Source organism: Polyodon spathula, chromosome 4 (genome assembly GCF_017654505.1).
Source record: "Polyodon spathula isolate WHYD16114869_AA chromosome 4, ASM1765450v1, whole genome shotgun sequence".
In the NCBI taxonomy this organism is placed as follows: Eukaryota; Metazoa; Chordata; class Actinopteri; order Acipenseriformes; family Polyodontidae; genus Polyodon; species Polyodon spathula.
In genome coordinates, this window is record NC_054537.1 from 36,668,234 (window position 1) to 36,740,322 (window position 72,089).

The 72,089-nt window shown below is 37.9% G+C and overlaps 1 protein-coding gene across 1 annotated transcript; it reads left to right on the forward strand.

The window, feature by feature from the left end:
• The first annotated feature begins 27,746 nt into the window (after nt 1-27,746).
• On the forward strand, nt 27,747-36,192 carry LOC121313929 (G2/M phase-specific E3 ubiquitin-protein ligase-like). Its single transcript, XM_041246706.1, has 4 exons — nt 27,747-27,862; nt 32,147-32,391; nt 32,839-32,929; nt 34,004-36,192. Exons 1-4 carry the CDS (start codon nt 27,747-27,749, stop codon nt 34,287-34,289), a joined length of 738 nt encoding a protein of 245 aa, XP_041102640.1. The 3' UTR covers nt 34,290-36,192.
• The last annotated feature ends 35,897 nt before the right edge of the window (nt 36,193-72,089 follow it).

Here is a 72,089-nt window from a genome sequence, read left to right on the forward strand (position 1 = left end):
ACCACTTTCTACAACGAGGACTATCTGTATAGACGGGATGGACTGCATTTAAATAACAAGGGAACTAGTCTACTTGGAGAAAAGATCCTCGAGCAGGTTCGGAAGCATTTAAACTAGAAAGGAAGGGGGGAGAAATCAACAAAAAAACAGAAGGGAGACCGCATCAAAACAAGAACAACAACTCAGGTAAGACAACCATTAAATGTGTTTATCTAAATGCTAGAAGTATCAGAAACAAAATTCTAGAACTTGAAGCTACTGCACTAACAGGTAACTATGATGTGATAGGTGTTACAGAAACGTGGTTATCTGAGAGTGATGGGGACGAATATAATATTTGTGGGTATACACTGTATAGGAAAGACAGGCAGGACAGAAGAGGAGGAGGGGTAGCACTATACATAAGAAACAGTCTTGAAGCCCAGGTGTTAAACCTGGACAAAGAAAATAAAACAGAATCAATATGGGTCAGAATAACAGACAAAAATTCAAAAGGCATAATAATAGGAGCATGCTATAGACCGCCAGATTCAGACGGTGAGCACAATAATCTGTTATACAATGACATTAGAAATGTGTGTAGCAAAGGAGAAGCCATACTAATGGGGGATTTCAACTTCCCCCAAATAAAATGGGAAAACCCGGTGGGTAGCGCGAAGGATGAAATAGAAATGGTGGAAATGACAAATGACTGCTTCCTAACACAATTTGTGAAGGCACCCACTAGAGGGGAGGCATGCCTTGATTTAGTCTTTTCAAATAACGAAGATAGAATAACTAAAACAGAGGTCAGAGAACCACTGGCAAACTCAGACCACAACATGGTCTCATTTGAAGTGTTTTTTAAATCCTCAAAAGTAAAGACTAAAGCTAAGGTTTACAATTTTAGAAAAGCAAACTATGAAGGTATGAAACAGAGACTAACAGAAGTAGATTGGAGTAAAATAGAGAAAACACCCACAGAAGAAGGATGGTTGTTCTTCAAAAATGTAGTACTAGAGGCGCAAAACAATTATATCCCTAAAGTAGACAAATCTAAATGTAAAACTAAATTGCCAAAATGGTTTAATAGATCAATTAAAAAAATATTCAGCGAAAAAAGGCACTTTACAGAGCATTAAAAAAGGACCAAAAAGAAAGTACACAGAAAGAGTACACAGAACTGCAAATGCAAGTCAAAAAGGAAGTTAGAAAGGCCAAGAGAGAAATAGAAATGAACATTGCTAAGGGAGCTAAAACCAATTCCAAAATGTTTTTCCAATATTACAACAGCAAGAGAACATTCAAAGAGGAGATTAAATGTTTAAGAGATACAAATGGCAAAATCGTAGAGGAAGAAAAAAAAATAGCAAATATGTTAAATGATTACTTTTCACAAGTTTTTACAAAGGAAGATACTGACAACATGCCCCACATGTCATCCAGTTCCTATCCAGTTTTAAATAACTTTAGCATAACTGAGGCAGAAGTGTTAAAGGGACTAGGAGCTCTTAAAATAAACAAATCCCCTGGGCCGGATGAGATCCTCCCAGTAGTACTCAAAGAAATGAAAGAAGTAATTTACAAACCGCTAACCAAGATCATGCAGCAGTCTCTTGACACAGGGGTGGTACCGACAGACTGGAAAATTGCAAACGTAATACCGATCCACAAAAAGGGAAACAAAACTGAACCAGGTAACTACAGACCAGTAAGCCTGACTTCTATTATATGCAAACTTATGGAAACTATAATAAGATCCAAAATGGAAAATTACCTATATGGTAACAGGGTACTGGGAGACAGTCAACATGGTTTTAGGAAAGGGAGATCGTGTCTAACTAACTTGCTTGATTTTTTTGAGGATGCAACATCGATAATGGATAATTGCAAAGCATATGACATGGTTTATTTAGATTTCCAGAAAGCTTTTGACAAAGTCCCGCACAAAAGATTAATTCTCAAACTGAACGCAGTTGGGATTCAAGGAAACACATGTACATGGATTAGGGAGTGGTTAACATGTAGAAAACAGAAAGTACTGATTAGAGGAAAAACCTCAGAATGGAGTGTGGTAACCAGTGGTGTACCACAGGGATCAGTATTAGGTCCTCTGCTATTCCTAATCTACATTAATGATTTAGATTCTGGTATAGTAAGCAAACTTGTTAAATTTGCAGACGACACAAAAGTAGGAGGAGTGGCAAACACTGTTGCAGCAGCAAAGGTCATTCAAAATGATCTAGACAAGATTCAGAACTGGGCAGACACATGGCAAATGACATTTAATAGAGAAAAGTGTAAGGTACTGCACGCAGGAAATAAAAATGTACATTATAAATATCATATGGGAGATATTGAAATTGGAGAAGGAATCTATGAAAAAGACCTAGGAGTTTTTGTTGACTCAGAAATGTCTTCATCTAGGCAATGTGGGGAAGCTATAAAAAAGGCTAACAAGATACTCGGATACATTGTGAAAAGTGTTGAATTTAAATCAAGGGAAGTAATGTTAAAACTGTACAATGCACTAGTAAGACCTCATCTTGAATATTGTGTGCAGTTCTGGTCACCTCGCTATAAAAAAGATATTGCTGCTCTAGAAAGAGTGCAAAGAAGAGCGACCAGAATTATTCCGGGTTTAAAAGGCATGTCATATGCAGACAGGCTAAAAGAATTGAATCTGTTCAGTCTTGAACAAAGAAGACTACGTGGCGACCTAATTCAAGCATTCAAAATTCTAAAAGGTATTGACAGTGTGGACGCAAGGGACTTTTTCAGCCTGAAAAAAGAAACAAGGACCAGGGGTCACAAATGGAGTTTAGAAAAAGGGGCATTCAGAACAGAAAATAGGAGGCACTTTTTTACACAGAGAATTGTGAGGGTCTGGAATCAACTCCCCAGTAATGTTGTTGAAGCTGACACCCTGGGATCCTTCAAGAAGCTGCTTGATGAGATTTTGGGATCAATAAGCTACTAACAACCAAACGAGCAAGATGGGCCGAATGGCCTCCTCTCGTTTGTAAACTTTCTTATGTTCTTGTTCTAGATATACAAATGTATTTACATGTTTTATACTGTTGTTACCTACCTAGATGTTGCACTGTGGTGGGTTCTGCCTTTTGATTACGACTAAGGTTTCCATTTTCTTTATTTATTTTTTTTCCTTGAACTTAGCTTGCTTCATGCACCTTTTATACAATTTTTTGTAGTTTGCCTTCTGAATCTACAACTAGTAGTACTGTATCATCTGCATATCTAATATTATTTATGTTTCTTCCACCTATTGTTATCCCCTCCACATCTATTATGCTACATAAAATCGTCTCTCCATAGTGTGCAAACAGGTCTGGCGAGAAGACACACCCTTGTCTGTATTCCCCTCTCTGTATTCTTGTCCAGGGTGTTATTTTCTATGTTTACTGATGCCTGTTGGTTCAAATATAGATTTGTTATTAATCTTAGGTCTGCCATCAGTGTTAAGCTCCTTTAACATGTGGATCATATCTGTATGTTGTATTTTATCAAAAGCATTTTCATAGTCTAGAACCATAGAAATAAATCTTTTTAAACTTCTATAGCTCTTTCTGACAGCATTTTTGTAATGCAAATTGTAGTTTTTGTCCCCTTTCCTTCCACAAAGCAATCCTGTTCTTCTGAAAAGTCTCTTATTTTACTTCTTAACCTATCCATGATTATTCTTAGAATTTTTTTGTGACTTGGCTCATTAAAGTAATTGTTCTATGTTGACTACATTCTACTGTCCCAGGCTTCTTTGGAATGCCTCTGAATGTTGACTTGCACATTTCCTCCAGTATATACCCTGTGCTGTATATCTTGTTTGCTAATTGTGTGACTTTCTGAATTCCAAACTCTCCAGTTGCCTTTATCATTATGTTGTCATTTCCTGCACTCTTCCCCTTCATTTTCTTAATGGCTTTTTTAACCTCATCAGTTAATATCTCAGATCCCTCCATTGGTCTATCAATTTCAAGCTTTTCTCCTCTATTATCTTCAAAAAAGTCCTCTATATATTCTCCCACTTTTTCAATACCTCTTCCATCTGCATGACAATTCTCCCATCCTTTGTTTTGATAGTACTTCCTTTTGGTGTTCTCCACCTCCCTTCACCTCCTTGATTTTATTATACATCATCTGGTTATTTCTCTTTCCTAGATCTTCTATCTCTTGACATTGACTGTTTAGCCATATTAATTTTGCTCTATCAAACTCCCATTTTATTTGTTTATTTAACTCCTCGTATTTATTAGGATCTGATTTCTTTACTTTCCCCGTTTCTTCCATTAAGGCAAGAATCTCAGCTGTCATCCATTTCTGTCTGTACTTTTCTCTCTTGGGAATAATGTCATCTGTTAGGGCTATCTGAAATCTTCTCCAATCACTATTTACGTCTCCTTCATCTTCAAGCATGTCATACCTATTTTCCACCTCCACTCTGTATCTTTATTTTAGTTCTGTTTCTGTCTTTAGCCTGATTAGTTGTTTCTTTGGCTCTATTTTCTTCTTGCTTGTCTTCTTTAGTTTAACTTTTATTACAGATACTACAGGTACTAGGTCGCTATTATAGTCTGCTCCTGGATATGTCTTAGTTTGCACTACTGAGTTTCTGAATCTCTCATTTATTGTTATGTAATCAATTTGGTTCCTGGTGTTATCTCCTGGACTTTTCCATGTCCACAGGTGTCTTGGGTGGTGTCTAAACCATCCACTTCATAGTATGTTGTTGGTGCATTCACCTGAATAATGTTCATGTTAAAAGGTTGTCCTTTGAAGTTTACCATTGCCACTCTGACCGGAATGTCCAGATTCCCAGAATACATCTTGATGTTCTTTCCTCTAACTTAACTCCTACCCCCCTTTCATGACCTTCCCAGCCTGAGAAGATAAAAACGATCCCATCATCAATGAACTTGCCAGCTCCCTTCCACTTTACTTAATCCTAAAATGCTTAGGCCAAATCTTTTAATTTCCTGTCTTACATTTTCTAATTTCCCTTTTGGTATAGTGTTCTAACATTCCATGTGACTATCTTCATCCTGTCACTGTACCATGATCTGGTGCCACCTGCCGCACATGGCTTTCCCTACCGTGCGAGGGTTTCCATTTACGCTCTCACTGACTAGACTATTTTGGCGACCTTCCATGATTATTTTTGGATAATAGTAAAATTTACACTTACATTCAAGACCTTGCTAACACCTCTGCTAAGGATAATTGCATTTCTTTTGCGCTACAGTAAGGACTACTGTATCGACGGGTTTCGATTGCTAATGGATATAGCTTTCAGCTGATTATACCTGAAAAGCTGAATTCTTCCTTCCACCAGTATTACCATGACAAACCCCTTGGAGGACACCTTGGCAGAATGAAGACACATCCTCCAAGTTGCATGATGGCCCACTGTATGGACGGACATGTGGAACCATGTGAAGGAGAACAAAATCTGCCAGACCTATAAACCTTCGAACCAAAAACCAGCAGGTCTCCTTCAATCCACATCTGTGAAGGAGACTGGAGAAATGCAGGGTCTGGATTTAATGGGTCCTTTCCCAAGGAGTCAAAAAGGTAACTCTTACATCCTGGTCACTGTCAACTATTACATAAAATGGGTTGAATTATTCTCCTTAAGGGACAGTAAAACTCCCAAAATTGTGAATATCTTGACACAGGCAATTTTTACAAGATGGGGAATGCCACAACATCTTTTGTCGGACAGTGGTCCTCAATTTGCAAATCAGCTAGAGGTTTGCAAAATCTGGGGAGTGGTACAGAAACTTAACACCAATTACCACCCGTAGACCAATCTGACTGAATGACTCAACTGCACTTGGAAGACCATGATTGCTTCTTTTGTCGGAAAAAAAACACCAGCAATATATACTGCCAAACCTGACACCACTGGTTTTACCCCTGCAGAACTAACCCTTGCCGTGAACATCAAAGGCCCCTTGGACAGCCTGAATGCGGTTTCTCCTGCTTCTTACCAACTCCTGGATTGCCAACAGCAAATGACGAGAGAAGTAAGTGACCATGTCTCTAAAGCCCAACAGCATCAAGCTTGGAATTACAACTCTTGGAGAGTTGTGTGTGTGTGTGTGTGTGTGTGTGTGTGTGTGTGTGTGTGTGTGTGTGTGTGTGTGTGTGTGTGTGTGTGCGTGTGTGTGTGTGCGTGTGTGTGTTGGGGGGGGGTCTTTTTGACTACCTCAAACCTTATATTCATTATATTATTGTTAGGTAGGGTGGTGTTATTTGTTTTCTTTGTTGGAGTGTGTGTTGTTTTGTGTGTGTTTGTCAGGCCTGTTGGAACGTCCGGCTTTTCATCCAACATCCATTTCAGCTAGCTCAATTTTTTGCATCCTCTTTCACCTTCATCCCTGGACTTCATCCCTGTCTTGTTTCTGGACTGCAATAACTATTTGGTGAGCTCTTTCTTTTGTTACTTTTTGGGACATTTCATTCTTATTGTGATTTATATTTTCCATTGGATTATCCTTCATCAGATTATATACATTCTTTAGTATTTGTTATTTGTGTATGTGTGCAAGTGTGTGTGTCTGAGTCTGTGATCTCACCTGATCCTTCCCTTGCCGGTGACTGTGTATAAATGTGTAAACCCTATCCATTCTGTCTGTTTTCAATCTCCATTTATTGTCTGTTATACTTCACTGTACTTTGCTATCTTGTCATTATTCTTTCAGTCTTTCCACATTTTGTTTTTTTGTTCTGTTCTGTACTGTTAGCCTGGATTCCAGTTTTGTTTAAACCTTGTGTTCTATTTAATAAACTGATTTTGTTTTCTGAAACTGACACATCTGTCGTCGCTGCTTTCACTGTTGGTCATTCTTTTTGATCCATTTTGTTTTTTGGTACATTAATAGCTCCTCTAGCAGGACAGTGCAATTGCTTATCAATTGTGCAGAGTGACCGTTACAGTGTGTCTTCAGGGGTGTAGCTAAGAATAGATTTTTACGGAGGAAAAAATCGAATTTCTCAAAAAAAAAAAAAAAAAACTGCATATCCTGTATATGTTATGAAGGTGAAAGTTATCATCTTATAAAGCCTGGAGACTATTAATTCAAACTGCAAAGCAATATACGTCGCTAACTCTTTTTACTCAGTGACTCACCTTGGATGACGTTTGAAATTTCATGACCTATATTTTTTAAAACCAATTGTGTCCCAGCAAAACCACACCAACCTAAAATGACCCCATTCACATTGTCAGAAATGTGATATTAAAAGGACAAGAAGAATAGAACTTATAAATATGAATAAGTAAAAGGGTTTGTGCCTTCATTGAGAGACTTGTGTTTGGTTCACTGCTACTGAAGTTAATGCTGAGACTGGGACCACTGATGCTAATACTGGGACTAGTAAGACTGGTGCTGCTAATACTGGGACTGGTTAGACTGGTGAGGACACTGCTGAGACTGGTGCAGACACTGTTGGGACTGGTCAGACTGGTGCTGACACTGCTGGACTGGTCAGACTGGTGCGGACACTGCAGAGACTGGTCAGACTAATACTGATATTGGTCAGACTGGTGCTGACTCTGCTGGGCTGGTCAGACTGGTGTTGGCACTGCTGGGACTGGTAAAACTGGTGCTGACACTACTAGGACTGGTAAGACTGGTGCAAATATTGCTGAAAATAGTTAGACTGATGCTGACACTGGTCAGACTGATGCTGACACTGGTAGGATGGGTAAGACTGGTGCCGACACTCCTGAGACTGGTTAGACTGGTTCTGACACTGGTCAGACTGGTGCTGACACTGCTGGACAAGTCAGACTGGTGCTGACACTGCTGGGACTGGTAAGACTTGTGCTGACACTGATGGACTTGTTTTCATCTCTTAAACAGTTGCATATTCTAAGTTACTTATAAAATGACAGGGGGTTGGGAACTAATACATTACATTATTATATACACTGGTTGAAATGTACTGTTTGAATTACTGTTTTAAATATGCATTTATATGAAAAGAAATTAAAGCAATGTTATACATGAAAATCTATGGATTTATTTTTCTAACATATTTTCACCATATGCAAATGCTGGAATTAATAGGTAAGTTGACAATCTCTGAGCTGAAGAAAATCTTGCCTTCTACATTTAATGGGGAAATAGGGCTAAACTGACTGATGCTTGTAGAATCTTTTTCTTTTGGTACAAAGACTCCACCTGCTCGGCACCATGCTCTTGGTACAACCTGTTTTTCCCATGCCACTTTCATCAATTTCCACAGGATTCGTAGAACTCCAGTAGCACTCTTGTACACTCTGTATGGAACTCCATTAGGCCCTGGAGATGATGACGCCCTTGTTTTTTTCACATCTTGCTCTGCTTCTTTGCACTTGGGATTGAGCTAAGTAAGGTACATCTCTGGGATTTTCCATCCTCTATTTCATCCCAGCATCACCCCCCTCTGTCCCTGACTGAACTCAACTCAGTTTACTTACCTGTACATAAGCGTTTCTTTCTTTCTATTGTACTTGAGATCCCCAACCAGAATCTTTCCATCTCAACCATAGTCAGTTACTGCTCCTTTCTGCTGCTTCAGATAAGTTCTTCTAGCATAACATTGGCAGAAGTGTTAAAGGGACTAGGAGCTCTTAAAACAAACAAATCCTCTGGACCAGATGAGATTCTTCCAATAATACTCAAACAAATGAGAGAAGTTATTTACAAACTGCTAACCAAGATCATGTATGAGTCTCTTGACACAGGGGTTGTACTGACAGACTGGAGAATTGCAAACATAATACCAATCCACAAAAACAAAACCAAACCAGGTAACTACAGACCAATGAGCCTAACTTTATTATATGTAAACTTATGGAAACTATAAGATCCTAAATAGCAAATCACCTATATGATAACAGTATCCTGGGAGACATTCAGCATGGTTTTAGGAAATGGAGATCATGTCTAACTAACCTGCTTGATTTTTTTGAAGATGGACTATAGGCAATTGCAAAGCATATAACATGGTTTATTTAGATTTCCAGAAAGCTTTTGACAAAGTCCCGCATAAAAGATTAATTCTCAAACTGAACGCAGTAGGGATTCAAGGAAATGCATGTACATGGATTAGGGAGTGGTTAACAAGTGAAAAACAGAAAGTATTGGTTAGAGGAGAAATCTCAAAATCTTCCTAATCTACATTAATGACTTAGATTCTGGTATAGTAAGTAAACTTGTTAAATTTGCAGATTACACAAAAATAGGAGGAGTGGCAAACACTGTTGCAGTAGCAAAGGTCATTTAGATTTAGACAGCATTCAGAGCTGGGCTGACACATGGCAAATGACATTTAATACAGAAAAGTTTATGATACTGCACACAGGCAAAACATTTCCATTATAAATACCATATGGGAGATACTGAAATTGAAGAAGGAATCTATAAAAAAGATCTAGGAGTTTATGTTGACTCAGAAATTGTCTTTATCTAGACAATGTGGGGAAGCTATAAAAAAGGCTAACAAGATGCTTGGATATATAATGAAAAGTGTTGAATTTAAATCAAGGGAAGTAATGTTAAAACTTTATAATGCATTAGTAAGACTTCATCTAGAATACTGTGTTCAGTTCTGGTCACCTCACTACAAAAAGGATATTGCTGCTCTAGAAAGAATGCATAGAAGTGCACAGCCTCGGCAGTAGACCAAACTGAAAGCACCAGAGTTTTAATTTGCCCGGTAAAGCGCTGCCGTCTATGCTCTTCAACCCTTCGAATGCTTGTTGTCTGACTTCTCCCACACAAACTGTGTTGTTTAGATCCCCAACATACCATCTCCCAAGACTTTTCACCGTCTTCTCAGACACTGTTGGTACTGCCTCACCATTAACGTAGAACCATTTATCTACTACTTTACCCAGAACCTGTTCAATTATTGTCACACTAAACTGGCATAGTCTGCTAATATATTAAAAATAAACTAATTGTGTCTTAACTTCAACCCATTTTGTACGTCCCCTCAGTAGGGGTGTTTCATAAACAAGGCCATTGACAACATTGCATATGTATTTTTATTTCTATTGTTTTGGGTGCAATTAATATTCATTGGTCTAAATCCATTTGTCATAAACAAAAGACAAGCCTGACAAATACATTCCCTCACAAAAATTGAAATGAAATGATATGGCCCAGGACAGGTATTGGGGAAGTCCTATCTGTGCAACAAGAATGTAAAAGGATATACATCATATTCCAAATTCAATCATTTAATGCTATCAATAGTATTATTTAGGGAACAAATTATTGACCTTAATGCACAAATGCACCTAGCATCAGTGAGTTGCTTAGCAGAATAGTAATTGGTCCACCAATTGGAAGTGATGGAATTCAGGTGTTTGATGCCAATTGTTCACTTTCCATAGCAATATTCAATAAACTGCATCCCATGGAGGTTACAAAGGTGACCTTCAGTGAGATGAGATGCATTCAGCAGAAATTCAAAAGCCTCTTTCAAACACTATGAATCTACTGCACAGACTTTTCTGAGCGTGAAAGAATAAAGAATATATTGTGTGGTTTAGTGTTCAAGTATATATATATATATATAAAGAAGAGCACTGCCGTTATGACCTTTAAAAAAGCACATATTGTAACATGCTTTATTTTACATATGACAATGATGGCTAAAACATGTATGTTCTTTACACATACATACACAAAATCTATTTCAAAATAAAATACATTTTTTTGAGAGGGAGGGAGGGAGGGAGAGGATTTTAAATATTCATCATAATTGGGTAAAACTTTCTTTACATGTTATGAAGAATTTCAAGGCAATTAAGTCAGTGCAATGATGTATTATATACTTAAACATCATGTCAGTTTTAAAGGCTGACACAATTCCTGCCACATCCTTCTGAGTAATTGCATCTGAATGGTCATTATTTCAGATTTTTTGCTTGATTATATGTAAAGAGTGCAATTATTCAGGAAAAATAATGTAACTGTATCATGAGATTTATCTCAAAGAGGCACTGTCATTCCTAATTACCTGTTTAAATAAGGTTTTGAAAAAAAAAAAAACCCTCAGTCTGAACTTTATAACCATTAATAGTGAAATACAGCAATTTATTCTGGTAAATACCAACATTATTTGATTTACATTCAATCAGTGATTTATATCCTTTAATTTTTATTACCATTAATAGTGAAATACAGCAATTTATTTTGGTAAATACCAACATTATTTGATTTACATTCAATCAGTGATTTATATCCTATATTTTTTTAACCATTAATAGTGAAATACAGCAATTTATTTTGGTAAATAACAACATTGTTTGATTTGCATTCATTTAGTGATTTACATCCTATATTACTGTATCTAAAAATATTAATTATAGAAAGCAACTAGATTAGGCATTGTAAGCGAGTTTGACTATTATTTTATTATGTGATATTCTGTAAAAAGAAAGAAAAAAAATATTTGTAACAGTGTTATACATGTACCAAATAAACTAAGTAGTTTTGTTAGGTATTTTACAAAGGATAACAACCAGGAAAAAAGAAGTGAAGAAAAACCATATTCTCTACAAAGTAGACTGCAATTGCATCCTCATATTTCCAGATTTAAATGTGTTTTGCCTTTAACATGGATATACTTCTTGTTGAACAGATTACTAATTTTTTTTTTTTTTTTACTTTGGCGTTTCATAGGACAATCCATATAATTGGAAGGCAATTTGTTTGACATTTCTCTTACGTGGGAGCAAGAGGTAAACTGTAGAGCATTGTAAATGAATGTCATGTTGTTGAAAGTGTAGGGGCAATGGAGCTCAACAAGCTCAACAAACATGATTGCAATAACTGCAATCATGCTAAATATGTACTTTAGCAATGCCAAACCAATGTGATGATAGTAAAAAATAAAAATATTTATATAGGAGTGGAACACCTTTGATTTCACATTGTATTGATTTTTCAGTCTTAATAACATTCTGCTGACATCAAATTTAAAAAGTTTTCTAGAATATTCTGACATTAACATTTTTTAAGGAACTTCATTTTCTTTTGTTAATTTGTCTGTATTGTTAGTTTTCAAGGTACACGCATTCATGAAAGCCATTTAAAACCTTGTTTATCAGAAGAATTGATTAATTTGTGAAATCATTTGTATTTAAAAAGATTTCAAAAGATTGGTCTTAATCTACCTAGATTTTAATGCCTTAAGCAGTCATACATTTTGGAGAGGTTTCTCCTTCACCTTATTTCCCACTTGGATAACTGAAGCAGGGACAGAGTCTGCATTTTATTGTTACACTCGCACTATATTGCTTGTTATTAATCCACCCAAAACATGCGCCAGGCTGTGTTAAATGGAAGATGGAAGCAGCGGGGATGTGCACATCAGTAACTAGTGAATTGTTTAAATATCCTACTGATATTTTTGTTTGTTGCTTTTTTAGTAGGATTTAACAGTTGAAAATTAATTTGAAAGGTTTTTTTTTTTTTGTATTTGTTAACTAATTGAACAAAGTTAAAAGTAGGCCTACTATGTTAATGTTGGTAATGCATCTGATAAAGTAAAAGCAACTGCTAGCCAAGAGTAGTGCTTATATCATAAGTTCACTCACACTTTATATATAATACCATTTATTATTGTGTCATTATTACTGTAGGATTCAGTGTTGCAAGCGGTACAGTTTTCACTGCTTGAAATAACATTTAAATACAGCCAGTACAGAATTGTGCTGTGACTATTTTTTTTTTCAGTACTGTAACTTAAATTGCAGTACGCATGTTATATTAAATTTAATGTTTGGAAATTAAATATAAAATGGATGCGTTTTTTGTGATTATTTCTGGTGTAATGGTATTAAATATCTTTTTTGTTTTTTGGTTCAGCATCTCAATCTCAGAGCTGGCTCAAAGCTATAGTGAACCCTGCCCACATGGGGGGCCCCGTTGTTGAGGGGGGCCCGGAGGCCCTAAACTTCAGCAGTGAAAAATCAAAGGTTTTTTTTTTTTTGTTTTTTTTTGTGAAAACTAATCATCCTCATTACCTATGCGGCAATGCTCGCGATGCCTGCCTAGTATTAACAGCAACTAGTTGTATCATGTGACCAACGTGGTGCCACTGTGATTGGCTCAGTCTTATGTTCTCATGAGCACGAAGAAGGCAGAGGAGTTTACCAGAAGGAGGTAGGAAATGTGTTTTGTTGTACATGTATTAAAATAAGAATTTATAATAAAGACTTTATTTACAGGAATAAATGATATCTGGTATCTATTTTTTTACTCTTGCTTGCTAGTCATAAGTGTATCATTAGTTCATTGCACAAAGCTAGAGTAGGTCTAGTATCTAGCTATGTAGTTTATCCAGTGACAGTGTAAAGTGATTCATTATATAATAGAGAAATACAAGTTTTTCTATTAGTTACCAATTTTTGATATTAAGAAATATGAAAGTAGTAGAAGTAAGCAGATCATTTCAAAGAATATTTTTTCTTGACAATGATTGTTGTTGCTAAGGCTGCATCGTAAAGCTCGCTGTCATGAAAAACAGTGTCCACTCTGATTGGCTGGACTGTATAGTGACATCATGCCACCAGACTATTTTCCACGTGCCTATTGTCCATGAGATACTGTCCAATCTCAGGATAATGTTACTGTTACTAAAAAGGTTACAAACAAGTAACCTTTTCTAGTTTTGTTTGTTTGTTTTGTAGAAGTTGAAGATTTAGCTGAGTCAGAGAAGTAACAGGTTGTTGGTTTGGTTAGGATATTAGTTCTTCTGTGTTCACGTTATCCTGGAATAGTGTATCACGAATACATTCTAATAATGGCAAGGATAATTCGGACGATTTATTTATTTATTTATTTTAATTGGGTATAATGTTTTAATTAAAATAGTGGGTGAAATCAGGTCTGTTTTCAAATTGGGTTTTCATTCAGACAAGTTTATTTTTTATGTTTTTTTTTATTTTAAGAATTTTTTTTTTCTCACAGACAAATAAAACAGATGATAAAACCACGAAATGTGTCAGAATGTATAAAACAGTCTTCACTGCACTGAATACAAATACAAGTGCCTGTTTCTTCTGAACATTGTTTCACTACAAGCAATAATTCATGTGGCAAAGATAAGAAATTGTGTCTGTTCTCCATTGAGCATGCACAGCAGACATTATTTCACTGGGACACTATTTCACATGACTTTGCCAACCGATTCTTACAGTAACATCATGTTCATACATGTATATGTATACCTTACAGCAGTGGTTCCCAAACTGTGGTTCCCCATGGGCACGCAAGATGTGTTTAGGGGGTATGTGTGACAAATTTTTTTGTTTTGTTTCATACTCAGACAAAGCTTTAAAATGCATTGGGAATTCCTTTTCATTTCTTGCATGAAACGGCACGTGACACTAATAAGTTTCAGAAACAGAAAGAGAAACTGTGCGGTGCAAGACAATCACACAGCTGGGGGGACACTTGAGTTCACCGCCCTGGCACGCACATTTATTGCAAACCTCTAAGAGGTAGCAATGGGAACAAGTGCACTGGTATTTCGTCTCCACTCGCCTTCTTGACTCGCCCAGCTTATGTCGGTGATCACAACCTGTACTGCACACTCTGCACTGTTGAAACACTGCCTTGTTCTCTATGGAAAGGATGAGACTCTGGAAATGACGAACCATCAGCCTCAAGGGATGCACTGTGGTGCTTGGCCTGCCTCCCTGATCACCTGCACTGGGGTTGGCACTGTGCAGAATTTGCTTCAAAAGGCTCATGCGAAATGACAGTAGAGATGGTGGTTTCTGCTGCTTCTGTGAGTATAATATATGTGCATTAGTAATTGCCACATCAATAAGTTGAAAGGCAAGCTTTTCCACCATTTGATGGTTTTCTGCAGGAAGTTCTAGTACTTCAGCAGCTGGTCGCTTCTGTCAACTCCTCCCATGATGGCAATATAATCTATAATCACCTGAGCTTTGTGAACGGGCTGGCCTTATTTGGACTTCTTTCCTGTACTTCCTATGCTGGCATTGTTGCAGTTGGAAAGCACTGTGACATAATTCCAGTCAAGCCAGCACAGTGCCATCAGCTTGTCAGTTGTTCAGAATGTTACCTCTCCTTTCTGCAGCGAAGTCCCATCTGCTTTCGGCATACCACAGCGATTACCATGCACGGTTGCCAGGCAATGTGTCTTCCTGTCATACAGAGACAGACAGAGTTCAGGACTGTTGTAGTAGTTGCCTACAGCTAATACTCCCTATCTAACAGTCCCTTCATGAGCTCCACCGCGACGACACAGAAACTGGAACCGTGTTGACCATCAAGCAGTTGCTGAAGAATACAAAAATGAAAGCCTGAAAAACTACCACAAGCCATCTAAAGTGACATTTTTCCAGCTCCTCATTCTTGCATGGGATTTAACAGCTGGTATTTTCTCCATCTGCTCCTGGGAAAATGTATTCTTCTGCTTCTGAATGTTATCCATAACATCATCATTCAGAAACAGCTTCAAATAATCCAGTTCCGTGGCATCATCTGTCATTCTCTTATTGATGCAGGAACACCAGTGATTGGGAACGCATGCGGCTGCTTTTCATCAATGCACCAGGCGTCATGTACAAAACAGCCCAGAGAGCTGGAGGACGCAACTCTCCCCCTCTTTCTTTCACTACTACGACCTCTATCTGTTCTTCCATGAGATACCTCTGGATGTGCACTGCAGCTTCCAGCTGCACAACAGAGGGAAAACAGTTATAGACAGATGTGAAATAACAATCATCATCAATAATAACACATTACACTACAACAGCTGCGGTGATGTACAATATGGTAATTATCATAATCAATAACACATTTTATTTATAAAGTACAACTGCAGTGATGTACAGTTACAAAATTTATATTAAAATGTGTAAAGAATTTCTATACCTTCAAAAATCCACTTTATACTAAAGTGATTGTTATATAAACCAAACTATAACGCATCTAAGCAAAAACACACACACTAAACCAACTCAAAGCATAATAGAAATCATAACGCAATACAAATCAACAACTCAAAATAATAAATCTCAATAGGGAAGTACAAACACACGCACACACCTTCAAATTCTCTAAAACCAAAAATCAGACTGAGGATGGTATGGGGTAGTATGAGTCTTGTGGATCTTAACTTCCTTAAAAAGCCTACAGTCAACATTTTTACCCTGGTCTGTATGGATGGTGTGTGGTGACCCATATCACAGTAAAAACTGTTGAAGCAATACTTTTGCTACTGTGCCACCCTCTTTATCAGGGATTGGAAAAGCTTCTGCACATTTAGAAAAGTAATCCATAATTACTAAAATATGGTGATGGCCACTAGGAGTAGTAGGAAGAGGCCCTATTAGATCTATAGCTACTTTCTCAAAGGGACGGAAAGCTTGAACAGGGTACATTGGAACATGAGGGGAAGCACCTGTAGTCTTAAAAACATTACATGCTTCACATTTCCCCACCCATTCCTCTATATCCTTTACCTAACCTAGCCAATAGAGCCGGTCACTAACCTTATCTTTGAGTTTTGCAACCCCCAAATGGCCATCAGTAACACTATTGTGAAGGGACTGTAAGGAAACTGTATTAATGACCTTGGAAATACAACTCAGTACTCTGAAGTCTCTAATTAAGATCATCTAAGCATCTCATCAGGATGCCACCTTATATAGTCAATTGTCCCCACACCCCCAGGAACTTCCCCAGCTCAGGGTGGTCTCACTACTCACAACTCCATGACTTTAGTCTTCCATTGAATGAGCTTGCACGAGTCAGGGTCAGCACTCTGGGCTTCCCACATCTCCCACACAGACATGCCAGAAATACTTGCAAAAAGTCACTACAGCTAGCAACACCTTCTTGGTGGTAGCGTAGTTGTGTTCCTGCTTGGTCAAGGCACGGCTTCGTAAGCAATCACTCTTTCATAATCTCCATCCATCTGAGATAGCACCGTTCTGATACCCATTCCACTCAGACTTGGCACCTCATCTATTAATCGAATGAGAGGGCGGGCTTTGGTGGCAAACTCTGCTACAAAGTGCCTACACTATGGCTATAAAATGGCTAAACCAAGGAAACTTCTTACATCAGGGGAGGTCCTTGGTACAAGCCAAGATTGAATGGTGTTGACTTTACTTGGGTCTGCTGAAACGCCCTCTCCAGATATCACATACCCCAAGTACTGGACTTTGGCTGCAAATAACTAGCACTTGCTTGACTTGACTTTCAGGTTAGCCTACCCCGGGCTTCCAATTTCTTCCCCCAGACATACCAGATGTTCCTCAAAGGTCTGGCTGAAGACAATAATATTGTCCAGATAGACCAAACATTTGGTCCCCTGCAAGTCAGCTTGTACAAGCTCCATCAAGCATCGGAATGTAATTGGAGCATTGCAGAGGCCGAAAGGCAAGACATTAAATTCATACAGACTATACTTTGTTGAGAAGGCTTTCTCTCGGTAGTGGGGGTCCATCTCAACTTGCCACTGGCTAAATCAAGAGTTGAGAACCACTGTGCTCCATCCAAAGTGTCTTATTGTGACCTCGTTCAACTTCCTATAATCAACATGCAACCGGAGCTTCCCATCCTTTTTCCCCACCTGTAACACCGGGGCTGCCCAGGGACTATGGGATGGCCTAATGATGTAACTGGCGAGCATCTCTTGCAGGTGGATACTGACTTCTTCTTGTAGGTGCACCAGCATTCTCCTGGGGACCATCTTAATAGGTCTGGACGATCCTGTATTAATTTGATAATACACAAAGGAAGTTTTGCCAAGGTCATCAGTACGTGAACTAAACACAGGCAAGTATTTCTCTAGTTCTCACCTAACTGCCTTTAATGAACTAGGACATCCACACTGGCACATGAACCCCTATTCTCCACCTAATCAAGCTACATCACTAACTCCTGCAGTAAACCTGGCAATGACTAGCTATCCACAACGAGGGTGGGCAACAGTTCTAGCCACAAAAACATTGTATTTTGCAGTGAATTGCATTTTGCAGCTCCACTATCTCCTCACAACCTTGATTGCCTTGTCAGTACCAGAGCCGGTACCAGTCGGCATCAGAGCCTGTACCAGTGACCTGGTCAGTACCAGAGCCGGTATCAGTGACCACTCAGGCAATACAGATTGGGCTGTGGGGCAAATGTAAAAGCTTTTTGAAGCTATGAACCAGCAGCAGTCCCTTTAATGGAGCTGCTGCTGTGAGGCCCCCCCAAGCATGGGTCTTCCAAGGAGTTGACACGCCTCCTCCCCAAGCAGAAGCCCCCAGCCGCTAAGGCAAAGCATTGGCGAAAGGCACACTCAGGCCCAGAAGCAGACAGGCTCATGCAGCCCCTGCTAGAGTTAATGACTTTTTCAATTACCGGCGCTCTGCTCACAAGCAGTAGCCACAGCCAGATGAGCAAGCCTCTATGAGCCAGCAGCCCTAGGAATTTGCTAACGCAGGTCCAGGGCCCATTCTATCAGGCTGTGATGGGGTAACCCCCCCCACCCCTGGGTGTATTTTGGGTTATTTTGTATAGTGTGGGTAATGTAGCACAGGTGATTTAAAATGTATGTTGGTATGTGGGTGTGTGGAAGTCACAAATAGTTCACATGCAGACTGTGCGTGGACTCAATTGAATGAATGAATGGGTGGGTGTTCAAAGTGTATAACGAGAGACATGAGTCATGAGATAAAGAAAGTGTAAGAATAAAAACAATTGCTACAAGTGCTAGCTATAACCCAGCATGTTACTTGTTTTTGGTATCTGTTTGTTTGTTTTGGCCACGTGCCATTTTGTTTTGTATAATTGTCTTGTTTTGTTTGTTGAAACTGTTTATTTTTTAATTAATCTATGCAGCAGCGCCTTCACTCATCACACTGTGTCCAGCATTTCCTATGACACAAGCTATCCGTGACACAGGCCTGGGTGCTTATCACCATCAAGATTGGTTACTGTCTGCAGTTTCGAGTCAGCCTTTCTCCCTTTCAGGGCATTATCATAACAACGGACATAAACCCCATTTTAGTGTTTTCTGCAGATACAGGCCATTTCAATTGTTCACCCTCTTAACGAGAGAGAAGGGCTTTTCTCCAGGTACTTCCTGGTGCCGAAACGGGATGCTGGCCTCAGACCGAATCTTGACCCCAGTAAGATCAATCTATACTTAAGGGTACCAAGGTTCAAGATGCTGACAATGCAGCAGCTGTTGCAGTCAGTCAGGTCAGGTGACTGGTTCACTACAGTGGATCTCAAGAATGCCTAATTCCACATCCCAATACAACCCGGCCACAGGCAATACTTGCAGTTCGCTTTACAAGGCACCGCATACGAGTCCCATGTACTGCCTCTCGGCCTCTCTCCAGCTCTTCACACTTTTTCGAAGTGCATTGATGCTATATTGGCCCCTCATGAGACTCAAAGGTATCAGAGTGTTCAATTACCTGGATGACTGGCTGATACATGCCAAGGTACCAGCACCGGCAGTGCTACACATGGGACCGGTCACCAGCCACCTCCAACAGCTAGGTGGGTCTACTCTCTCTCAGTCTCAATTGTTTTGCCCGGGAGCTTTTTCTAAGGGCTCACAAGTACTTGCTTTCAGTAATTTTAGCAATTACATAGACGTTAGATGTAAACTTGGCTTTTGGATTTCTTTTGTTTAACTATTGTTCAAACAAGCTTACAGCCCACTTATATTTTGCCAATGTACTGTATTACTTTAATTTGGCACCGCAGCATTAATTTTATATTAATCAAAGTGACTGTTGCCCTTAAACATGGGTGGCGATTATACGAGGACGGCCTTTATTTATTATATTATGCTTTACAAATGCTGCAATGTTTTATTACATGATTTAAGGCATTTTAGAAGAAGCGCCGTGAGAGGCTCCAATCTGTAGTGCAGCACTATACTCTTGTGTGTGTTTTTGGGGCTTGAATACAGTACATTTATTGACAGTTAAACAGAGCCTATTAGGTGGGAGTTGGAAAGTCAGAAGAGTACTCTACCAGCAAATCAGGAGTGTGTATTGGTTGTTAAGGGGTGGAACAATGCTGGTGTGGCAGTTAAATCCAAGAGTGTAATGTTTTTTTGCACCAAAAATTACCTTAGAATATCTGCTTGATTTCTATAAAAACTACAACATATCCTACCCGGTTATTTTTTTTTCTCACTGTAACTTGCTTGTTTGTAATTTCTCTGCAAGAGAAACTGAAACTAAATCTCCTCATAGATAGTAAGCACATTGTTTTTATTTGTATGGGATTGAGTACGGGAATTAAAGTTGAACTAAAAACAAAACAACAAAACCACTTATAAGAACTTCAGAAGGACAGCTGTTCTGTAAGTAGTTTGTCTTCCATTTTCTTTCAGAACTGTACTACCATAAAATAAAATGCACTTACAATGTGTTTGTACATTAGTTTGTAATTTACGTGCTAGATTGAGGCTCCCATCTCTTCGAGGGCTTTACATGCACATAGTCAGTGTTGCGTGTTTATTTGTTTACTGTGTGTGTTTTTTTTAGTAGGGGGAGAAAAAAATACCTTAATGTTTCTTTATTGATAGTAGCATTTATTCGAGGGCGGCCTCTATTATAAAGCTGATATATGACTGTGGCGTCAATACAAGGGCGTCTTTAATTCAAGGGCGGCGCCAAACTGAAGTAATACAGTACTTCTCGAAAACCAATTGCTGGCAAGGATAGTTAGGATTTCACGTGTTTTAGGTTTGTCAAAACAATCAATAACTTGACTTTGTTGCTGGTTCACATTATTTAGTTTTTTGCATTTTTATTTTTCTAATGCCATTTTCTACAGCTAATGTTCATGTTCTATACTAAAACATAGTCTTCACTACTATCTTCACTTACAACAGACACTTTTGTCTTGTAAGTGGGATTTCAGACCGATCCAGCTAAACAGATTTAATTTGTATTTGCTTAAGTTGGCTTGGTTCACTTTTAAACGAACCATAATAAATTTGATAAAATCCAAATGCATTAGTCAGCCACAACTGTAGCCTAAATGTATCTAATTACTAAGTTAAGAGTTATGAGACAAGAGAAGATTTTAATGAGGGAAATTAGTTGAAAACTTTTTAATCAAATGCTTTCTATTTCACACAGTGGGATCTTAATTTTTACAAAAACAACAACAGCTAAATTCACCATGAAAGGTCTGTCAATTACGGACCTATGCGTTGATCATTGACACTTAATTACAATTCTAAACAATCAACTTAAGAATACTTACAAGCCCCAAAAATGAAATGTCTGAGTTCTGTATGTTTATTTAGGTGTATATTGTGGCAGGACAGAGCCCTGCCTGTAAATACAGTGTGGGTGTTAAGTGTCTTGGTGGTGGTTGGCAGGAATGTGGACTAATACCTATCCCTGCCAAATATATGTGAGAATGTGGTTGTTTCCCAAATTAGATAATTGGTGCTAATTGGGAACAGCTCTATTAGAGGGGACTGCCAAGGAGCTGGTAACAACAAGGGGGGGGGGATACTGTATGTAGAGCAAATGGGTGAATTGCAATGAACTGAAAGCAACATACTAACCCCTTTCTTATCCTGTGGTTAGTACAGAGCTACATACTAAACTGGTACACAAGTTAATACCAATTGCAGCGAACTTGGCAGCTCAAGATAATCCTCAGATACGTACTAAATATTATCTCAATTGCAACAAACCCAAAATAACTGCTGCTACCCTCTAGAGGATACTAAGTATGGGACTAAGTTAGTCTAACCATATCTATAGACTAACGATTTATAGTACCGTACTAAGTGGAACAAATGTGAAAAACCCCAAAATGTATTGACAACATTTGTAACTGAACAATTCATAATCACATATCCATACCGTGTACCTATATTTTACATATGAAAGACATATTTACTTGCATATAATTTTTTTATATAAGGGATATCATTGCTGGCATTGCAATATATTCATCTAGCGTTGGAATGGGTTTCGTGACATTATATAAGGTATACCATTGGCAAACAATACTTGAAGGATTTAATTAGTGTCCACAGCGGAAAAATGATCCAGCGGCAAAATATTACAATTATGGTTGAAATGATTTATTACCAGTATCATAATTAATTGAGAATATATATATATATATATATATATATATATATATATATATATATATATATATATATATATATATATATAATATGTATTACCCACATGGAACAGAATTGCAATATTTAATATATAAGCAATATATTTTTAAGTTATATATAACAGGCTATATGTATACTTGTGTGAAAGTATGCTTTTAGTAGCCAATGCTACATATTAGTAGGCTGTAGCATGTGTGGGGTAGGGGTCAGGACTCGTAGGTGATGCAACACAAGAATATTGATATGCTCGTAACAAAGGTCATGGCTCTACAGCGGATTGGTGCTGGGGCCAATTTTACAAAATGTAATCTGGATGAAGTGATCCGGATTTTGTAATCCTAGATTTTGTGATCGAGATTCCTTTAAAAACAAAACAAATTTCTTAAGCATAATTATTTGTAATGTGGATACAAGTAATCCAGCAATGACATTTTCTGAAAACAAAACCAACAAACTAATCAAAATGATCCAGATAAAATATCAGAAAACAGAATCCGGATCACTGTTATCCAGAGTAAAAGTTTAGAAAAACCGGACTCTGGAGGTGCTGGTTTCAATCTCTGCCTGTGCCAAACATTTTTTTTGTTTGTTTTTAATAAATAAATATTGTATTCAATGTTTAGACTACATACAACACCAATCAAGTTTGTTGGTGTTGCGGGGGGCAAGGTCTCATTTTGATAAAATATATAAATAAATAAAATTTAAAAAGCGCAAGGGGCAATTCAGCGTATGTATTTGTTGTGCGTAAATATACCCTTCAAGTTTAAAACTTAAGCATGAATAAATCAAAATCAATAAAATAATTAAGATGTTTAGGCATCATACAAAAAAAAAAAAGCCCTTTATGAAAAACCACACTTTTAAAATATAATTTGTAACAATAGCTCAGATTTTGAGCTCCTCTTCCGTTCCTGTTTGGAAGCACACCTAAACAAACCATAATCCTTAGTACCGTACTAAAGCTGGGGATCAGCTAGTCCCCAACTTTGTTCTGCTTTTTTTTTCGATGCAATTGGAACTAACTTAGTACGCAGCTGGGGATGATCCTGAGATAGTACTGTACTAGCTAATACACAACTTAGCAAGCAGCTCCATGCTAACTCTACAAGTTTGTTGCATTTGACCCAATAAGTTTATAAGTTTTTATACCTGAAAAATATATGTGTGTGTGTGAGTGCGTGTGACTGGTAAACAGCTTAGTTGTCTGGTTTAGTTAAAAGAAAACCAGTGAAGGCTTTGCCTAACCTAATTAATTAAAAGGGGAAAATGGTTTATCCATCCCAACCCTTTAATAAAGAAAACTTGTGTTTAGTCTAGGTCTCCAAGTGGAGGTAGGCTTTTGTTTTGTTTGCTTTATTTTGTGTTTAATAAAAAGTAAAATAAAGTCTTGGTGACTAGGACTTGTTTATTGGTGAACCCACATAAAACAGTGTCAAGGTCCTGGACCTAACCTGACAAGAAGAGGCATTGTCACAATATACTGAGCATCAAAAGAAACATATCTCTTTGCAAGAAAGACAGCTGCAATGGGTTACATCAGATCAGAAACAGGAACCAATACAAAATAAACAGAGAGGTGGAGTTTTGGTGAAGCTGAGCGCTTGCTTGCGCTCAGCATTTAATAAATGAACAGAACTGTAAATAAAAGGTTTGAAAGACAAACAAAACACAGGACACGACATTTGAGGTCAAAATAAATAGACAAACAAAACGTATTAACACTAAAACAACAGCAGACGAAAAGACAAACAAAACACAGCGAGTCCGAACAAACACACAAGTATTGTGCTAGTCCTTCCAGCATGAAATAGCAATCATGTGCTTGAATTTAAGTTACTTTACTTTTTTACTTTCTCCTATCCACGCCTGTTCTCCACTCACCGAACACACAACCCTGAGTGAGTGAAAACATGAAGCTTTTATGTAGCTGTACCGAGACTCGATTGCTAATCAATCATTCAATTGGTGTCTCGGTACAACTGCACATGAATTAATAAAGTATAATTCCCAATGCTCACATATTATTAATTTTATCTGCACGTGAAGTGCTGTGCAATCCCTGTGCCTAAAAACAAATATACAATTTAAAACACTTGTGTTCATAACCCATATTATATCTTGTGTACCAACTACAATACACCAACATTAACGCACTACACACAACATACAACACAAATAAATAGCCCAGGGGCGGGGCACTTTGCCACACTCTTATATCAAAAGAAACTTATCAGTTATATTTGGATAAAATTCTCTAGATGTGAGTGAAAAATGACAAACTCTGTTTAGAGCAGGTGCAGTGACTTTTTATTGTGCAGATTAACAATTGACATCACGAAGATACTGCAAAACGATCTGTCGATCTTGGACAGGTGTTGTGACTCTTGGTCTCCCAGTTCGTGGCCTGTCATTGATAGAGTGTGTCTGGTTATACTGTCTCGCCAGGTTTGCTGGCTGTGAGCACCCAAGACGGTAAGCCACAGTGCGCGGCCCTAGTCCAGCCTCCAACATGCCGATTGCACGAAGGTGCTGCTCTCTTGACAGACGTGGCATATTGTTTTTTTTCTGTGATTTTCTTTATTGCCTTTATTCTAGCTTGCAATTCAACAGCTGAAATCACTCCATATTCAGTGTCCAATCAACTGTCTCACTAATTAGGTGATTAAGTGCATATGCTTCAGTCATAGTCACTAAAGCGTGTCATGGTCAAGGATGAATGATCGAGTGGTTAAAAATAAACCAAAAACATTTTGTCAATGTCCATCATTTATATACCTCATTTTTTTTCAAAAATTAAATGTGTTAAAATAGTGGTAAGTATCTTTTGATATATATATATATATATATATATATATATATATATATATATATATATATATATATATATATATAATATATATATAAATATATAATATATACCTCCTTTTTGGAGAAAAGAGCTTTGACAATACAGTTGTTGATTTAAATTAACAACATAAATATATTACACTGTGGGAATTGTGTTTTTCCATATCTATTTTGAGTAATAAACATTCAATACAGTAATACAGTATGTGTTTAACAATTATACACTGTCCTATTATTACATTTTTATGAATTCAATAAAAAAGTATTGGGCAATACAAAAGAAAATAAAAAAATTCCATTCACATTAATACACTGTTTCAGTATTAATTGGTATTGGAGGTTAAATTCCCTATAAATCTTACTTAGAGATAGCTAATAAGGTTTTATGTATGGTTAATATATATATATTGTCCTGCATTGCTAATGAGCAATATCGTTTATTGTATGCATGATGAATTGCAATCAGTGAGGGTTTTGTAACTGACTCATTTAAAAAAAAAAAGAAAATTACAATGCATGCAATAAGCAGGACTGTTTAGCTTGTGTAAATGGTCTTGAATAAATAATATTTCTGTATTGTAAGCCAAAACAAAAAAAAGCACAGGAACAGCACTTGTCTTTGGTCTACAGAGAGGATATCATTTTGGCAGTTGTGACTGATTAAAACTGCTCATAACATTTATCGGAGGTCAATACCAAGACTGCTTGTGAAATACACAACTGCAACAAATCCCCATCAATTCCATTGACTCAGGTAAATTGACAACTTAATTTCTCTTTAACAGCAGCATTTGACAAGGTTCATTTTAGGCTGCGGAAGCTTAAGTCTCAATTAATGCCCTATGTAATACCACCATGAACAGCCTCTGAATACTAATACTCAATAAGCAAAGGTTGCTTTAGCGACAAGCACTGTGAGGATAACTTAAAGTAATAAGATCATCTGGCACTTGCATTGCTCTTGATCTTCCTGCTGCTGTTCTATGGTGTACCTTCAGTGACCTGATTATAAAAAGACAGATATATTTTAACAAACACCCATTGTGATAGAAGTTGCTGGTAATTATTCATCTTCAAGCCCAAATGATAATATGAGGGAGCATTTCAAGTGATGGCAATAAATATTTATTTCGACGAGGCATAGTTTTCATAAAATAGCACCCCTTGAGAATTCTGTTTAGCATTTTTTTTTTATGAAGATACGCATTATATTTACATAAGACCACAGCTCAGTGATGACTTAAGGCTATACTAACATATCAAACTATAATGAAACAAAACATTATTCTATGAGTATATTCTCGGAATTCCATCAATCATATTTGCTGCATACAGTATAAGCTATCAGCAAGGGTGGTGAGGGACTTAAAGAGTGATATGACCTTTAAAAATCCCAAACATAATTGGATACTGTATGGAAACTACAAAAAAGCAAGCATTACTGTAAACTTGCACTAATGATGTGATATTTAAATGTATTTCATTGACAAATACACCCAAGAAGAACATTTATAATATTTTGTATTTGTTTTAAAATTTTAAAATTTTAAAATGCATTTAATTATGCAGAGCTTTCCAGTACAGGAACAGTGCGCTCGTAGTACTGCATACATTGCTGTCTTAAAATAGACTTATTTTATGCTGGAAAAGCGTACTTCTTTTACAGTACAATTAGCCATACACATTTGCTGGTATTTATTGTAAACACCATGTAATACTGTGACTTCACTAACTGCAAATGAAATGACATGTCAGTTTCAAATATTGTAAAATAATCAAAATCAAAAGGATAACTTTCGTTGAACTTGATTTTTCTGCACAAGGGAATATTATTGTATCAAAGTTTTGGACTAATACTAATACTACTAAGGGAAATAAAAACTACTTACCATGAACAATGGAAATTTGAAATTATTTCAGACATTTTAAAGTTGTTACAAAACACGTATGGGTGGCAGTATTGTTTTAACTACTGAAACAAAGTCCCATCCTGAATTTCAGCAGTGCACCTCTGTTTTGGAACGTAAACAAAGACACATTCAGACAACTAGTCCCGGTAAGCATGTGTGGAGGGGTACATCCCGCCCTGTGTGCGTATTTTTTATTTGTTGTTATTCTTTAAAAGTTTGTTGTGTACTGTTGTTTTAGGTTGTCAAGCAAGAGTTAAATACCTTCCCAGTCAAATCACTTGTGTAGAATACGCCTGAGCCCGACTGTCTTGGCTAGGTGTTCAGAGGAATTGCAATTGCCTATTTTGGCCAGCATGCCTTTTTGTTTTGGGACGTTTTGTTTTGTGCAAACTGTTTATTTGTTATTAAGTCAGCGCATCAGCACTTCAACCCGCTGTATTGTGTCTGTCTCTTCCTGGTCTGATATCAGCACCAAGCCATCCTTGTCACAGCATATGATTCCACTTATGTTTTCTATTCATGTTACACAAAAATGTATCCCATGCTAGATATGTTGTTATACTTATAGGAAAATAAAAGATGCTTGAGGGAGAAGGGGCAAGGGCCTCGCATTGATCAGCACTTCTTATGAAGCTGGTCATGAAATCCAGAGACAGGATGCATGGCACAATTCGCAGGATATCAACACCCTTATTATAGATGGGAGTAGTTCCAATAGGAGCACAGCTAGTGATGAAACCAATGATCCTGGTAAGCCAAGTCCAATGAAGTTGCCTAGGAGAGAAAGGAACTTAAGTAAGCACAAAGCAAAGGTTAAGTGGTCAAGAGCCTGAGAAAATGGCTTGCCTCACAGTTGACATGGATATCTGCTTATTGTTGGAGAAGTTAAGTTTAAAAGTGGAAAATAAGCTGGATAAGTTCAGGGATACCGTCTATGCATATGGGTGTGGGAGGTTTGGAGTAGAAGACAGAAAGCAACGAATAACTAAAGTCCAGATGGCAGCTGGAGATTGAATGCCTGGTTACAGTAAGGAGGCAACTGAAGAAGCTGTGGAGGAAGACCGAAGAAAATCAGAAGGAAGTCCTCAGTCTTTTGCCCCTACCCTGCCCAGGCAGCACTTAGTCAATTGTGCACCGCCCTCTGGGAAGTCCCATCCATGGTTGGCAGTGGCATAGCTTGGATCTGAACTGGTGATCTCCAAGCTATAGGGCGCATCCTGCACTCCGAGCAGAATGCCTTTACCGGATGAGCCCAATGTTTGCCATGCGACGGCATTAGGGGGGCTGCACTTTGGTTGATCCCTGGAGCCAGCATCGCTGCCGTTGTGTGTGCTGGTGCACCAGGGAGGCCGCAGATCCCTGGAGCCAGCATTACACTTCAATCATTAACACTGGGCTATTAGAAAATAAATGTTACCTTGCAGAGGAAAAGCACTGAAGGCTCATATATAACAATGAAGCTACGTCTTGGTTGGTCCCCACTGCTACTATCTCATTTTATCTTGGAAAATTTGAGTATTAGCATGAAGTAAATAACAACTACTCTCATGTAATGAAAATCTAAAGTTATATTTTAATCACTGTCACTCACACCAGCACAGTTATACAATTAGTAGCTGAAGGCGGTTAATTAAAGGATGACTCACAGTCATAAAGCTTTCTGGAATGTTTTATCTCAGTATACTTCAAACACAATAACAGCATTTCCAATAAGCTGAGGCACAGTTTTTTCTTCTGTACAAATACAAATGTATTATTGTTTACACAATAGGAAGATATAGGCACAAAGGGATTCCACAGATTACAACCCATTCATGTATACATTTTTCAAAAGCAAAGACAGAGAGAAACAGGGTCAATGATAAAGACATCACTTCCAAACTGAGATCTTGAAATCTTTTAAAAACAAAAAGATTCTTAAGAATTTCAGCTTTTGCTTAACTTTATTGTTATTATTATAGAACAGCACACTGCTGGCGACAAATACAGTATCATTTTGTTCAGAAGAATGTCCTTAATGAATCTATGATGGGTACTGCTCTATGTTGTAATGGTTTTAATTTTATTGCCTTTGAACAAGAAACATGTTTTTTTTTTTTTTTTGTTTGTTTTTTTACAGACGTAACAAAGAAGAATTTTACAATAGCACACATAAAATTTGCTTTTTTGGATACATCCGTTTTATATACAAATGCATCTCATAAATAAATAGACAATTCATGTAAAATAGCAACACACTAAATAAATGTATTTATTGGTGATTCTTTTGAATGGCCAGTAAATAATGTACTGTCAGTTGCATCGATCGCAGAAGGTGTGTGGCAGGTGTGTGGGATAGGTGTTAATTGGGCCTGCTTATACTGGAGAGAGAGTAGCAGATCTGTTTAGTCACTTTAGCTCAGCAACAGCAATATTTTCATGTTCTGTTGCTTTATTATTATTATTATTATTAATAATAATAATAATAATAATAATAATAATAATAATAATAATAATAATAATAATAATAATTACTGTTTTAGTGTTAGATGGCTCACATGTTGTAAATTTTAAAAAAGGGCCAGCACACAGCTATCTCTTGTTACAGCTTGCCCCTTATAAAAAAGTAGTACACTTCTTAGTATACTTTTAAGTAGAGACCTAAGTAAATAAACGTATACTTATTTTCAAACAAAGTATACTTTGTTAAACTATTTTGGTTGTTAGTATACTAAGTATACTAGTGTACTGTAAGTATACTCATATGTTTTACAAGTACATTTTAAGTCTACAAAAGAGCATCTTAGAGAACACTATTAGTATAGTTAAAGTATTATTTGAATATACTTAGGTATAAAATACTACTTCAAGTAAACTTCAAGTTAACTACACATATATTACCAGTATACCTAAAGTGCTCTTGAAACATACTAATGTACTAAATAGTAATACTTCAAGTAGAGTAAACTAAATTATATAAAATACAATTAGTATACTTAAAGTTCCCTTATAAGTAGGAATCTATTAAATAAAGCAAGTATACTGCAAGTGAGATGAGAATTGTATCAGTTTTCTTTTTAGTTTAACTATCAAGATTTAAAATAAACACTAATGAAATTGAAACACTTTGCTACAGACATTACTATAAAATGAGCCAGTGGTATGATGATAATGCCACACAAACTGCCACCTTAAGTACAGACTCTGATTACTTTTATGTAAAAAATGCATAAGAGTAAGAACATAATGAAAAATCTGTTTTGTTTATGTTTCCTTTGAACCATGTAATTGCATCACAAAGATATACACTTGAGCTGCTGGAAATGTTTGTAAATGATAAAAAAATTAGATTTTTTTATTTAAGTAATTTGGAAGCGCATTCTTGTAACACATTTAATCTGAAACAAAAACACATTGGAAATGTTAAAAAACACAGTTATCAAAAGTTAGCACTTCAAGCACTTCAGTCACAGAATCAAACTCTGTCAATTATAATTTGATGTCAAATTCTTTATCTGACCATGCCTTTGAAATATAAATCCAGTACCAGGGTGATACATTCCCCATTATGCCATTGTTACATCAGTCATCCAGGGCAGAGACTGGTACTGATGCAAACAAAAGTCCAGCCACAGGGAGAACCATTAAAGAAGGTGACAGTGTCCCAACATTGGAAAGAGTGCTTTTGAGCAAGAAACAACAGATTACTACAGGTATGTTTTTTGTTTTGTTTAATTTTGAAAGATGTAGCACAGGGCGAATTATTTAACGTGGATCCTTTCTGGTTTCCTTAATTTTTAACATTGTGTTTTTAATACATAACTTTGGAACTTTGCAGCCAGACTTGCATTAGAAAGTAATTATTAATGTCTTTCTCCCATAGTGTTAATGGTTTTGGAAGCCAATAATGGAAAAAAGGCCTATTGACTAATGTAAGAATTTCTTCAGTTATGAATACATTTCGAACATGTCAGTGGATAATTTGGTACAACTTACGCTTTATAATAAAGATTGTGTATGTGTGTGTGTGTGTGTGTGTGTGTGTGTGTGTGTGACAACTTCCCTTTTGGATTATATTTATTGACATGTGTCATATTTAATGTTCTCTTAAATACAAAATACTTGTTAAGCCTGACTAGTATTTACTGATATGTGAGAACTGTGAGCTTTTGTTAGAAATAACATAAAACTTCACTTGTTTATTATTTAATTTCTACCAAATGTTACAATGTAAAATAATTTATTCTGTTAATTCGTATTTTGCAGGAATTACACAGCACAGCTTTCTCATTGCATTGAACTTGATTCAAGTGATGTGGAGGTATTTGCAGAGCATTATTCTTCTCCCCTACAAAATGGGTATGTTTTTTTTATTCCAATTATTTAATTGATGGTAATGGTCAGCCACAATGACCAGATTGTGTGTCTAAGAAATTAAAAACAATATAGTTAATGCTGTATTCCGCTAGCCATTGATCAGCTCTTTCCTTCAAATTCCAAAGCCCATTGATCCTAAAATACTGATTTGTTAATTAAACAAATCTGCCTGTTTTTCAGATACTGTTCACACAACACGTCTTATCCCTTCCCTCTCTGGATTTGAATTCTCCTAATTCCCCTCACAACTCCCTCTCTCAACTGGTATCTAAAACCTATCTTCCACTTTTGAGAGTCTGTTATTGGAAAAATATTTTTAAAAGGTTTTGAACTGCCAATGTTTGGACCACAGGTTAGAGGTATAAAATTGATTTTTTTTTTTTTTTTTTTTTTTTTAAACATTTTTTTAATAAATTCAAAGAGCTTAGGTTGAAAGATATTTAATTTTAGCTACATGATACAGTATAAAAACAAAACAAAACAAAACAAAAAAACAGCTGAACAATAAATAAAAATGTCAAGATTTAAGTGGGAAAGCAGCAACACCTTTCATATCAGGCCTTATCCAGTTATTACAGCCTGCTTGGTTTTAACTGGGCCTTTGGTTTTGTTGTGGGCCTTTTTACCAGCTCAGTAATCTGGACTGATGTTATACATGTTATGTTTACATCTTATTGCTTATATAGTATGCTCAAACATTATTTCCCTTTGATATAGTATGTGTCTATGATTAGCATCAAATGTTGACTGCTATTGTGTGTTGAATATGTTTGTCCTAATGTGGTAAACACAAGTTGATTGGTTTATAATATTATGTCTTTTAGAGATGAATTGACACTTAAAGAAGTTTTTTGAAAATCTGGCATTGCACATTGATGAAGATCCAAGTTCAACACAGACAGACGAAACGTTTGGGATGGTGCCATTCCAGGATTTAGACGCAAAATTTACAGATCTACCAGCAAAATATCAGTCACGTTCATGGATTTGGTGGGAAAATCAGAAGATGCTGTTGATCAAGGAGGCCCAACTAGAGAATCCCTAAACCTAACAATGCAATGTCTGAAGAACAACAAACTATTTGAGAGCTCCGACAATTCCAAGAACTTGACCTGTGACTCTCAAGGTAATTAGCATTTTTGTAGTGCTTTTCAAAAACTTACAGGAAGATAGGGCTTAATACAGTTATGTGGCTTACTCTATCATGTGGTTTCATTGTATTGCTTAGCACTAATCCAGTGTTAATTTAGGTAAGGTAAGCTAGAATTGCTGCTAATCCATATGTGAAATAAGCCCTGAGTAATGTTGAATTGATTTAATTTTTTTATTTATTTATTTTTTACATTGCAGTTATTTAAAGTGAATGCCTTTGTTTATGTTGAAATCCTTTCAAACGAGATCTTGCATTTGGATTTTCAAAGGAAACACCTCTTTTATGAGTCACAAACCATAATGAAGAAACCTTCAAGGGAAAACAAATAATGCAGTCAATGAAATAAAGCATATTTTAATTAATATGTAATTGGTTAATAGGAATTGTTTTCTTCCTTCTTGTTCTTTGTCTTCGTTATAGCAATGAGGGAAGATGAATACTTCCTTGCTGGAAGAGTGATGGGTGTGTCTTTAGTCCACGGTGGGCCAGCTCCTAAATTCGTTTCGAAGAAGTAGTGTGACTTTACTGCCTGTGATCTTCAACATTCCAATCCATCCATCAGAGACATCAGTGATCCTGAAATAGGAGGTTTGTTTTTGACTTTTGGTGCAAAAAAAAAAAAAACTATACCAAAATACTATGATAGCACACATAATAAGGGCTTTGTTCAGGACGAAATTCTTTCGTTTCAGATGGAGAATGCAGCAACACTAGAAAGTCTGCAGGATGTGACAGTCAAAAACTGTAATATCCTGCAGGCAGCTTACACCTTGTGAAGAGTCTAGAGGTCAGGCAGTTGATTGTCCAACACTGTATTGATTAGTATGTGTTAGGACGTACATAGACTTCACTGGAAAGGGAACTATTGGATGAATCTCCTGATTTGGTTTAGAAAAAATAGGTGATTGAGAATTGTTAATTATTTTTATTTTATATAAATGTCATGTGATCCTGAGAAGGTGGTGTTTAAACCACCTACTAGCATTAATGATGTTAGTGATGTTGTGCTTTTCTTTTCTTTTTAAAACTATTTTTAATACAGGGTTAACGAAGGCGTAAAATCCCTTGGAGTGCTGGATGCCATTATTGCTCATCCTGTACTTGTGAGAAATGCCTTATCCCAACTGTTTGTAATGTCATTCAGTGAATCGAGAAGTAATAGAAGAAAAGATGATGAATGAACAGTTGGTTATTGGAGAGATTTCCTCCTGGATGTGGAAGGTAATTTTATTTTTTTGAATTTGAGTGCTGCATATTTTTTTTTTTCTTTCTGCTGTGATAACAAATGCTGACAGGATAATAAGTTATCGTAAGTTTGGGTTTGTATTTTGCCATCAGCTTTTGAGTAGCTGAGACACAAGCCAGGCCACAGAATGTTTTTGATCAAACCTTCAATAGTACTGACAAGTACTATAAATGTAGTAAACCATTCATAGCTGTTTTTGAAAAAGTTTATATTTACATTTATTAAATACAAAAAATAAATAAAAAAATCTTTGTAAGTTATAGCAAGATAAAATGTAAGAATGATTACACCTAGCTAAATTCTGCTGGATTGAAGTTGTTTGACTTATTGCTGCTACAGGGACTTTAACCTTGTTTATTTTATTTTAGAAGCGTCAACTACTGTGTCATTCAAGCAAATCCTGTCTTTTATTACTGGAGCTGACAAGAAACCACCGCTTGGTTTTCAGCCACCACCAAGCATTGCTTTTCTGCATGAGATAAACACTGAGGGATCTGTGTCAAAGTTTCCAGAGGCGAACAGCTGCTGCAACATTCTGAAACTCCCAATATTGAATTCCTATGTGGATTTTAAGAAGAACATGGACTTTGGCATCCTCAGTTGTCCAGGATTTGGACAGGCATGATTTCACTCTGAACTCTGAACCCTGAACTTTGAATTGAATTCAATTCTCAGACTGCAAGTATGTTTTTCTTTTTATATAATGATTTGGATTTCTTTAAACAGGGAAAAGGCAATACTGTTCAAAAAGTGTTCCATTTAAAAAAAAAGCACAATGTTACATGTGCCAGAAGGAGATGCTGTATAACCTAAAGTATGTTTAAATACTGAAACGGACTGGCCACTAAACATGTTTTAAAAAAGAAAGCACTGTGAATCACAGAACTAAAATTCGAACTATTATTGGACAATTTCATTACGTTACAAATATTGTGTTGGAGTTCAGCTCCACACTGGATGTACTTGTTCAAGTGTATTGTAGGCAAGGGTATCGTGTTGCATGTATTGTAAAGCTGGTGTACAGCTGTCGCAGTACTACACCCCTATTGACAGTACAACGTTACATTTTAGTGCAGATACCCTAGTGCTACAGGTAAACAGAAATGCTCTTTCCAGGTCAGTCTGCAAACAGTTTTCAGATGTCAGTGATCATTTGTTTAAAAAAAAAAAAAAAATATATATATATATATATATATATATATATATATATATATATATATATATATATATATTTTTCTCCTTTTTATGTTCTCACACAGTGTCGGACAGGTGCTTTCTTAATATTTAGGGACAGCTTTTGTTCCAAGACTGACACTGTTATTCTTTTTAAAATGTGTTCAGTGGCCAGTCCATTTCAGTATTTTAACTACCCCCCCTCTTTCTCTCTTGCTTTCTTTCGCTCAATCACGCTGGGTTTATATGCTAGTGAAAATTGCCTTCACTGTCATGACATTTAAGGTGGTATGGCTAGATTAGTTTGAGATAGTTTGGTTTGTTTGAATACAAATGTAACAGTCAGCACAGCATAGTTCCAAAATAGGAATTGTTAAATTAAACCTAAACTAAAAATGCCTAGCCATATTGTTGATATGTAAAATGTTCTTCTTTTTTTTTTAATACTGGGAGACATATGTTGGATTATGTTCAAGGGCATCTTTCAGTAGTAAGTTTCCATCCAGCTGAATAATTCTTTGTAATAGTAAATTAATACTCTGCCCATGAACGATTGATCCACTGATTGTGGACATTTCTTCCTGCTATAAAACAAACTCTATTTGAATTTCTCCTTGCTGTCATGAAGCGGGCAACTTCTATATTCTCTACCCTAAATCTCCCCTGACTCTGTAAGGTAGCCCAAATCGTACTACTCCTCCTCTAAATAAAGACAGTCTGTGAAGGATTGTTTGTACAACATTTAAGATAGATGATGAGTCTGCTAAAGCCATCAACACATCCATGAAAAATGAAGCGCCATGACACCAGCTTATGGCTGCCATCAATGTGCCTGTAAAAGAAAACGACAAAAGGTTATTCATTTTAACTTGCTACTTTTCCTACTGTTTATAATGTAAACCTAATCAGTCCAAACATATACAGTACCCTCCAGAATTATTCATACCCAGACTATAATGGGTTTTAGCAAAATAAATCAGTGTACATTCAGTATTTGTTGCATAAATTAATGAAAACATGACTATTTCCAGACATTCAGTGTTTTAATTTGCAAAAATATATTTGCCTGACATCTTTGCATGTTTTTATAAAAACTGGAGGTTCTAAATTATTCACACCCTAAACATTAAAATGCAATAACTTTAGACAGAAATGTTTTTACGATATATAACACTGATAGTCTTACAATGTTTAATGTTTTCATTTATTTATGCAAAAAATAAAATAAAATAAAATAAAATAATGCACACTGAATTGGGGTATGAGTAATCCTGGAGGCTACTGTATATACACACACACCACAGGTTTGGATGGGAAAAATTATGTATGGACTGACGGGGGAAATCACAGAATATTTGGTTTTCCTTTTCTCTACTTTCTGGATTACTTCATTTTTTTATATTATATATTTTTTTGTGCTTGCACACATACAACTCCTCTTTAAACAATTATGTGCTCTCCCTCATGTCAATCTGTAAATCATGTAGATCACTGACACAAAACACTTTAAGTAAAATACACTCTTAGAAGTTAACTTGCCGGGCCGGTCAGCGAGAACCCCTCACCACAATGTGACTTTTAATGCACAGCTATTTAACACCTGTTACATGTGTGTCTACTGTCCAGTAAAATGTATCTGTCACTGGTTCTTAAACTGACGCAAGTTGAGCTTTGTAAAGACAAGATCCTACACATGAGTGGGATGCAACCTCGATCGATGTGGTGAGACAGCATCCCCAGCTGTACTGAAAATCCTCTTTGAAGACACTCTTGTTGGCGGACAGGTTAAATACTTAAATGCAACACGTGCCAGTGCAGGCCAGGATTGTGCCTTCCTAGCCCAGTAAGGTGCCTGATAGTGGTTCATCTTCAGCCTGTGGCAGGTAGAAATACATGAGATGCGCTTCAGACAACTGAGCAGTCTGACTGATGATTCTTTTGCAAGGAATTTTTCTAGCAAGGTTAAGCATTGCATCCCAAAAGTGGCTTTTAGAGCTAGTATCACTGTTATTGTCAAGGTAACTGTCACCACTGTTGCTGCTGCTGATGCCATCCACAGTAGCACCCCCCTCCCCTGCTGCTGATGCACTACCTGCAGCAGCAGCTGCTGGACCACCACCATACATCTGCACCATTACATGATGTACCTCCTTGACTAGGTCATCCCTCAGACCCTCGTACCTCGATTTTCAAGCAGTGACTCTGGAAGTGTTTTGAACCTGGGGTCCAAAAGAATAGCCAAGAAATAGGGATTAGTAGAGTGAAAGACTACCTCAAAATGCTTATTTAACAATGTTTCCAGTGCACACGTCAGTCTCCCTGCCTCTCCCTTTTGAGCTTTAGCAGAGCTGTGCGTAGAGCCTGAATGCATGGAATCACTGAAGAGAGAGAGATATGTGCAGTCATCGCAGAGGGTATGTGTGGTTTCCTCAAAATAACTCAGTATGTCAACAATGGCAGCTGCCAAGTTACACTGGTGGTGGGTTAGCGAGGACCCCAAGTCTGCGTCCATACCCAAAATAAGTAAAGCCCTCTTTTGCTCCACCACTCTCTTAAGCATTTGATAGGTGGAATTCCACCTTTTGGAGATGTTCAGCACCAAACAGTGTACAGGTTGTAATTTTGTAAGACCGGTGTCCAAATGTTATGATTTTTCTTGCAATGGCAATGACAGTCCCAACAGCATGGCACTTTTTTAGCGACCCTGGTAACCACAAGGAGCAATGAATGTGCCATGCATCTGATATGGAACTAACCACCATCAGTTATTGCTCTTACCATATTTGCAGCATTGTCTGTGACAAAGCATTCCACGGATAGCTTGCCACCAGTCTCTATCTGCCACTGGTTCAGCATGCTCTGGAGTTTCTGTAGAATGTTAAAGACAGTGTGATTCGATTTTGAAGAGTTTCATATTAAGGAGAGCTGATGCACGGCAATAGGAATGCCCAGCAGCCTCCCCTCCCCTCCTCATAGTCCAATGCTCTGTAAGTGATAGGTACGCAACATTATTACTTACTTGTTAAAATGTCACTTGTGCAGTGCAAAACACCTTCCTCAGCAGCTTTAAGGGTCTGTTTAACCTGTTCCTTGACAATACTGTATATATGTGGCACTGCCTTGCATGTGAGAGAAGTTAGTATCAGGGTTGCAGTACCTCAAGTAATTGGCAGAACCCATTGTTTTCCACTGTTGTGTACGGCATCAAATCCAAAGCAATCATCTCCCCAACAGGACTTGTAATACATTTTGCTATAGGGTGGCCAACAGCATAGGGTGTTCTAGCATTAAATGATGCAGCTATTGGTCCCCTCTCAAGGTCGGAAACATTGTTGGGTAAACTGGCACTTTCCAATATTAACCTATATTTGAGCATTTATTTTGGTACTTTAGTATTAAAACAAATTAGATTCACATTTACATTCACGATTACTTTTTAGACACAATATAAAACTAATAAAAAAAGTATACTACACTTAATAAGTATACTCTGTATAAGTTCAAAGACAGTATAAAAAACAGTATCTACATAGTATTGTAACATACTTAAAGTATGCTAACTCTTAAGTACACTATGCTCAAGTATAATACAAATATACAATATTGGTACATTTATAGCGTACTTCAACTTACTACTTTTTTATAAGGGGTATAAAAAGGGAAAAACTGTCCCACATTATTGTATCGTGAAATTGTTGTATAAATTGCTAATAAATACTGTCGTTGTTTTTTTGGCTTCCTGTGTTGTAACTGTATGAAAATTGTGCTGGTAACAAGAAAAAAGTTTGCCTGTGTTGTGTTTGAGCAACAGGGTACCCAGTTGCATGCACAAAGATAGAAACAACAAATTGATGAACCAATTTATTCACAGACTATTACTCAGAACAGCATTCAAATATACTTCAGGTAGGGGTTCCCAATCCATGTTTTTTTTACTTGTGGCCTCACTGAAAAATACATTCAGAAAAAGGAAAAAAAAAAAAATATATATATATATATATATATATATATATATATATATATACACACACACACACACACACACACACACACACACACACACACACACACATATATATATATATATATATATATATATATATATATATATATATATATACGTATATATAAGAAATATTCTAAACAGGTTTTATTTATGTCTGTGTAATACCTTGCCTCACATAATCAAAGAAGAGTACATCTCACATTATAATATACTGTATGTGTGCACTATGGACCGTTTGGGTAATGGGGCCTGAATGCCTAGTAATGCCCGATGTGGAGGGTCTTATTGTTTTTATACTTCAGTGTTACAGCACAATTAGTTATTGGTTTTATTTATTTTAACTGTATTTATTTAGTTTTTCATTTTTTATACATCTCCTTCCACATAAGCAAAACACTCTGCAAAATATAGTCCTCCATTACAACAACGTTGCCAGTGAGCTTTTCTAAAAGTGAGTACAAAACAGCATTTTTAAATCAAATTTGTGCCAATGATGCTCAATTACAGCTGAGCAGATCTTTTGATGAACACTCTCATTCTGGCACTTCCAGAAACTGAGCATTAAATAAAGTCTGGTTTCTCAGACAGTGCACTGTCATACTGAATGTCTTGAGCAGTTCAACAGTGTCAAAAATCGAAACTGACTTTTCTGAAGCTGCAGGAGATCTTTAATGAGTTTGGTAAAAAAAAAAAAAAAAAAAAAAGGAAGCAGGTGTGCACTGTTGGATGCTCTAACTTTTAAGCCAGTTTAAAATAATTTTTAGTTTTAACTTCAATGAGCTGTTCGCAAAGCTCAAACAACCTTTCCACAATGTCCTTAAAAATGTTGTAGCAGATTGGATTTTAATTTTCACTGCCTGTTTCACACAGAGCTGTACATCTCTTTTTTACACTGTTAGTGTTAATTGTAGCAATGCTCTTTTTCACAACATATTTAACATCAGGCCTTTTTTTTTCTCAAGGATAGCCACACATCATGATATCTCACAAAAACAATCACTGGCTTGGTTTACACGCAGTTTAGAAACTCCAAATTCTCTCTTCATTCCTGTGAGAATGTGATGTACTATAGTGCCCACATTCCTCACACTACAGCAGTACAGTCTTGAAAAAAAAAAAAAACATTTTATTTGATTTTTTTATGTTTTTATTCAGTGAGTTGCAAAAAAGCTATGTCCCTCATATCCTATAAGCACAGCTCCTGCTGACTTTCAGAATTGGTGGCTACAGATACGACAGGCAATTTGGAGTAAATGTGTCCCGAGCTACCAAACTTTGAAACTTTGATAACAGTATTTGTTGGATTATTTTTTGAGGGTCAACTTCATATTGAAGCACAGGTTTGGTTATTTACTAGCTTTTTAAAGCCATGCTGTTCATAGAACGCCACTGTGTTAAAATTACCCCCCCCCCCCCCCCAAAAAAAAAAAAAAAAAACATAAAAGTTTTTTAAAAAGCTTATCAACTTTATTCAATAAATAATTGTTTAAATAATAATATATACCAGTTATGCGTTTTATTTATTTTTTGCTTTCATTTTTAAATTGACTGCATTTATGTATGCAGGGGTATATTACATTTCATTTTGCTGTCGACAGTTGGTTAATGTAAAAAAAATAAAAAATAAAAAAAAATCTACATACATGTCCAATATATTTTTATTTGTATATTTTTAACATCTAGTTATTTATTCATGTATCCTCCATAGTCGTTTATATTCCCACATTCCCTTTCACATTTCCAGAGGGCGGGATCGCACACTATATGCCACACTCTGATTGGTGGAAGTATAATTGACGATCCAATCCAAACCGCCAATAAAGCCAAAACAAATTCCACTCCAAAATGTCCCGTTATATGGTATGTCAAAGAAAATATTAAAGTAAGGTTGGTATTTCTTATGCGTTTCACTTAAAACCGGACATTATGGCATCTGGGCTTGTTAACTCCTGCCACATGGACACAGATGGCAATTCCTGGACTGTCTGGGTTTCTTGATATTTTGCAGCATTCATTGATCCTTCTACAATACAAAGGTCACCAGTGCCTGAGGAAGAAAAACAAGCCCATACCATCACAAAATCCCCACCATGTTTAACATTGGGCATGATGAACTTTCCTTTAATTCTTCTCTAATCCTCCAAACATATTGTTGCTTTCTTGGTGAAAAAAAAGTTATATTTTGGATTTGTCTGATCATAACATTTGGTTTAAGAAATCATCAGGCTTCTTCAAGTATACCATGGAAAACAATCACTTTCTTTTGTGTCTTGGTTTTCGCCAATGGACATTCATCTTGTTTAGGTAACAATTAATGTTTTACTCATGAATATCTTGACCATCTTCTCTAAATTCTCAGGTCAAATCTTTTGCAGTAATCCATGGATTTTGCCAGGCTGTTGAAACAATTCTTCCAGATTATGCAGAAATATTCCTTGGTCTTCCATACCTGGAGCTATTTGCAGTAGTTCTTGTTCTCATGTTTGTGCCAATAATAGCCAATTTTTTTGGTAGTTTCTCCTTTTTTGTTTAGTTGTATCACTGCTATTTTGAGATCGTTGCTGTACTATTTTTCAGCACTTGTTGATTAGATGTTTATTTATTCTATAATTATCATGAAGTGTTAATTTTTAATCATGATAAATGCCAATAATTAGCAACACATGGGTTTCATACAAAATATGTTGATTGCCCTTTGTCAAAGTATGAAATTACTTTTTAAGAGTTATTTTTTAATTTTATGCTTGTTATGTAATAATTAGTTGTTTTATTATAAAGCTGAATCTCTACTTTAATTTATATCTTTCAATAGAACAATTAGAAATTACAGACATTTCTTTGTTTGTGGTTTTTCACATTTTTTTAAACTGCCCAAATTGTTTGAGACTATATGTCCTGTAGCTTGTTATTCCGAACAATGTTTAATGCTTTTTAAAATGTTTACTGCAGACTGGATTGATTTGAACATTTACCAAAAAAATATCGAAATATGATTTTTTTAATTAATTTTTTTCAGATGTTCTAGTGACTGCAGTTCTGCAATAACTTTATTGACTGCAATATCTGCAAATAATCAGACACTCTCTCTGGACGTTTGGTTTTTGCTGGAAACCTATATAAACAATCCATCATCTTTCAGATCATGACACATGTGGAGATCACCTAATCAAGTTTCCTCTAAGGATGCTTAAGTCAATAAGTATAGTTGAGTGGCTCATAATTAAACTACTGGTATATTTCAGCAGTTAATCAAAATGCGTGTGGACCACCTTTAAAATAATCTTTAATGCAACTAAAATGTTATCTTTTGTAAAAGCCTTTGCTTTAGTAATTCCATGTTTGAAAAGTGCAGTTTCTTTTTCAAGTGCCCCTGCTATTATGTACTTTATTGTTACAAGTACATGTTTATACAGAATAATTATTGTTAGAACTAGAGTTTGTGTAGATGTACTTTTTTTTAATAGGTTTCTTATGTTTTACTACATTGTACTATGATGTTGTAAACACACACCATAAATACTGAGGCAAAGGTTTTAAGATTCTAAAGAGTAACACAAAGTGCTTAGTGTGGTTAAAAAAAAAAAAAAAACTTGAAATTTAAAAAGATTTTGATTATGTATTAATCAAATGCAGTACCAAAGCCTATGAATGTCTGACACACCAGCTCTCTTAATATTTTGAAGTCGTATTTGTAGCGGTGACTAGATTATGAATGTTTTTCCTTCATTGATTAAATAAGCCTTGTCTCCTCTTTGTTATACCACTATTTTTCAGAAAAAAAACTAATTGTAATATTTTTAGTAATATTGAAAACCCTAGTCAGAGAACCCACAATACTGAACATAATATACTCATCGTCTATCAAAATGTAATTTACTGTAGGTTGGAACATCAGTTGCTATTTTCAGTCAGTATTATATGTCAATTGTTTTTCAACCCTTTAGATTTTCAGCCTCCAATTCCTCTCCTTCTATTAAGTCCTGTCAACAGAACAGGCAGCAGACACTGATCCCTGTCTGCCTCCCTACAGCTCGTACCTAATAAGAGCCCACAGCTTGGAACATACTTGATTGTCTTGTAAATGCTACCAGTTTGATCAGTGGTATCACAATGATGCTGTTTTGGGGTTTGTCTGACAGAAAAAAAGAAAGAACACATGTCAGTGGTTCTTCCCCAGTTAATGAATCTTACACATATGTGCCCATTAAGTGTCACACTGTCAATCTTGGTGTGGAGCTCACTTCAAAACCTTTAGTGACTCTCAAACTTCAGGATATTTTCTGCATGTTAAGACACTGTGCAATTTTTACTTTAACACAATCTGTTTTTGATGCAAAAACTAAACTCTTATTTATTCTCTCATAACAAAATCACTCATTTGTTCTCTATTTCTTTAAGCATCTTGAACTAAACCCCCTGTTTGATACAGTTACATTTAAAAAAAAAAATTCCCTGTCACATTGTAATGAATTGACAAATCTGCCGATTGAACTGAATTGAACCATGCTGTTCTATCATTGAGCTAAAGAGCAAACTGCAGTTGAGAGGTAAGTATGTGTCTAATGCTGATGACAGTGTTATTAACTCATCAGCCACTAGGAGGACATCCATTACATTCTGTGGTGTTGTGCTACATTTAGAAGCAAGGGGTTGCTATTACCATGCTATTACCATGCCGCCTGCAGTCCCTGCTTCCCCATACACTCAACAGAACTGCAGTTTATCAATAGTAGTTACGGTATTTGAAAGGGCTAACAAGTGTACCAATTGATTACAAATGTAGACAATCAGGTATTGAGGTATTACTGTAAAGCAACTAAACTTACAGCTATTAATATTAAAGATAAAAACACTGAACAAAAATATAAACACAACATGCAACAATTTCAAAGATTTTACTGAGTTACAGTTCATATAAGGAAATCTATGGATTTCACATGACAGGGAATATAGATATGCATCTGCTGGTCACAGATACCTTTAAAAAAAAGGTAGGGGCGTGGATCAGAAAACCAGTCAGTAACTAGTGTGACCTCCATTTGCCTCATGCAGTGGGACACATCTTCTTCGCATAGAGTTGATCAGGCTGTTGATTGTGGCCTGTGGAATGTCGTCCCACTCCTCTTCAATTGCTGTGGATAGTTGTTGGATATTGGCGGGAACTGGAACACTCTGTCGTACACTTCTATCCAGAGCATCCCAAACATGCTCAATGGGTGGCATGGTGAGTATGCAGGTCATGGAAGAACTGGGACGTATTCAGTTTCCAGGAATTGTGTACAGATCCTTGCGACATGGGGCCGTGCATTATCATGCTGAAACATGAGGTGATGGTGGCGGATGAATGGCATGACAATGGCCCTCTGGATCTCGTCACGGTATCTCTTTGCATTCAAATTGCCATCGATAAAATGCAATTGTGTTCATTGTCCATAGCTTATGCCTGCCCATACCATAACCCCACCTCCACCATGGGGCACTCTGTTCACGCTGACATCAGCAAACCACTCGCCCACATGAAGACCACACTTCACGAAGAGCACACTTCTCCAGCGTGCCAGTGGTCATCGAAGGTGAGCATTTGCCCACTGAAGTCAGTTACGACGCCGAACTGGTCAAGACCCTGATGAGGACGACGAGCACACAGGTAAGCTTCCCCTCTGACAGTTTGTGCAGAAATTCTTCAGTTGTGCAAACCCACAGTTTCATCAGCTGTCCGAGTGGCTTGTCTCAGACGATCCCGCCAGTGAAGAAGCCGGATGTGGAGGTCCTGGGCTGGCGTGGTTACACATTGTCTGCAGTTGTGAGGCCGGTTGGACGTACTGCCAAATTCTCTAAAACGATGTTGGAGGTGGCTTATGGCAACAGCTCTGGTAGATATTCCTGCAGTCAGCATGCCAATTGCACACTCCCTCAAAACTTGAGACATCTGTGGCATCGTGTCGTGTGACAAAACTGCACACTTTAGAGTGGCCTTTAATTGTCCCCAGCACAAGGTGCACCTGTGTAATGATCATGCTGTTTAATCAGCTTCTTGATTATCCACACCTGTCAGGTGGATGGATTATCTTGGCAAAGGAGAAAGGCTCACTAACAGGGATGTAAACAAATTTGTGCACAAAATTTGAGAGAAATAAGCTTTTTGTGTGTATGGAAAATTTCTGGGATCTTTATTTCAGCTCATGAAACATGGGACCAACACTTTACATGTTGCATTTATATTTTTGTTCAGTGTAAATACACAAATACTGTGCATATTTTCACAACCAGTTTCATACACTAATAAACGCCGGATTAAAACACTGTTATTATTATTATTATTATTATTATTATTATTATTATTATTATTATTATTATTATTATTATTATTATTATTAATAATAATCCTATGCGTAACACTCCCCCACTCCCCCTTCTCGTATACTGAATGGTTTGGTCCAGAATCAGTTTGTCTCACTGTCCTGTTCTAGCTACTTTTAAGCGAATGAGACTGAAGTTTTGAAACAGAAGTGCATCCGTTTGCAAAAAAAAGATGTGTAAGGCTACAGGTACCCTTTATTTACTTGTTACAATTGAGTTTTACCTTTTAAATAAACGTTCAGTTTATTTTATCTACATTATTTCTTATATATGGGTGTGATAGAGAAAGAAAGAGTCAATGTTGTAAATCTCCCTCCCATTGAGAAAGGGTGCTGTGTAAGGTCCTAGATGGACCACCTTGATGGTAGGTGGAAACCGGAAGGTAACCATATTAGGAGGGGCGCGTAGTTGCAAGTACCCAGAACAACTCCATTGCAAGCAGCTGCGGGACGGCCCTCTATTGGAGAAACCATGGCGACGGGTTGTTTGCAGGGAGTGTACGGGTACAAAGGGGAAGCAGCTTCGTCAGTACCCTACCTTGCGCTGAAAACGTAAACTGACGGCCGGAGCTGCTTTTTGTTATTTTTGTTATGTGTAGAGGGGTGACTCTTTCTGTTTTATTTAATAAAACAAAGACATTTTTGAAGACTCGCTGTTTGGATTGTGTTGTTTTCTGCACTACACCACTGTCACAATGGGTCTAAAAATAAAAACTGTTCCAATTATTAATTTAATTATAAAACTCTGATAGCCACAGCACAGCGTTAATTCAGGTTCTCTTCACCTTTCTACATTATTCACATCCTGACCAGGCACGCTATATTCAAACCTTTTTCTTATTTATCTCTCAAGGGTTTCTTATGGTTATTGTATTCTTTTCTTATTTGTATGGCTTATACACATGTATATCTCCACATATTAAAAGGGTGTAACGGTTCAATATTCTACATGTGAAGTATGGAAGTGGTGCTCTCTCTGCCCAAGAGAAGTGTGTGTGTGTGTGTGTGGGGGGGGGTGATGCTCCCCCTGCGTCCCCCCCCCCCCCCCCCCAGTATTACACCCCTGATTACACTATGTGTACTTCAGGCACTATCAATTTCGATCTGGATCTTTCTGGGCAAGATGGTCAAATCTGCTACTAAACACACCTGACTCCTAATACAAAACATACATTTTAGGCCTAAGAAATATTGGCTAATGTCTTTTTTCACATGTAATTTAATGATTCCATTGTGGGTAATTTCATGGCAACACATTCTTTGCAACATCTTTTAAAGCTTACCTATAAATATCTTAAAGACTTGCTTTTAAATTATTAGGCAATGCCTGGACTCTTACTGTTTACCTCATATATTATTTGATGATTGCTTAGGCCATTAGCTATTGACTACTCTAGTCAGTATGCTTACCTGCTGTAGAGCAATGGACAAAAGTTTTGCATCACATAGAATTTTAGGATTGCGATGTGATTAAAAAAAAACAAAAAAACAACAACAATATGAACATGATTTAGATCTTTTATTTAATATCATGTAATCAAACAAACTACAAAATTATACTGCAGAAGTATCAGAAGCCATAATAGTAGTACAGCATTTCATGTTAGATCTCTAAATCTAAAATGTTTCCATTTTTGTTAGTCCTTCATTAAGAATATGGAAAACCCAACATGTTTCATACTATTTCTAAATCAAATCCCAAATTCTTAATCATCCTCTTTAATGGTGACTCAATCATAAGACAGAGAAATACTTCAAATACATAATTTTAAAGCAAGAAGCCTTTGATTATTGTTTTTGTTATAACCTTTGTCTAGGATGTTGTTACATTCTTTTTTAATTGTTCTATGTCTATCCAAAACAAAAATCAATGCAGTCAGACACAGGCAGTTCCACTTAAAAATGAATTAAACAAACTCTGACTCTCGTTAGACTCGCAGTGGACTATACTTAAAAAAAATAAATAAATAAAACCACAACTGGTGTGTTTATACGTAGAATGAAAAATGAGTTTACTTTTATTCAAATGAGACCGTGTTCTCCACACAGGTGTCCCAACGAAAATAAACAACCCCCCCCCCCCCCCCCCCCCCCCCCCCCCCCCCCCCCCCCCCCTTACCCCACCCCCACCTGCTACTTTCCATGTGCAGGGCCTCAGTCCTGACAGAGTCAGACTTACAGTTTAACTTGTATCTGAGAATCGCTTGTCAAATACTGTTGATATATGTCATTGTAATCAACTTAGTTATCATGCTGATGGCTCTAATTTTGAATGTACATCCGTAGTGAGGGATTATGTTTGGTGAAGGGTTATGTAAAGAGAAAACATTTATCTTTATGCCATCTACAGAAAAGAAATATTTCAGGCTGTGAATTCCTGAATGAAACACAATTGAATATTTTAAATATCAGAAACTCATTTTGTTTGTCCATAAACCTTTATTTCTTGTTTTACTGTAATGAAGCGTCTTGCTCTGTCATTTTGTGAGGCAAGGTTAGATGAACTAAGCATGCTAGCTCAACATCATAAAAAAGACGTCAAGCACAGGTCTCTGGTTGTTTTTTCTCAGGAAAAAACAGAGAAAACCTTTCAATGGCAGAGTGAGACCGATAGGAGCCGGAAAAAAAGGGGGCAGATCTGAACAATACACATAGCCCCTGTACCACAGAGATAACACAGACATAAGCAAACAAGATAGCTGCTTCTGCATCAAGCGCCCAAAGAATATCACAGATGTTTCCCAAGCTTTTTGAGATGTTATAGTAATAAAGTAATGACTTGGATCACATTATTGAGGAGTTTGGTGATAAATCGAGTGATCAGGGGAGGATTTATCAGTATGTATGACTATGAAGAGGTATGTGAACAAGAGAACAAGGAGTGGTTATAATATAGTGGTAATAATGTGTTTTACTGCTCTTGCCCAAATTGTTTTTCGAATGTCCACTGGTGGGGTGGCATGTCATTAGTAGTGAATAATATGTCAACTAACTTATAATATGACTTATTAATTAACCAAAAAATAAAATAATTAACCCGAGGTATATTATGAAACTGTCCAACCCAGCTATTACAAATCACGCTGTAGTATCAGATTAAGCCTTTGCAATTAATACTTTCACTAATGTCTCAAAATACAATAGATCGATTGCTTTTTCCATAAATCTCACATCCTTGTTACGATAGTAATGTATATTTCCCTTTCACTTAGGCAAGAGATGCTGCATACCCGCTACTGCCGTGGTTTATGAAACCCTACCCCTCCAGATGTTTGAAAAGAACAGACAGGGTTCCAGGGTTCCATCCTAATACTTCTAGCCATTAAAGTGTTACTGAACTGTCTGTTGAGTTTAAAACACAACAAATTACTTTCCCTAGTTTTCTGCTTTGTTGCACGTATTCCTGCAATATCTTTTTCAGCATAACCATGATTGCTTTGATGTTTTGACTACCTATTTTTGATTTACTTTGGTTATGCATTGAATCTTCCTGTCAAAATGGCTTCTGACTTCACAACATTGACATAAAGATTATTTTGCACTAATACAGCCTGTTCAGCAATACTTTATTTATCAGGATAAATAATACATACAACAGGTTTTTTTTCTCTCAGACAGACAATTTACAGTATACATAAAAAAAAAAAAAAAAAAAAAAACAGCAGTCAAAAGATTATGAAGGTCCTATTGTTCTTTACCAGGCTGACTCTATTTATATTCTCAGTTTCGAGAATTTTCTAACAGATTTTTCAGCTAACCCTTGGTCTCACCTCCCACTGTATTATTGTAAATCAGACCCAGATTTAATTTGCTTTCAGTTTACAAGGGCAACAGGAGTCACAAACTACCTCATTCTGAAAGCAATTTCCCCTGGATTCCTGTGATGTGTTGACTGGATTTTTAGTTTTTGTACTGTAACTATGAACCTTTACCTAGGATATCTAAAAATGGTATCCATTCTACTATCAAGTGACTTTTATATTTAACTTGTATATTGATAAATTAGAAAAAGTAAAAATATGATAAAAGCTAAGTTTTAGTCTAATGAAACTCAAAATTGTATTTATGCTAACAGCACAATTTTGATAATTTGATCATTTTATTTCTGCAAACTCTAAAAATGTGTTTCAACTGTTTTGCTTCAACCAAATTGTTCCATCAGCAGTTTTATGAAATGACTGATAGAGCAAAACAAGTAAGATCAGATAAAATGTATTAGATTAGATTTAAATGATGTCTTGAAAGCATATGTTGGATTTATTTTAGAAACACTGTAAGTAATTTAAGGTTACAGTCTAAGTTTAGAAAGAGACTTAGATAAGGATATTTACAATGAAGAACACATGGATTGACACCTGCTAGGATTACCAAAGGAAGTTATGAGACATGAAATGTGTAATAAATGGTAAATTAGTTCCATCTATTACTATAAATTATATGTTAGTTAAATAATCACAAAAACATATTGTTGGTCTACTAAGGCTTGGCTAAGAATTTAGTAACAACACCAAGACAACAACACTTCTTTAGATAATGAAAAGTGTGTTTTAATGTGTATTGTTAAGAAAGCAGAGTTACATAATCTGAATGTACAGGATGTTGATAATAAAGTAAATTGGCCATTTGTAGTTCATCCATGCTACTACTAAGAAAAAAAAAAAAAAAAACGAAAAAGACCTTACATGCTTTCAACAGCTCAGCTCAACACTCCAGCTTTTAAATTCTAGGCATATCCAATGGACTGAGCTGTGCAAAACAAAAATTAGAGCCACACACTCAGATCATATAAGTATCTGTTACGAATAGGTCTGGGTATCGACAGTGTCTTTACAATATGATACTGTGGCAGGATGGTGCTGTGGTGGAAGGTAAACAAGTACTGTAAATACTACTACTACTACTACTACTACTACTAATAATAATAATAATAATAATATATAATAATAATAATAATAATAATAATAATAATAATCATAATAATAATAATAATAATAATAATAATAATAATAATAATATGCACAGTTCATTGAAACAAAGGCTTTTTCAAAAGTTCTGAATCTAAAATCAGTTCTCTAAATGCAGATTTTTCTTAAAGCAGACAGAATTATTTTATATTTTGAGGTTTTACTTGAGGAACACTAAGTGATCTACTTTAGTTTGAATGTCAGCCGGGACATTCAAAGGTTTTCTTGGCTTTTTCCAGAGAAAAAACGACTAGAGACCTGTGCTTGACGTCTTTTTGATGATATCGGACTGGAAAGGGAAAATTTTAATGTCAGACCTGGTCCGACATAAGACTACAAAGGGTTATCAGGTGGGACCAGCAGCAAATAGTACATAATAGTACATAATCCCCTCTCACCATACACGTACAAGCAGTCAGGATCCTGACACTGAATACCTTTAAAATTATTTTTATCTTTAAAAGGTATGGAATTGACTAGAATTCATTCGCTCTCTGTCACAAAAAAATATTTACACATAAGCTCTGGGGAACGTTCTGAGACCCCTACAGTTGCAGCTTCAACGATCACTTTTACATAGGTGTCCATGTTCCCAGATTCTGAGAAAGCAAAGATTTGAAGCGAGGATCAAGGGCTGAAGCAAAATGCAGTGTCTTGCATTCAAATACCTCTTCTTTAGGTCTTGCGCTATGGTGGCTTTAATGTCCTTAACAGTCTTTATCATTGCTCTGTGTGTTCTGTAGGAGCTGGGCATGGAGTGATACTACGACTGACACTGTGGGGATTCTCTCTTTGCACATAACAGCACCTTGACAAAGTTCTGCGCAGGTTATGTATCTGTCGCTCAGAGTGCTGATATCTTTTTAATTCTTTCGAATTTTCGTTGACAGCAATGTGGCATATACAAGTAGTTGCTGTTCCAAAACCCTTTCAACCATATCAAAGGCACTGTTCCACCTGGTAACAACATCAGTTTTCAGCTTGCATTCTGGTAGGCCTAGCATTTTTTGCTTCTCTATCTGCATGTTATTTCCTGTCATGTTTCATCTGAAAAAATTAGCTTAACTCTATCCACCAAGTGAGCTAAAGAAGGTATTTTCAATGCACTCTGAGATGCTAAATTCAAAGTATGCGCAAAACACTTGTGTGTCATACTAGCTTCACAATCCGCAATATCCATACTGGAGGCATTATCAGTCACTATTGCAGGGTCCTTGTCATCAGATCAGCAATATTCTCATCAGTATAGCTTTCCAGCAGGACATGCAAGACCAGATCCCAGTCTGTGGATATGTGGTGACAAGTACAATAATTGTCACGTATAATTCTGTTGCTCATGAGGTCCAGCCAACACAGTTGAGCACTACCCTCTCTTCCCTAGAAAGCTCTTGCATGACCTCTTGTTTCACTTACTGGTATAATTCAGGAACAGCAGTTTCAACCATATAACAATGGGTAGGAAGACTGTGCCTTGGCTCCAAAGTATGTATCATTTTTCAAAACCCCTCGGTTTCCACAATACTATAGGGAAGTATATATTTGCAAATGAAATGCACTAGGGACTGGGTAATTTTTTCTAGCATGCACAAATGTTTGAGATAGTTTTGAACGATTTAATGTTTCTTCTGTAGGTTGTGCATATCGAGTTATCATATCTTCATTTGTTGACTAATCTGATGTAGCTGTCTGTAACCGTGACGGCTATGGTGTTGTTTTAAATGGGAACTTGATGCAATAAGACATAAAATAATCCACACTGGATTTTAAACCGGATTGAGCAGGTCAAATTTCACTGTCGTCCTTCATTAGAGGTTGATGAGATGATCAACATCAATAACCTGCACCGCTCAGCTTCCTTTTTGCCCAGCTTTCAGTGGGCTTGACAAAAACACCTTTTACAGAGAGTGATTGGTAGGTGAGGCTGCTAGAGTATTTACTGGAAATAGCTTCTCCGACTAATCCAGTGTCACATCTAAGTGTTAATTATCGTAATAGTCCTAATACAATCGTCCAGCTCAGTTTATAATGACTGAATTAAAATATATATATATATAATATAGATATATATATATATAGATATATAATATATATATATATATATACTGGGTAACATGGTCACTGTACCAATACTGGGGTCACTGTATTGATAATTATATTGTCAAAAAAATATCACTGTTCATCATATGAAATCGGTGAATCGGCACACCCCTAGTTATGACAATGGTATTTTTTCCAAGTATGTATAATGTACCAAAAAAAAAAAAAATCACAGTTTAACCTTTATTATCCTAACTAATTTGGACCAGAGTGTGTTTGAATAATTAAGAACATAAGAAAGTTTACAAACGAGAGGAGGCTATTCAGCCCATCTTGCTCGTTTGGCTTATAGATGGATCCCAGGGTGTTTGGTTCCAGACCTTCACGATTCTCTGTGTGAGAAAGTGCCTTCTATTTTCTGTTATCTTAATCTCCATTTCTGACCCCTAGTCCTTGTTTCTTTTTCAGGTAGACATTGTCAACATCTTATAGAATTTTTAATGCTTGAATCAGGTCGCCACGTAGTCTTCTTTGTTCAAGACTGAATAGATTCAATTCTTTAAACCTGTTTGCATATGACATGCCTTTTAAACACAGAATAACTCTGGTATCTCTTCTTTGCACTCTTTCTAGAGCAGCAATATCCTTTTTGTAGTGAGGTGACCAGAACTGAACACAATATAGATGAGGTCTTACTAATGCATTAGAAAGTTTTAACATTACTTCCCTTGATTTAAATTCAACACTTTTCACTACATATTTTTATAGCTTCCCCACATTGTATAGATGAAGACATTTCAGAGTCAACATAAACTTCTAGGTACTTTTTTAGAGATTCCTTCTTCAATTTCAGTATCTCCCATATGATATTTATAATGCACATTTTTATTACCTGCGTGCAGTACCTTACACTTTTCTGTGTTAAATATCATTTGCCATGTGTCTGCCCAGTTCTGAATGCTGTCTAGATGTATTAAAATGGGTGTGTGTCTGGGCAGATATAGGATTCGGATTCTGTTCACTAAATCCTAAGTATTCTGCCGAATTCTAACCCTGCTCAAAAAGTAAGTATTCGGGCTGAATCCAAAACCTGGATTCGGTGCATCCCTGATTATGATTGAAGGAAAGGCCATTCTTATTTTTTGCTTCATTTTATCATTAGGCTACTGCCCTTTTTAGAAACCAATACATATTTTAGTATTACATGAAGCAAAAATGTTTTATCAACCTATTTTTTTTTTTTTTTTACTGAAATTAACCAGTGTCTCAGTACGCTACTGACCTATACTTCTTCTGTAGTTCCATTGCTATTTATTTCTATTCCTAGTTAATTACTCGATTGCTGTCCACATATTTCATCAACAAAGGAAAGTGAACAAAAACAGTCATCTGTTTCAGTGATGAAAAATATTGTCTGCGCTAATGAATCCTAGTAATAAACACTGAAAGATTAATTGATTTGAAAATTCTAGTAGATCATATGCAGACTCATTAACAGCAGTCAATGCCCAAGTTGACTTTAACAAGCACAGGCATTTATTAAACAATCAAAGCTGAACCATTTGTGTACCTTCCATTTTCAGAGAGGATCAGTGAGGAACCATGCTTGTCTGCAATGGAATGGTGCTATTACTTGCCACCAAAGAATAATTAGTTTCACCTTTTATTGAAGGTGGTCATGATTGAAATAACCTGCCTATAATATGTTGCTTTTCTGAGACAGGATTGCTTTGTTTCTATTCTTGTCAGGCACTCAGTGGTTCTATTTCCTAGCAACGAGGAAATGTTTAATCTTTGATTAAATTACTTGGTTCAGGTCAAGACCATATACTACCCTCTTATATCCTTGATTTTCTTTATTATTATTATTATTATTATTATTATTATTATTATTATTATTATTATAATAATAATAATAATAATAATAATAATAATAATATAATAATAATAATAGTAGCAGGCAACTAGAGTGGTCCATCTATTGTAGATGCCCCGTGACAGAATGAACTTTAGATATTATGAGCTATAGCAGTGCTAACATAATTTATTTTACTTTTCTGAAGCATTACTGTTTTGTCATGCAATTATGGTGAGGAATATTATCAATTCAAGCTGACAACTGGAGAACGTAGGAGAAAAAAAATCAAAAAGAAAAGGACCAATTGGATAGAGCATGCCATAGCCACAAAGCCAGAGATCAGAGTGTAAGAAGGAACGTGATGAATACCAGAGAGAAATTTTACACAAGGAAGTGGAGGCAATGTTTGAACTGGGAGTGATCGAACCATCACAGAGCGAATGATGTAGTCAGGTGGTGCTTATCACCAAACCGGATAGAACCATTCACTTCTGTATCAATTTTTTGCAAGGTAAACTCCCAGTCTAGGTTCAATGTTTATCCCATGCCATGAAAGTCGGCTCAGTTTATATCCACATTGAATCTGACAAAGGGATATTGGTAGATTCCTTTGACGAAAGAATCCTGTGAGAATTTTTTTCCATGGGAATACACTTGTTTACATCAAAGACATCGACTCTGAATGGCTATTTCTACACTACATTGACACAGCCTCCTACAGTCAGCTTAAAAGAGGTGTGTGTGTGTGTGTGTGTGTGTGTGTGTGTGTGTGTGTGTGTGTGTGCTGATATTTATTTACGGTATATGAACTAATAATTGAGAAATTGAGAAGCTCAATCAGGGATAACTCATAGGTATAAAATACCTAGCCAGAGGGCATAAAGAGACATATGTCATAATGTTCTCTTAGGCATTGTGACAGGTTTTACAGGGCAGCAATATTGATGGGAAAAAAGCAATACACAGCACTAGGAATTTTACTGATTGTCATTGACATCCATTCAACAGCTATATTTCCTTGACTATCAACACTTGCCTGTTCACTTTCACTGAATACTGTTGGGATGATCAGCATCATTAAAAGAAAACATTCCCATCAGACACAAGTTTGTAAATTATGCCTGTTTCTTTAAATGTATTTCACAGCGTCTTTTCATGGGAATTTGGGTTATATGTCAATCTATTGTCTTTGCTCTGACAGTTTTTCATGTCAGTGTAGAAAAGACCTTGTCAATTCTACTGTTTTGGGGAAAAAAAAAAAAAACAACAAAAAAACAGAAATAGTAAATGACAGAGATTGTCGCATTTGGATGGTGGGATCTTCATTACTGTTTCTTTCCCAAATGTATCTATTGTATCTAATACAGTCCTTTGTCGTGCCTGGAAGTTTCCTGCTTGCCTGCATCCAACTTTCAAGAATTACACATTATTACAAATATATAAAATCTTGAAACATTATAAAACTATTTTTTTAGATAGGTATACATAATTTTGAGAGATTTCATTTTTAATTAGTTTAGAATGCCCTAATGTATGAACGTATGGATTTCTGTTGCAATCGTATGTTAGTTCATATAGTATGTCATTATGTTTGAATTTGCTAATTTATCGATAAAGTCTGGACAATAAATATTGCCCACATGCAGTGGAAGCAAAAGAACATCCCACTGTGTTGATGAGGCTGAAGGTTTTAAAGTGTGAGAATGTGACAGCATAGCGCTGTGACCCAAGATGTTACCGGCAGGAATTAGAGACTCAGAGACAGAAGCTGTAGTGAAGTGCTGTTGCGCACATTTAATTCCCAAAACAGACAGAACAAAACTGGACTAAACAAATAAACAGGACATGAGGGCCAAAGCAAAGATTCAAAGTAAACAAAGAATATGTAGGCTGGGCATTCGTCTTCACTACTACGTTTACAAACAACACAGTTTCACTCACCTAACTCCTTCTTTCCACACAAATGATTTTCCCCTCCTTTTATACAGGTGGACATTCTCCAGTTAGCACCAATTACCTAACTGGAGAATGGCACACCTGTGATTGTTGGCAAGGACAGAATTAACCCCATCCCTGCCAACCTTGCACTCCCCCACAGACTATTCACACAAACAGGGCTTCTGCCCTGCCACAGACAGCAATTAAAAACAAAATATTCTGACCCTCAGATGATAAAATAATCATAAATAAATAAATAAATAAATAACATCTCTAAATATAAACAATTATCTCTTCCACTAGCTTTGTAGAGATCAATTTGCAGACAGGATCATAATCAATCATTGGACTGCCAGGAAGACGTAATGATATGAGCACATCAGCATGCATTCATTATATATTACTAGGTTTACTGTATGGCAAAACAGTGGCAGTAATTTTGCACTGATTGATAGGGATGTACGGAAATAAAACTGATAATCAATACTATTCAAGTCAAATGTATGTTTATTTGCATAGCTCAGAAAATAATAACTTTAAATGGATGGAGTTATAGGCTCCAGGCTGCAGCGAGATCAAACTGAACAATCGGCACAACATTCCTTTCAGTTTTTATAAATGCCTGCACACACTCTTGTAGTGATGTATTTGGAATGTTATTTATGATCCTTTGTCCCTCCAGAGCAGGGGTGTCCAATCCAGTTCCTGGAGGGCCGGTGTCCTCTTTTTTTTTGTTCTAACTGTACCCTAAATTACTTAATTGGACCAATTAAACTTCTAATATGCACGTAATTGGTCCAATTAAGTAATTTAGGGTTCAGTTGGAGCAAAAACCAGGAGGGACACCGGCCCTCCAGGAACTGGATTGGACACCCCTGCTCTACAGTCAACGTGGCACTTTCTTTTCTGCCTGGCAACAGCCCCCAAGAAGCAGAAACATTCCTGTACATTTATCAGTGCATTCACCCATACCCCCCTCATCCATAATAGGCCCTTCTCTGCATTCCTGAACTAAAATAACCCAATCATATATGTCTGCTGTAGACATTAACATTTCAATAACAATCCATTCTAATATATAAACAACTACAAAATTCTTACAGTATGACATTAAATAATTTTCTGCTGTGACCAATTACAGTGAGCTAACCGAGTTTAGGGGGTAGGAATTTGATTTCAAAGATTCTGAGCTGGGGTTAGTTTGGTAAATAGAAAGGGACCTGTGTACCGTAGTGGATTTGACCCCAATTTAAGCTGACACAATGTGGTTAACATAAATTATATTGTGTGTGTGTGTGTGTGTGTGTGTGTGTGTGTGTGTGTGTGTGTGTGTGTGGGGGGGGGGGGTGTCTGATATATAATTTAGTGTAGACAAGGAAGAACTTTGTAGAAGGACTTGGGTTTTAAACATGACGGTGTAATAAAATTCTATCTAAACTTAAAATTATATTCTAAACTAAATAATCCTATTAGTCCTAGTTAATAGTTGGATGGCTAAACTGTTAACTAATCCACCAAAGTTAAAGTTTTCCAGTACAAACAATACCTTAATTCTACATTAATAACATTAATAAAATAATCTGAACAGGGTCAAAACAAGATGAAATTTGAAAGGTGTTTGTCCAGGTCTTTTTCAGGTACCTGGTGAAATTCTGTCGTTTCTCCTACTGAACTCAAATACGACCTTGTGAGGTTTATATCAGTAAGTTTTTTTCTTCTTGTATTTTCATTTTCTTGCTCTTTTAATATTGTTTGTTTAAATTCTTCTCTTACTGTGAGAACCTGTTTTTTTTTTACTTGTCCATATCTTTGTTTTGAATGAAGACTATTATTGTCTGCTTTACAGTTCTTGTACACTGGCTTGTGAAAGTATTCACCCCCCTTGGCATTTTTCCTATTTTGTTGCCTTACAGCCTGGAATTAAAATTGATTTTTATTTGGATTTCATGTAATGGACATACACAAAATAGTCGAAATTGATGAAGTGAAAAGAAAAAAATAACATATGTATTCACCCCCTTTGCTATTAAGCCTCTAAATAAGATCTGGTGCAACCAATTACCTTGAGAAGTCACATAGTTAGTTAAATAAAGTCCACCTGTGTGCAATCTAAGTGTCACATGATCTGTCACATGATCTCAGTATATATACACCTGTTCTGAAAGGCCCCAGAGTCTGCAACACCACTAAACAAGGGGCACCACCAAGCAAGCGGCACCATGAAGACGAAGGAGCTCTCCAAACAGGTCAGGGACAAAGTTGTGGAGAAGTGCAGATCAGGGTTGGGTTATAAAAAAATATCCGAAACTTTGAACATCCCACAGAGCACCATTAAAGCCATTATTAAAAATGGAAAGAATATGGCACCACAACAAACCTGGCAAGAGAGGGCCACCCACCAAAACTCATGGACCAGGCAAGGAGGGCATTAATCAGAGAGGCAACAAAGAGACCAAAGATAACCCTGAAGGAGCTGCAAAGCTCCACAGCGGAGATTGGAGTATCTGTCCATAGGACCACTTTAAGCCGTACACTCCACAGAGCTGGGCTTTACGGAAGAGTAGCCAGAAAAAAGCCATTGCTTAAAGAAAAAAATAAGCAAACATGTTTGGTGTTCGCCAAAAGGCATGTGGGAGACTCCCCAAACATATGGAAGAAGGTACTCTGGTCAAATAAGACTAAAATTGAGCTTTTTGGCCATCAAGGAAAATGCTATGTCTGGCGCAAACCCAACACCTCTCATCACCCCGAGAACACCATCCCCACAGTGAAGTATGGTGGTGGCAGCATCATGCTGTGGGGATGTTTTTCATCGGCAGGGACTAAGAAACTGGTCAGAATTGAAGGAATGATGGATGGCGCTAAATATAGGGAAATTCTTGCGGGAAACCTGTTTCAGTCTTCCAGAGATTTGAGACTGGGACAGAGGTTCACCTTCCAGCAGGACAATGACCCTAAGCATACTGCTAAAGCAACACTCGAGTGGTTTAAGGGGAAACATTTAAATGTCTTGGAACGACCTCGTCAAAGCCCAGACCTCAATCCAATTGAGAATCTGTGGTATGACTTAAAGATTGCTGTACACCAGAGGAACCCATCCAACTTGAAGGAGCTGGAGCAGTTTTGCCTTGAAGAATGGGCAAAAATCCCAGTGGCTAGATGTGCTAAGCTTATAGATACATACCCCAAGAGACTTGCAGCTGTAATTGCTGCAAAAGGTGGCTCTACAAAGTATTGACTTTGGGGGGGGGGTGAATAGTTATGCACGCTCAAGTTTTCTGTTTTTTTGTCTTATTTCTTGTTTGTTTCACAATAAAAAATATTTTGCATCTTCAAAGTGGTAGGCATGTTATGTAAATCAAATGATACAAACCCCCAAAAAATCAATTTTAATTCCAGGTTGTAAGGCAACAAAATAGGAAAAATGTCAAGGGAGGTGAACACTTTCGCAGGCCACTGTAATTAATGATAAATGTAGCACTGCACACTGGGAAGGTGATGACGTAGGAAGGAAAAATATATATAAAAAAATATTAGTCACATTCATATGTATGAACACACCTAATATCAGGATTTATTAAAATAGAATATGTAAGTTATAAACCACGATGGACCGTGCAGTTCCATGAAATATATAAATGCCTGGGTGGTGATTAGGCCCAGGGCAAAGAAATGACTATTTCAAAGTTAATAGTCGCTTGGGGGACAGAAAATAATTAAAATACTTTTAAAATATTAATAAGAAAAAAAAAAACATGTTTTTATTTACATCTGCAGTGTTACATAGTCCCAAAGGACAAAACATTTAATTTGTATTCAATAATTCGTTTTTAAGTTTTACTTGTTAAAAGTAAACTGCACATGTCCATTTATTGTGAATTGCTGCCTTTTTGTTTCTTGAAACAGAGTAAGCATAGCTGCAATGGAGGCTGGAGTCAGATTAGGGGTGAGTTTGAGGATAAAATTTGATTTAGCTGTTTTCTGTTTTGCAGTGTTGGAGTCCAGAAGCTTAGCAAATTGATTTCAGATTGACGGTCGGACAGACAGTATTTCCCATGATGCCAGCCCAACTTCTGAAAGTAGGTGCACCACTGTACTTCTCAAGCAGCGCTGTGAGAGACTGGCTTTGTTGCTTAGTTTAGGCATCATTTCGCCGAGAAAATATATTCCCATCGGTTCACTGGAGTGGGTGCAGGTAAAAGGTTGTTACATCGGGGAGGGCATTTTGACAAATATTTTTTAAAGCTGTGCACTGGACAACTCAGTGCTCAGTGATAAAAAACGAGACTGAACCGCATAGTTACACTGTATAGCCTTTTGGCTATCGACCTGGACAAAAAGGAACCTGCTATCCCTCTGGGCTGTGCATCTCCCTGGAATGGTGAACCTCCTTTCGAGAGTGGGTCCTAACCCATCAGAATGGTGACTCCACCCTCAGGTGGTACAGTGCGTTTGGGAATGGTTTGGAAGGGCCCAAATCGATCTCTTTGCTATGGCAGAGACAATACGCTGTATCGATGCCCTAGTCCACGATTGGCCCAGGACAATACCTTTACTCCCAGCCTTCCTAGAGAAAGTCTGGAGAGAAGAGGCTGCTGAAAGGCCAGCCCTGGGAGATCCCGCTGCGCATGGATCTCCTCAGTCAGATGAGAGGCACTCTTTGGCACCCAGAACCGGGTAGACTCCAACTGTGGATCTGGCCCCTGAACGGGATCATCTGTCCGCCTTAGAGCTGTCAGACGCAGTTGTCAGTACACTGCAGAATGCTAGGGCCCCCTCCACAAGGTTGTTGTACGCCTATAAGTGGAGGTATTTCCAAAATTGGTGTATGGCCAGAGGTCATGACTCCATTTGTTGCCCTACAGAAATCATCTCATAGTTTCTGCAAGACTTGCTAGAGGAGGGTAGATCCCTCTGTGCTGAAAGTGTACCTAGCAGCCATATCTGCATGCCATGTCTCCACTGACTCAGTGTCCCTAGGCTCTCATATACTAACGACCCATTTTCTAAAGGGTACTCAGAGGTTACGTCCTCCTAGAAAGGACGTCCTCCCCAAATGGAGTCTACACGTGGTATTGGAGGCTTTCAATATGGCCCCATTTGATCCTATACATTCCAAAGAGTTGAAATATCTCTCTATGAAGACAGCCTTTTTGTTAGCCATAACCTCCATTCAGCGGGTTATTGAGCTACTAGCTCTGTCAGTGCACAGTTCCTGTATGTGTATTTGGGATAATGGAAACAGGGTGTCATTACGCATGAACCCCGCTTTCCTCCCTAAGGTGGTTACGACCACTTGAATCAATCTATGGAACTACAGGCTTTCCACCCCCCTCCTTTTTCTTTGGAGGATTATCCGAGTTTGAGTTCCCTCTGCCCGCCTCGGGCATTGAGAGGTTATGTGGTTGAGGACAGCGATGCGTCAGTCTGACCAGCTCTTTGTCTGTCATGGTGAAGGGAGTCTGGGTTAAGCCCTCTTGAAGCAGAGACTGTCCCACTGGATTGTGGACAGGGATTCAACTGCATATACTAATGCTGGCCTACCCCCAATCTGGGCGGTTGGCCGCGCACTCTACCAGATGAGGTGCCTCATTGACTGATATTTGTGCTGTGGCTAGCTGGGCTACTCCACATACATTCACCACGATCTACCGTCTGAATGTGGTAAATCCCTCTATGCCTTCATTAGGCACAAGGGTCCTTGAGATTGCACGTCAACACCACAAAGATCAGTTTGGTGGTAGTGAGACGTCCCTCATCTGCTGTCCGCTCATGCTCTCTTGCAACGGCTTTGATATACTTTCCCAAAAGTATTGTTGCTGGTCATCTTCGAATTGAAAGGAAACGACAGGTTATGTATGTAACCCCGGTTCCCTGAAAGAGAAGACTACCAACAAACCTTGCAAGGTCGCATCACTCGAATTCGTGGGTTTGATACAAAAGAGAACGTGATCTCTGCGGAGTGGCTACTTATTTTCCCAAAGGGGCCTATTGGAAGCTCTGTCATAAAATGCAACGTAAATACCTGACCTGTGGCAGGCATTTTCCAAAAGTATTGTTGCTGGTCTTCTTCTCTTGATCGTTTTATAGCTAATACATAAAATCGCAGTTTGCCATGAAATTTTTATAATATTGTGCACTATATGTACACTATATATACGCACGGTCATGTAATGCTGTTTAACCAATCACTGGTTCTTTTTGTAAAGCCGTTTTTATTTATATCCTCTGCCTATTCTTATTAGTGGCATACCCCTGATCACCTGTTTCCAGACTCTTGCTAATTCACTGCTGATTAAAATAACACTGTTGTTTTTTTTTTTAACCTTATGCAAATGTTGATCCCTTTTTTATAGTGACAGCGAATATTTTGCACCCAGATTGAACATGTCAATTTATGTGGCCTGGGGCCCAGTGTAGCACCTGTTTCCAGTTTACTAAATCACTCACGTGATAAGAGGCCACTGCCATAAAGCTCTGCTTTCACCAAGCACTAATGTAGATACTTCAAAAGTGGGCTAAAGCATGCTTCTTAAATCACATACATGCCCAGAGTCCCCCTGATTGTGGGATGCATAATAATGTGTAGTTAAACAGACTTATAGAGGCAGACTCCCGGCAGTTTTATAGGGGGCTGAAAACTTTACATACCTGGGAACCTTTTAAACCCCACTATCGTAGAATAGATGACTAATGAATAATAATTCATAGAAAACATATTTGAGTCAGAAATTACTGTAAAAGTTTTAGAAGAAAATAACAGAAACAATATAGCTAGAGATTGCATTTGTAGATCTCTTGATATACACTCCTACTATACACTGGAATTACTTGACCTAAGCACCGTGTTTCGGACCCTCACCTAATGCACTATCCTTGCACTGTTATTATATAATTGTCGATATAACTCGTTGCTTCCTAGTTCATATTGTATTTTAGTCATACTATTGCATTTACTGTAAAGTACTGTATCTAAATATTAGATTTGCATTGCAACACTGTACTGCCCCATAAGTCAGTTTGGATAAAGATGTCTGCCAATTGAATAAATAAATAAATAAATAAATAAATAAATAACAATGATGCTTAAATAAGCCAAAATTTTACTTTTTCAGAAATGAGAGACAGGGTACAACTAAATTATCTGCTCTATTTATTGGATTTGAAAAGATTTGTTTAATGGAACTTTGGACTCTGAACATTAAGACCAGGGTTTAATCTTCAGTTTCTACCTCCTATGAAAATGAAATTCCAAGTAAAATCGATTACAATATTTACCTTCCCATCAGTTCATTGCCAGTTGCCATACATTAGAATCCCTTTTGAGTAAAAAAAAGCTATTTCTGACAAGGTGGGTGTTTTGACCTCTATATTTAATCATTTGTGTGTAAATAATACTTCATATCGTCTATGTCTGTAAAAATGTAAACATAATGCAAATCTGCCTGTACACTTAAGATAATGCTATTTTAGGGTGTTCTCAGAAGAATATGGGACAGCTTAATGAGTTTACGGTGTTTCCAGTAACAGTATCTCAAAACATAATTGATTCTGGAGTTGTTTTCAAATCCATCAACACTAAAGGGCTGACTGCATACTAATAGGCTGCTTCATGAATATTTCATTTAAAGAGCATCATCGGATATTAGTTTTATAAAAAAAAATCATTATGAATCAGACTGGGCTGGTAGGGAGAGTAGAACAATATTATATATGTCCAAGTTTTCAATTTGTGTTTTATTATTATTATTATTATTATTATTATTATATTATTATTATTATTATTATTATTATTGCCATGCACCAAATGATTCTACTAATTTTGCTACCATAGATAAAACTAAATACTTTGAGTTTTCTTCCCAATAAGCAATTGTTAACATGGAGACGATGAGGACCCCACCAGCCCCAGTGCTGGCGGTGCTGTTTTACATGTAAGCAATAACACACAAGAAGGCATGGGTTGTACTGATACAACCCATGCTTAGGTGCATTGTGAGGCAAGATGTAGTCGAAGATTGCGCTTATAAAATGTCTAAATTAATATTAATGTCTAAATTATTATTTTACAAAACTAAAACAAAAAAAACACTAGATTTTCAACTTTAAGTTTGAGTAAATGTATTCTTCCACCAATGCAAAATAGTCCCTATACTTTGGCTGTAGAGTGTTATTAATTGGTTTGAATTAACTGTTCATTTACTTTGTAGAAGAATGCATTTACTTATTTGTTTGTTTAATATACTGCAACTTGATACTATCGTTTTTAGTTAAAGGAATACATGCATGTTTTTCCATACACTGGTATGTAAATTTGATTTTAAGAAATTGTTGTTCCCCTAGAATAATAACACTCTGCACCTTTAAATTTTAAAACGCCAAGTCTTCGTTTATTCTCATTACCACTTCCCCAGACTCTCAGGCTCAGCACATCAGCTGAACTCAGAGGAGAGGTGACAGACAGGCTGGCCTGCTTGCTTGCTGGGAGCCACTCATAGTCAACACAAGCAAAACTGCTTACTGCATATTAATACACATTGCTGTCTGGAATTACTGCACCGTTTACCTGAATAATCCTTGCTTGGACAACTTTAAAATCTGAACCTAGCTTTTTCTTTGAAAGTTAGGGTAACTGACTATATAACTACATGCATTTAAAACCATGTTTGGCAAAGCGCAATAAAAGATGGACAATTTGTAGTTCTCAGTAATAAATGTCAACTTGAATAAATTCAGATTTTATATTTACATGCCAGTACATAATTTACAGGTGTCATATCTTGAGACCTGGCCTTGGGGTTGCATTGATACCAGGAAGCCAAGAATTGTGGGGATTTATAAATCTTTGTGAGGTCTTGTTTGCAGTTATCAGACTGGTGTTTACTTTAACACATGGGATTGAGTTATTCCATTATTCATGCAAGAAATTGGGTTTTCTCTCCATGCTATTCAGTGATGCAGATATTTAGGAGACATACATGTACAGTAATTCACATAACCAAAATGTTATTTATTTCTATGTTGTATTTCAACTATTTTGTAGTCATCTGCCACTGTCACTCCAGATTCATCCAGGGAAAACAACTATGCCTTGGTATTTGTCATCACTTTACATAACATAATGTATGTAGTCATCAAGATTTGGAATCGAATAACAATTCATTTGAGACCATAAAATAAGATTTGAAAAGTTCCTTATGTCTGTGTTTTAGGAGGCCCGCCTCACTAGCTGAACCACCATAGTCACAAGGTATGCTTGCTTCAGCTACTAGTACAGTAAAAGAAAGGGACCCATTATATTGATCTCGGAATCATTGACATTACAACTAAATTAAAAGGTCACAGCCATGTAAGAAGTCTGGAATTGGCAGATACACCATTTTAAATCAGGTAATCCTGGGTGTATGTGTTGAAGGGAGTGGGGTAATGGTTTTTGGAAAAAACTTTGGAATGGCTAAAGAAATAGCCATTAAAACAATAGTAGGGCTAGAGAAAGGGGTGTATAGTGTTTTCACTATGTCTAAGGTGACCAGATTTTCAAAGCTCAAAACCGGGACATATTATTAAATAACTGATAAGACTAATTCAGCCATTTAAATAGGGGCTATTGTAATGGGTATTTAAATAGCCACCCTCTCACTCTTAATATTATCTTGCATTTATTTAATTTTCTAAAGCAGCTAGCTAATTTCAGTACACTCCTGGGTGTATAATTTGTGGCTAATTAGTTTAAGAAACCATATTTTGTTATTTACGTATTGCTACTATTATATTGAGGTCATTATTATTATTATTATTATTATTATTATTATTATTATTATTATTATTATTATTATTATTACTATTATTATTATTAACAACACCAGCACCACCACCACCAAAAACAACAACAACAACAATTATTAAATAAATTACCTTTGACATTTTCTTTCTTTTTGTTTCTATTTTTACTCACTGCATCATGCTCTGTTTATTGTAAAAAAAAAAAACAAAAGGTACTGTGTGAAAGGCTTTTTGTGTGTTTTGTTTTGTTAGAGTTTGTGTTACAGGTGAACAGCTTAGCTGTCCTGTTTTAGTAGGATCCTGTGTTTGTGTAGTTTGTGCTCGTAAGAGCTAGGTGTTTTGTTTTGTTCATTTTGATTCTTTGTTTATTAAAAACAGCACGTCAACGCTTTAAAAACTTCCATTTCTGTGTCCTGGGTCCTGCTTGTAAAGGGGCAACGAACCTGTGAGAGGTGCAATCTTGTTACTCTATCTATCTATCTATCTATCTATCTATCTATCTATCTATCTATCTATCTATCTATCTATCTATCCATTTACTTAAATAACTATAATATTTATTGGGAGATTTAGGAGACTTGTATATTTTATCCCATCAATCCTTTTTAGATGAATGCCTTAAATAATTGGACAAATACACAGCCAACATTCTCAATACCCAAAAGGTGATTTGTTGAAAATAAAAAGCTTTAAACTTACCTTTTTTCCAAAGTAGATTTTGCAATTCAGTTATTTATGCAGCAGTTTTCAACAAATAAGCCACAACAGGATCCATTGGGGTAGCTCAAATTTAGGTAAATATGCAATTTTAACTGTCAACTTGTCTCTTTCTGGATGATTTTTTGAAATGCAAATGCCTCTTAAATAAAACCACAGCAGGGGAACCCAATATTTTACATACTGCAAGTAGTCTCTAGTTCATACTTAATGATGCTATGTCACCAAGATGCTCACAGACATTACTGAGACAGTAAATAATACAGAAAAGACTTTTATTGTAAATTGTTTATATTACGTTTCAAATGATTTTATTTAAATTTGAACTTCACACAACAAGATAAAGTTTAATTATTGTCATGCACGAAATGAAGACCTAGGACAAATGCCTGTAAAAAAAATAATACAAGCTCAGCAATACATATTAAAATATAAGTAAAACATAGCAATATAGATTGTAAGTTTATAACGTATGTAGCCAGCTACGCACACTCACTATATTGACACTTTTGTTAGTTTTTATTAGGGGCATGCCTGATAATCAAGCTGCCTTTAGCCTCATTATTTAAACTTGTGGGGCAGGTAATAACATGGAGGTGGCTGCTGCAACAAAGCTTTCTTATTGCTGTAGTGAACTAGTTGAGAAGTGAGAAGTGAGAAGGAGGTGCTTGTCACTATTTTTGTTACTTGAGTTTGGTCAATCTTATTTATTTGCATCACTTTGTGTGTTATTTAACTTATTTATTGTGTATATTTAATGTAGTTTGTATTATTATTATTATTAATATATATATATATATATATATATATATATATATATATATATATATATATATAATATATATATATATATCATATTAAAAGTTGTTGTTGTTCTTTGCTGAAATGAATGTTCAGCTTTCATATTTTGTTGTGTACTACTCATTCAATCAAACCAAGTAGTGTAGGAAGCTGCTTGTATCGTTCATGATGTTTTTCAAATCAAGTAAGCTTATTTGTGTATAAAAAATGCGTGCATGCAAGAACTTGCAGACTTGGTACAACTGGGTTGAGATTTTAAAAACAGCATTTTTGTGGGATTTTTAATTAGAGGTACTGGTGCTATGACTGCACGTCGAAAGGTTCCGAGGCTGTGCCTTAGCACTGCGCGAGCACACCCCTTACCTACCTACGCTATAGTGATGTGCATGTTGAGTTTGAAACCACACCCATTATAGCGGTACAGTGATAGTTCAGTCCCGTCTCTGAACTACCTCGCGAGGTGGTTCAGAGATGGCATAAAATCTGACGGCTCTGTGGCGGTGTAGGCAATTCACACAAACCTATAAGCTGCTTCAGTGGTGATGAACCATCATACTGTGTGAAAATGCCTATAGACTGATAATACATGTTTCTTTCATTTAGGCTTAAGGCCTATGGTTACGCATAATATTAGGCCTACTCTTTTGCAATACATTATTGTTTTCTTAATGTCCCGAGAGACCTCCATTTCTCTGTATTACAAAAGAGATCACCTTTTTGATGTGATCAATATACCGATTACAGCTGTCGATGGTGAGACTTGTCTGTCAGAACTGATTGATTCCTTCTACTAATTGTGCCTTATTGATGGCATTCCACTCGCTCTGTATAAATGTCTTCATAGAATGCCACACCATTTCAATAGGATTTAGATCAGGGGACCTGGAATATTAGGTTGGCAAATTAGACACATTTAAACAATGGCTCTTTACAGTTATTGTATAGCCATACACTGTAACCGAAATATCTATGAATACGAGTTCAAATGAAATGATGCTTTTGGTCAATTTGCTTTTGCTGCGCCAATACCCTGAAAACACGTAAATTAGCCTTGTCATATAGGGAGTCTCTGCCAGTTCTCGCTGATAACTTGGTGCGAGGAACTATTGTTCCTCTCAATTTGCGTTAATACCACCTTTTTTAATATAAAATAAACATATAAAACCAGAGCCATTTTATATGCTTAATAATTATTGTGCATGTGCATCTTACCGCACACCCTGTCCTGAGTTATTGCATACGTATTAATTCCATGTCCCTTTGTAACAAAGTACGTAGATCAAATCTATAAGCCATGCATTCATTGTGAGAAATTAAACTGTGAGAAGTGTTAACTCATGCATGAATGCGTGCCTTATACATATGATCAACATCATTTACAAAGGAACATGGAACGAATACAGTAATTAAATCAGCATGAATTAACAGGGCTGAATTGCTTCACAACTCAGAGGAAGTGCGGAATCTGTGCTGCTGTTTAAAAGCAGTCCAAATACATAACATCATCACTGTACATTGATGTGCAAAACAAAACACTATAATAATACTGTGGCAGAGCAAAGCTCTGCCCTTTTAAATTGGCAGGGATGGGGTTAACTTCCCCTGCCTGCCTGGGTTTATTATGTTCAGGTGGCTGGGGTTGATTAGTTGATTAGGTTGATTAACGATCAATCAGCGCCCAGCCACCTGATATAAAAGGAGGCCTCAGCTTCTCATTTGGGAGAAGGGAGCTGAGGAAGCAGGTTGGTGTTTGTTTTGTGGTTTTTTGAATTTTCTAAATCCAGTGAAGGCATTGCCCAGCCTGGAAACTTTATTTTTGTGAGTTTTGTTTTTGCTTTATTTGTGTTTGAGTATCTGTTATTTTGCCCTTGTGCACTTTATTTTTGTTTATTTATAATAAAATTAGTTATTTTTTTGAACTGCAGTCTGTCTCTGGGCCTCTATCCACTCGCCAGCCTGCCACATTTGGTGTCAGAAGTGGGATAGCGCCACCTAGAGGCTCAGAGCAGTATTTTTTTTTTTTTTTTGAGAAAAAAAAAAATGGGAAAGAAGAGCAGACAGTGGAAAAGGCAGGACAAGCAGCAGCTGAAGAAATGTAAGCTGCTGCAGCCACCGCTGGAGGACCCGGCCAGCCTCTTCCCCTGGTGTTCCTGGTGTGGGAAGGAGGACCATCGTTGGCGGTCCTGCCCAGACGTGCCACCGGCAAACTGGTGTGGCCGGTGTGAGGAGGACGGCCACAACTGGGCAGGATGCCCCTACAACCAGGCCCAGGAAGAGGTGCCGTGTTCACCCCGGGCATCAGGGGCCACCCCACTACCTCCAGCACCACCACCTTCACCACCGTCCCAGGAGATCTGGGACTGGTTGATGCACCCTGAGGCAGACCTCGTCCACGATCTCCCCATAGTTATCAACACGCTGTGGCGTCGAGATGGGGAGAGGTGGGAACAGTGGGAGGAACAACACCACCCGGCCTCCTTCCCAGAGGTTGCCCTCATGGTGGTTAATTACCTGGCGGTAGACATGGGAGATCCACCGGTCACTCCAATAAAGAGAGGTGAGCCGCCTTCCCGAGAGCCAGAGAGGGGTGAGCCGCCTTCCCGGGAGCCAGAGAGGGGTGAGGAGCTGCCGTCGCTCCCAGAGCCAGAGAGGGGCGAGGAGCTGCCGTCGTCTCCCAGAGCCAGAGAGGGGTGAGGAGCTGCCGTCGTCCCCAGAGCCAGAGAGGGGTGAGGAGCTGCCGTCGTCCCCAGAACCAGAGAGGGGTGAGGAGCTGCCGTCGTTCCCAGAGCCAGAGAGGGGTGAGGAGCCTCCGCCACTCCCAGAGCCAGAGAGGGGTGAGGAGCTGCCGTCGCTCCCAGAGCCAGAGAGGGGTGAGGAGCTGCCGTCGCTCCCAGAGCCAGAGAGGGGTGAGGAGCTGCCGTCGCTCCCAGAGCCAGAGAGGGGTGAGGAGCTGCCGTCGCTCCCAGAGCCAGAGAGGGGTGAGGATCTGCCGTCGCTCCCAGAGCCAGAGAGGGAGGAGGAGCTGCCGTCGCTCCCAGAGCCAGAGAGGGAGGAGGATCTGCCGTCGCTCCCAGAGCCAGAGAGGTGAGGAGGAGCCGTCGCTCCCAGAGCCAGAGAGGGAGGAGGATCTGCCGTCGCTCCCAGAGCCAGAGAGGGAGGAGGATCTGCCGTCGCTCCCAGAGCCAGAGAGGGAGGAGGATCTGCCGTCGCTCCCAGAGCCAGAGAGGGAGGAGGATCTGCCGTCGCTCCCAGAGCCAGAGAGGGAGGAGGATCTGCCGTCGCTCCCAGAGCCAGAGAGGGAGGAGGATCTGCCGTCGCTCCCAGAGCCAGAGAGGGAGGAGGATCTGCCGTCGCTCCCAGAGCCAGAGAGGGAGGAGGATCTGCCGTCGCTCCCAGAGCCAGAGAGGGAGGAGGATCTGCCGTCGCTCCCAGAGCCAGAGAGGGAGGAGGATCTGCCGTCGCTCCCAGAGCCAGAGAGGGAGGAGGATCTGCCGTCGCTCCCAGAGCCAGAGAGGGGGGAGGATCTGCCGTCGCTCCCAGAGCCAGAGAGGGAGGAGGATCTGCCGTCGCTCCCAGAGCCAGAGAGGGAGGAGGATCTGCCGTCGTCCTCAGAGCCCGAGAGGGAGGAGCCGCCGCCGCCGCTCTCAGAGCCAGAGGGAGCCGGTCCGCCGTCGCCGCCTCCGCCACCAGAGGGAGCCGGGCCGCCGTCGCCTCCGCCACCAGAGGGAGCCGGTCCGGCCCGCCGCCTCCGCCACCAGAGGGAGCCGGTCCGCCGCCGCCGCCTCCGCCACCAGAGGGAGCCGGCCGCCGCCGCCGCCGCCACCAGAGGGAGCCGGTCCGCCGCCGCCTCCGCCACCAGAGGGAGCCGGGCCGCCCGCCGCCGCCTCCGCCACCAGAGGGAGCCGGGCCGCCGCCGCCGCCTCCGCCACCAGAGGGAGCCGGGCCGCCGCCGCCGCCTCCGCCACCAGAGGGAGCCAGGGCCGCCGGGCCGCCGCCTCCGCCACCAGAGGGAGCCGGGCCGCCGCCGCCGCCTCCGCCACCAGAGGGAGCCGGGCCGCCGCCGCCGCCTCCGCCACCAGAGGGAGCCGGGCCGGCCGCCGCCTCCGCCACCAGAGGGAGCCGGGCCGCCGCCTCCGCCACCAGAGGGAGCCGGGCCGCCGTCGCCGCCTCCGCCACCAGAGGGAGCCGGGCCGCCGTCGCCGCCTCCGCCACCAGAGGGAGCCGGGCCGCCGTCGCCGCCTCCGCCACCAGAGGGAGCCGGGCCGCCGTCGCCATGCTACCTTGGACATTCGGGGCCCCCTCAACCAAAGAAGGCTTGGGGGCTCCGACATCAACCCCGCCCACCACCACCCACCATAACAGCCCACCCAAGGGACATAATTGGACTCTTGGGGGGGGAGGGGGGGGGGGAAGGGGGGAGTTGGCCGATTGCGGCCGGTGTACGTTGTACATGGGGGGAGGTGTGTGGCAGAGCAAAGCTCTGCCCTTTTAAATTGGCAGGGATGGGGTTAACTTCCCCTGCCTGCCTGGGTTTATTATGTTCAGGTGGCTGGGGTTGATTAGTTGATTAGGTTGATTAACGATCAATCAGCGCCCAGCCACCTGATATAAAAGGAGGCCTCAGCTTCTCATTTGGGAGAGGAGGGAGCTGAGGAAGCAGGTTGGTGTTTGTTTTTGGTTTTTTGAATTTTCTAAATCCAGTGAAGGCATTGCCCAGCCTGGAAACTTTATTTTTGTGAGTTTTGTTTTTGCTTTATTTGTGTTTGAGTATCTGTTATTTTGCCCTTGT

Bases quoted from the DNA above. Each gene is read 5' to 3' on its own strand.
- LOC121313929 (XM_041246706.1), top strand. From the start codon at position 27,747: ATGGCTTGCCTCACAGTTGACATGGATATCTGCTTATTGTTGGAGAAG. The intron at 32,392-32,838 runs GTAATTAGCATT...TCTTCGTTATAG, and splicing joins CTTGACCTGTGACTCTCAAG to CAATGAGGGAAGATGAATAC. The intron at 32,930-34,003 runs GTAGTGTGACTT...TTGCTGCTACAG, and splicing joins CCTAAATTCGTTTCGAAGAA to GGACTTTAACCTTGTTTATT.